Below are 61,750 nucleotides of genomic sequence, written 5' to 3'. Positions count from 1 at the left end.
GACCTAGGTGAGGAAAGCAGTCAGTGCCTGAGAGGGTGGACGATGTTTCTGGGTGGTCAGATGTGACTGCAGGGGTTAGTGCGCTCTGTTGCAATAAGTATCACTAGGCACTGTCCCTTACAAAATACTGCTGTTTGGGCATGGTTTGGAAGTGGAAGGGTGAGCCAGGGCAAACTTGTGTGATGTGCTTGCCAGGGAAGGCAGAGTTTACCTGAGCCAGGTGGACTTTGACAGTGGAGGTGTGATCTTGGCATATTGAGGATTTCTGTTTGTTCTTTCATGTGTACAAAGCAGAGCGGATGTGTCTGCATTTCCATGTGCTCGTGCTTGTGCGCACACACATGGGGTCATCAGAGCCCCGCTGCGCACCGGCTGGATGGAGGGGTACACTCGTCCTCTCATGAATAAGAGACTCTGAACTGGTCTGGGGGGGCCCCAAGCTGTCCTTGGACTCTTTCTTACAGCCTTTCCTCCACCACCCACCCGAGTTCACCCCTCTACACACACCTGGGGGAATTCTATGACGAAGAACTCGGGCTTCGAGAAAGGAAGCCCCGCACCCTCAGGCATGGGCCCCGTGTGCCGCACGAACTGGGGTGGACCTTAGAGAACTTTCTAGAGGAAGGTGGGGCCTCTCTGATGGGGAGAGGCAGACCTCGGCCTGGTGGCCAGTCTGGATACCGGCACTGCTTCCAGTGATGTTTCATTTCTAGTTGTGCTGCTGCTTTCTTTCGGATTGTGGTAATGGTCCAGTTAGAAACAATGTAAAATATTCTCTCTAATTCTATAGCTCCCGTCAGGGACCCTCAACCCTATCACCTTGTCTTGATCTTGTGAATGTGGTGTTGTGGAGGTGAAAATGTGACCCTCCTCAGTTCCTTTTCCACTGAGCCCCTGGGGATGTCAGTAGCTTCCATACGAGGGTGGCCTGGATTTCAGACCTGGGCAGGAAGTCGGTAGTTCCGGAGCCGAAGTGGGGGCCAGGTGTGGAGGGACAGGAGGCCTGGAGAAAAGGCAGTTACTTATGCAGTGGAGGAGGGGTACCGTACCTCCTGTCCTCAAGTACACTTGAGTTGTATATAACCCCTCCCCTGACACAGTGTGTCCCATTGATCACAAACACCACTGGGTCCTTATGAAACACACAGTTCTGGCTCCATTCCTGAGGTCTAGCTGTGTCCTGGGAACCTGAGTATTTTCCAAGTATCCAAGTGATTCTCCTGACATGGGAAGTGAGGGCCGCATTGCTCCAGAGCAGGGATCCCCAAACTTTTTACACAGGGGCCCAGTTCACTGTCCCTCAGACCGTTGGAGGGCCAGACTATAAAAAAAGCTATGAACAAATCCCTATGCACACTGCACATATCTTATTTTAAAGTAAAAAAACAAAACGGGAACAAATACAATATTTAAAATAAAGAACAAGTAAATTTAAATCAACAAACTGACCAGTATTTCAATGGGAACTATTCTCCTCTCACTGACCACCAATGAAAGAGGTGCCCCTTCCAGAATTGTGGCAGGGGCCGGATAAATGGCCTCAGGGGGCCGCAGTTTGGGGACCCCTGCTCCACAGGGAGGTGACCCTTACAGAGGCATGGAGAGGCTGACAGTTGGGCCACACTCTCCTCACTCTGTTTCAGAGAGGATGGGCAGACAGTGAGTGACAGAACAGCCTCCTTAAGAGAGAAGATTGTGGACCAACTCACTAAAACAAACAAGAGAAGAAAAGCTTCCAATGAACTCCACTTCTTTATAAATCAGTCTTTTAACCTTTCTGAACTTCTTCAACAACACAAATTCATTGTAAGTTTTATAATCTGTTATCCTGGCAAGTTTGTAAAGACAAATCCTAGTTTATATCTTGACTGTTGCTCCTAATCTCTCTACTTAACCTTGAGAACAAGAACCATTGCAGTGTGGTGGTGGTGGTGAGTGGGGTGGGGGTGTATGCCTGCGGCATTTCTTTGAAAAGCTCTATTTTCAGGATGCTTTATATCTCTTCCAGAAGGACAGTACAAAGTTGCCCCTTAGAACAAACAATGCTCATACTGCTCTGCTGTGTGGCAAACTCGTCCCTTTATTTTTTAAAATCATCACTCTATCAATGTCCTTTCTTCCTCAGTAACCAAAACAGCACAAGTTTAATCAAAGAGCAAAAGTGATGATATAGATGCCTCTGTAATCCTGTGTTTAATTGGGAATATGTGAATATATATATTCCGAGACTGGGTTGTGTTTACATACACACACACACACACACTCAAAGAATATAGATAATGATAAAAAAAAATAGCAGTTTTCCTAGTCCAGCATTTATACAACATAATAATACTCCAACACACTGCCAGGCTTTAAATGGCAGAGTAGGCACATTTTCCACTAATTTTCCATTTTAGGGCCATTGCTGTCTGCAGGTCTTATGGCGTTTGGGAACGTTTTTGATATAGAAATAGTTCAGTGTGGTCTGAGTGAGGCTTATAAATTTAAAAAAAGAAACCTGGTCCTCATTATCAGTCCTCATCTCTCTCTTAACATTTTAGAATGAAAAAGATATTCACTGTAAAAATGGTAGACCCTTTATCCCATTCCTATTACTGGGTGGTGTCGCCACACCATCCATCCAAACAGCACGTTGAAGCTTCACCACTTAGGCCTAGTCAATGTTCTAAACAAGAACGATCCAGTTACCATGGAAACACAGGGCCTTGCTGATACAATAGGCTTGATGGGCTAAACAAGTCCAGTGTTAATGCTGTGGGCCATTTCCTTTCAAAATTAAATTAAAATTCTTACTTTTGAAAAGCTGTAGTTAGTTTGCTTTGTTTTGTTTTTAGGGGCAGCCTGTTGCCTTCAGTTCCACATCTGTGCTCAGGTGTATGCCTCATTCCAGGACGGGGCCCTTGGGTTCAGACAGGCATGGATGATCACAATATGGTGGCTCCCAGAGTCCTAAGCTGCCAGCAGCTACCCAAGATGAGTATCTATAATATTGAATACAAACCCATGTGCTGCAATTCCCAAGCAGAGTATTATGTTAACACACAATGAGTTATCAGAGACATGTAACAGTCATGGAGTCTATATAATACATGTACATTAGCAATGCAGTCTCTAAGTTTTGCAAACTAATGAGAGTAAACACATTTTGGCATCTCGATTCTGCATAAAAATTATGAAGACTGTGAAACTGACTGCCAGGAATTACTGTATAAAAAAAAAGTAAATCAATATTTCCATATCTTCTTAATTCTTGCTGATGGAAACTATAGGTATAGTGTAAAAAACATCTTGCTTTCTCTTCTGGTACTTCTCTTAGCAACAGTAACAGCAATTATCACAAGGAACTCCATAGCTGTAGAGCACTATGACTATAACATAAGTAAAAAAAAAATCTGAAGAGGAAGAAATAATTAAAAATGGCATTATAACACATAATCCTCTTCCTATTAAAGGTTAAACTCTGCCTGACCAGGCAGTGGCGCAGTGGATAGAGCATCGGACTGGGATGCAGAGGACCCAGGTTCGAGACCCCCACGTCACCAGCTTGAGCGCGGGCTCATCTGGTTTGAGCAAAATCCCACCAGCTTGGACCCAAGGTCACTGGCTCCAGCAAGGGGTTATTCGGTCTGCTGAAGGCCCATGGTCAAGGCACATATGAGAAAGCAATCAATGAACAACTAAGATGTTGCAACACGCAATGAAAAACTAATGACTGATGCTTCTCATCTCTCTCCATTCCTGTCTATCTGTCCCTGTCTATCCCTCTCTCTGACTCACTCTCTGTCTCTGTAAAAAATAAATAAATTAAAAAAAAAGGTTAAACTCTTTCACAACTTTTCCAAATACAACTTAGTTCACTAAGAAAAGTGATTTTAATTTGCTAAAGTGATATTAAATAGCCTGACCTGTGGTGGCGCAGTGAATAAAGCGTCGACCTGGAAATGCTGAGGTTGTAGGTTCAAAACCCTGGGCTTGCCTGATCAAGGCGCATATGGGAGTTGATGCTTCCTGCTCCCCCCCCCCTTTCTCTCTCTCTCTCTCTGTCTCCCTTCTCTAAAATGAATATATTTTAAAAATTAAAAACAAAAATAAATTGACATTAAATAAAACATTTAGCATATTTCTGCCTCCAGTTTTGGAAATGTTATACATTAAATCTGAATTGACTCTTTTTTATTTTTAAATTTGGTGTTTCCACTTCATCTTTTAAATATAGAAAGCACCTTATAAATAGCCCAGATTTAATTTTATCAGGTTCTGCGGGTTCCATTGATTTCACAGTTTTGTATGAGAACAAAGGGCAGGTTCCATACCCAGCACCCACTGTGAGGCCCTCAGATGACTCCTCGTCAGATGGCTAACAGAGTGGTACAAAGAAGCCAGTTCTAGATTCATCCGGTGGTTCGCATGCAATTCTACCTTGAGGTTTGCACCGCTTCGGTCAGCATCAGCTTATATATTCACAAACAGAAGTGATCCTGAATGGAAAAAGAAGTCATGGGTGAAGGAGGAGAAACAGGTCTGACTGGTCATCAAAATCAAAAGGGTCATTTCTCTCATGAGAAAACTGCTTCATAAGTACGTACCATGAGTGGGGAAACTCCACGCTGCTGCAGCAATAAAGACTCTTCTCTTTCTATCACGAGGAGAGGTTTGAACACGTAGACCTTTGAGAGGAAATACTACAGACTTCCAAATTGGTGGAGGAACTGCCAATATCACTTGGATACTCCGGGCAGGAGGAACTGGAGGAGATTATATTCTTGAGCCTCTGGAGGGCAATGATTAAAAGCAGAAGCAGAAATGCTAAAAGGCTGAGGAATATGGACACATAGACATAGACATTGGACAAGTGGCCTGAGGCTGGGTCCACCGAGGCGGACAGGGACGTGGGGAACAGCTCCAGGGAAGTCCCGTTCTCCACATTTCCCAAAAATACAGACGAAGAGTCAGGTTTAGACATCTTTATGAGGGTAAGAGGAGAAGCAAGGCTGTTATTACAAGTCAAAGTTTCACACTGGGGTTAACTAGGACAAAATCAGCATTTTTTTGTTTGTTTCTTAATGGCTTCAGCAAAAATTTCAGGCAGCTAAGTCAGCACAGCAGTATTTTTTGGTTTTCCAACCAGGCTGCGCGGGATCAGGTGTCCGTTGACACTGCAAACACAAACAGGAAACAAAACGACTGAGTGCATGTTTTCAGGCAATGCCACATTTCAATCTCATTGTCAGTCCTCGGTTCAAGAAGGCTTAATTATTGATATAAAACCCACAGGGGAAGAGAAGGAATGGAATAACTTCTCCAGGAGCAAGTAATGCTTGTGTCTACTGTAAAATGATGGTATAAAAATGAACTTTTACTTTATTTGCACTGTAGCATAGGTGCCAGGTTTCCCCACAGAACCGAGGATAAAATAAAAAGGAAAATACATTTCTGATGTGCTCTAGCTGCTCCCATTTCAGCTGATGCTCCCGGGATGCTCTGAGGACAGGGCAGGTGCTTCCCACCTCTCCCCTGCAGAAGATGCACTGCGCGCCTTCTGCCACACCAGCACAAGGCCAGGCCAGGACTGCTCCAGCCTGTTTTGGAGAATCACTGCACGAGTAAGTTTGCTTTTTGCTGAATGTTTATAATTTACCAATTTGTTCATAAAAACAATGTGTCTCCTTAAGATCAGAGGCCATTTCTATGCATTTCTTTTCCTTTAGATCGACCTATATACCTTTTTCTGCATATCGGAGGCATTGAACAAGAAACCTTAACTTAGAACACAGGTTGGATTTCCCCTAAAAGGTAGAAAAAGGGGACTGTGTTTGCCTCTCAACACTCTTCAGTTTTAGGCCCAAATTCTCCTTTGTCTTCGAGGAGTTGGGCAAATACCCGATGTTCTCTGAGCTTCCTTTCTCTCATCTGTAACATGTGTGGCATCTGCCCCACCGCCTCAGTGTCATGAGGGGACCAGAATCACAGATGTGGAAGTGCTTTGTGAAATGTAAAGGGTTGGGCCAAAATGAGTGTGGTGTGTGTGTGTGTGTGTGTGTGTGTGGTGTGTGTGTGTGTGTGTGTGTGTGTGTAAGGGTGTGGAGAAGGAACGGTTTCTCTCCCAGCCAGGAGCAGAGAAACGCTCTTTACCATATTCTGCCGCCTCACGTGGTCCTGTGGGGAACACCAGCAGCACAGTGGACTGAGACGGGCAGGGAGCAGCTGGGACAGAGAGTGGCTGCCCAGGTGTCAGCTGTGGGTGAAGCATGTCCCGGTCACTCTCTCCTCCATGACTGGAGAGGTCACAGTCAGTTTCCAACGGGACTCAGTATACTGCCGGGCAGGCGGGGGGGAAGGAAGCAGCCTGCAGCAGGAGGTCCCACCCAGCAGATGACCCTCTTCAAGTCCAGAAAAGATGCTGTCCTCGCTCTTTGTGGCTTCAGGTCATTTTGCTGTCAGGGTCTAACTCTCTTGGCATGAGAGGCAGTGGAATGCTGATGTGAGGGCATCTACTCTGCCCTGCCCTCCCTTTTTCTGAACCCTGCCCCACATTTGACCTTGGGAACCTGTCTCTCCCTTCTGCTCTCCAAATCTAACGAAGTGGCTGACTCTTTGAGGGGCTGACACTGACCTCCGTGGCCTGAGCGGGCAGCACTAATAATCCCTTGAAAGGAGGGGACGCTTCTGAGTGGGCTGTCCCTATAATGTGTCTCACACAGGCTAGTGATTTTAGTGAGCTCTGCCAACTAGTGTCTTAGTGTGTAGCTCCTAAAATAACTTGACTCCTACTCATTAGGCTGTGCCTGGTGATTTAATTTCATTAGGCGGCTGCCGGCTCCTAACAATCCTTAAAAAAAAAAAAGGAGACTCACAGTGGAACTCCAAATGTATTACACTGATTTGGCACTATCTTACCTTTTTACAGCATATAAATGTTCACCTCTAGGGAAAACAGAGTCTCGGAGGCAGGATGATTTATAGGGAAGAAAACTAGGGTAGAAAGCTCACGGACTGAATTGGAATAACTCAAGAGAGACAAAGAGGCTCCTTGATCAGACAAAAGTACCTTCCTTTATTTTTTTATTTATTGATTTTAGCGAGGGAGGAAGGGAGATAGATAGATGATAGATAGATAGGTAGGTAGGTAGATAGATAGATAGACAGACAGACAGACAGATAGATAAAAACACCGATCTGTTCCTGTATGTGCCCTGACCAGGGGATTGAACCAGCAACCTCTGCACTTCGGGATGATGCTCTAACCAACTGAACTATCCCACCAGGGCAAAAGTAACTTCTAATGAGAAGATAAGCCAGGACTTTGAGCTTCTGCACATTCTTAGCCTTTGTACTCTGGCCTCAATTTTCCTATTATTTTAGTAGTAAGAATTTTGCATTCTTTTTTTCTGGCCTGGGCAAAAGAAAAAGGTAAGGATAATGCATTTTGCTATTTCTCGTACAAACCACTTTGTAAGGTAGGTAGAGAAGGAATTACTTGCTCCCATCTGCAGATGAGGAGGCAGGGCTGTAAAGCGACAGACACGACTAGAGCCCACTACTGAACTGTGTCCTCAGTCTTCTCCACTGTGGAAGAAGAGAAAACGACAAGACCTGTGTAATTTGTTCCTGTCTGCCGTTGACTTCAGACAAGCTCACCGCTTCGTCTTGGCATTTCAGTTTTCTCATTTGTATGATGATACTCACATTTCTTCCCTCTCCAGCGGGTCGCAAGTAAAGCTGTGATAACAGTTCCATAATCGTACCTAGAAAATTGTAAAGGGCCATTGGGGTGAAGTGCTAGCAGACAGCTCTTTCTGATCCCTAGAAAGACTGAGGAATGTCCAAATCTCCGTGAGTCTTGCGGTTCTGACACATGAGAATCAGATGCAGCTGCAGTTTGCTGATTTTTCTAAAGTCCCCACTTAATGCCCAAATCTGTATCTTTTTCTCAGCTGGGCAGCAGGCACAGATGGTGTCACTGGAGTATCAGCAATTCAGTGACAGAGTTCACAGCTAGCGATTGACTAGACCACTTGTCAAAATAAAAGGATCTCCTTACGGTATAAATGTTCCAAGAGTACTTACACATCCTGACGAAAGCCTACTGTGTGCCTGAGGTCTGGGGAATAGTTCACAGGAAATGAGGCTAGGAAGGCTTGGGGGAAGCAGCTGATCTTCCAAGTGGCCTCGGAAGAATGGTAGAAATGAATGAATGAACCCTTGTGTACTTATTTGAGATTTCACAATGAAACATCTTCATCTTTAAATACCCGTCCAGTGTTGCAGATTTGATATCATTTTCTGGATACTTCTTAATTTAATATTACACTTCACTATTTTGCTCTATAGAAATACAGTCTATATACACTGTTAGAGATCATTTAAATTAGGTGACATTCTAATTTTCTTACTGTAGTTTTTAAAAAGAATAAATTTCCTGGTGAACGTTTTGACAGTCTCTAGATAGCACTCAGGATGAACCAGACTGCGCTCACTCAGGCTCTGTGAATGAGGCTGAGGGTGGGATTGTGGAAATGAAGGAAGTCCAACAAGTGTGTTTTAAGATGATGCTTCTTGGTCTGTGTCTCCCAGACACTATTTGTTTTTCTTTTATTTAATAAAGTAAAGAAGAAAGAGATTTCATCTTAGATGTATTGCCTTGACCTATCCTGGGGCAGTGCCCATGGACTCCCATGTCAGGCGACCCCTAAAGGCACATGAGGACAGTGCCACTTTTATTCTCAGCCATTCTCAGAGAGTAACTTTTGAGAAAGGAAAATGAGACTGCCAGATCACAATACTGTAAATGAAGCTCTTTGGAGATGTTTTGGTTCACGGCCAGCCAGCTTTCCCCTTTGTCTTTTGAAAAATAAAAACAAAACAACCGTGCTTGGAGGAAAGTCACAAATATGGTCAGCGAGTGAAGTGAGGAAGGATAGATTTGTCATTGTCACCAGGAGCCCTGTGGAGTGGGTAGATGGAGGGACTGTGCACAGACAGGGCTGACCTGGAGCCTCTGGTACCATGTCACTCAGCACCTTGCCCTCTGTGATTCCCCTGAAAGTTGGAAGCATTCCTTCTTGCCATGAGGTGATTATGAGAATTACAAAATTTTGGAAGAACAAGGACATATTCTCCAGAGTGTACCTTTGTGCCGAGTAAAAAGAATAAGAGCTGGCAGGCCGCCATCTCTAAACCCTCTCACGTAAGTGTGGCGCGTCTCCTGTGGCCAGCCTGGCGGCAGAACCTGAGCCGGCCTTGCCTTCTGCACGATGCACGGAGGGAACAGCCGACCGTCAGCCGCAAAGCTGGCTCGGAGTCTTTCAGTTTCTGACCTTTATCCAAGTGCCCTTCTATGTGAATAACACTATTTGAAAGGCTTTGGTTGTTGTGGGAAACTGGGACGAGCTGCTTTGTCTCCTGGCAGACATTATTTAAAGAGTACCTTAGCAGTCATGATGTCACATCACTATTTTATCATCAAGCCCTGCTATGTGATTCGCCGGGAGGTGGTCCACCCAAACCATCACTCACGATTTGAAAAAGTATTAACATGACATGGGAAAATGTTTGAATTTCCAGTCAACAAATGTAAAATTTGACATTATAACGTAATGAACAGTGTTAGACGATATATTGGTTCTCTTTCTCTGTAAAATACATAGACGCTACTGTTTCTAGAATCCAGAAGGGACCTCATCACATCTGAGTAAAGCTGTTTTAGTTCTACTTAGAAAGGTTGTGGGTTCGATCCCTGGTCACATTCAGGACCAGACTGACATTTGTCTCTCCTTTCTTCTGTCTCTAAAAAAAAAACAAGAAAAAAAAAAACAACCAAAACCAAATCAAACTAACAAAAAACCAGCATGCTTTGCGTAAGACCTCTAGACATTCCTTTACAATTTGCATCATTATCTTTTCTCTTAATGATTTCTTTTTGCCTGGTGCCCTTTTAGGTCATGCTAGAAGGTTGGTGCTAACAACACCTACTTCACTCTTCTCTAAATGGAAACCTTCACTTGTAAACACTTACCTTTAGTCTTGCGGTAATAAAAATAAAATTTATCATCTTCCGTGCTATCTTCATATAAAGCTGACTTAGCCATTCATATATTTGCTTGAGAACTGTGTTTATGTATCAAAACCAAATCTTTGGGAAACTAGAATTTTTTGTGAAAATAAGTACAGCCCCATTGCAATTCCTTGCATCAGCAAAACAGAACCAAGTAATAAAATAAAACAAGTCTGTCTGCTATCAAATACTGAGTTACAGGACTATCTCATGAGGGAAAAAAAAAAATGATGGAGATTCTGAATAATGCACTGGAATTTGTGGATCTGAACTGGATGATGTAAACAAAAAAAATTAAAATTAACAGTCTGCTGTAGCCACTGTGGAAATGCACGATCAGAAAATACAATCAGAACTTTTTCATAGGACTTTGGTGAAAATGTAAGAAATGACAAAGTACAGTAGTAGCTTCACTTATTTTAAAATCAATTTCTAGGGAAGGTCATTAGGTGGCGTTGGGTTTTCAAGCTCCTCCATCTCTGTATTTTAGTGATGACATCTGTCTGTCTGCATTAGCACCCTAGCCGCAGGCCCAGTAAAATACTTCCTCAGCAAAATAATTAAATTATACTCAGAATACTTTTGTTAGGCAAATCATTTTGTCCCAGTTCTTTAAAAATTCGTTACCAACACAAGGCATAATTCACAGAATATTCAGAGTATACCATTCCTGATATATAAAATAGTGTACATCGAGTGAAGTTAACAAAAAAAACCCCGAAATATTTCAAAAGGGAATATGAACAGAACTTTTTTGATTATCTGGCTTATACAGCCTCAAAAATAATTATAAAATTATAAATACGAGTTCCCTGGCATTAATTTAGCACTGTTTTCATAGAGAAATCGAACTACTGCATTATTCTTAATAAATTTTTGCTATATGTATATTCTATGTGAAGATTTTAAGTTCAAATCTCTGCCTTAGTAAGAATAATTACTTTTAAATGATACTTTTAGAATAAATTAGTGCAAGTGGATAATTTTCCAGATAAAAGGGTCAAATATAAAACCAGTTCTTGGCATAGTATTTTCATGATTCTTCAACGGTCTTCAGAAAAGACCCAGAAAGGCTCTGTCCTGTACTTTGGGGAGACTGAACCCATCGTGGCTATCATATTAGCCTAAATCCAAATGAGAAAAGTAGCAACTTGAAGACTGAAAGAACTATGAACTAATTAAGGAGGTACAGGACAGTGAAAGCCACTTTTAGGGAGCAGGAGAAAAGGTCACTGGCTATCTACTTGATACAAAGAAAAAGCAAACAGAGAAATAACGACTTGAAGTATCATAGGCAAGTGTGAAAGGATCAGCAGGAAAGGAAGAAAGCAAGAAGCAAGGCTGGCCTTTCAAGATGTTACAGCATTTTTAATGAGATCTTTCAGGTTTAATTATCTTCCTCTACTCAGCTCTGATCTTTTCCAATATTTAGAAGTGTATTAAGAAAAATATTTTTAGTTCTTGGAGAAGCTAGAATTAGTTAAATCATAAAATCAGTATAAAAAAAAGCTTGCTTATTTCTAATCAGACTATATGTGTTTTTAAAAATTCTTATTAAACCATGCTATGGGAGAAGAATGAAATGGTGTTTTCTCCTTTCCTATTGTCTCTCATTCTGTATCTAGAGTTAAAATTAATAGTATTTAATATATCTTTTGTCCAATCAGGAAATGCTCATAATAGTCTCCTTACAAAGTATGATATCTGGAAAGATTTTATTCTTATAAACTTAATTTTGTGATTGTTATAAATCTTTTCCTTTAACCTTTACAAGAAGACTATGATGTGTCCCCAGTTCACTCTCTCGGGCTCCAGGGGCCTTTGGGTGCTTCTAAAACTGCCCCAAGGGAACAGGGAAAAGCCTGAAAATTTGGTTTCTCTACAAGCATTTGATGAAGTTCACTCTAAATGTAAGTAGGTTTCTCAAAAGAGGATAGCCGTGGGCCACTAACGGAGTCAATGTAGTGAGAGGAACCTGTGCGACTGTATCACTCCACATAAATGCCACTTTCTTTTTTTCCTAGTGCCACCTCCCTGTTTAAATACGTAAGTTCCTCAGTTCAAGGCTTATTGTCATCACTGATCCTTCTTTCTATCCATCCCTCATTCCATTTTGTTCCATCTCCCCCAGGCATCCAAACGGACGTGTTGAATGAAGACCTCTATGTTTACACATTTTTGTAAATGCCCATTGTTGCTTTCTGAACACTTTCTTGTAAATTCTCATCTGTTTCATAAATTTTCAACTTAGAAGGATGAGTATATGGTAACTATTTCATTCACTTCATAAGTTATACCTCAAACTTCATTTCTACTTTAAAATATCAAGATAATTGAGGTATGGGGAAAAAATAGAAATTATCTAATGTATCCAATTCTCTATGACTAATAACTCTTCTCTAGTCATAAAATCACATGTACAAGTACAATTTGAAAAGAAGTAATGACATAGGTTGTCTGAAAAGAACTTCAGTATTGTCAAATTACATAAGCAAGTCATTATCTCTATACTGAAAACTATAGTTATGTATTTGTCTAAACTAAAATACTTTGTGTCCCATTCCTTAAAAATACTTTGGAATATCACAAGTGTATATAAATGTCTTAAGTCTTGCATTTTTCAGCCAAAACTCAAGTTCATGGAGTCTTCCATATAGTGACATTTTTTTTGTTTGTTTGTATTTTTCTGAAGCTGGAAACGGGGAGAGACAGTCAGACAGACTCCCGCATGCGCCCGACCGGGATCAACCCGGCATGCCCACCAGGGGCGACGCTCTGCCCACCAAGGGGCGATGCTCTGCCCCTCCGGGGCGTCGCTCTGCTGAGACCAGAGCCACTCTAGCGCCTGGGGCAGAGGCCAAGGAGCCATCCCCAGCGCCCGGGCCATCTTTGCTCCAATGGAGCCTTGGCTGCGGGAGGGGAAGAGAGAGACAGAGAGGAAGGAGGGGGTGGGGGTGGAGAAGCAAATGGGCGCTTCTCCTATGTGCCCTGGCCGGGAATCGAACCCGGGTCCCCCGCACGCCAGGCCGACGCTCTACTGCTGAGCCAACTGGCCAGGGCCTATAGTGCCATTTTTAATCAAGCATCTACTTGAATTAGGAAACCATTGTCCTGACATAATACACTGATGAATAGAACCTTAGTTTATTATGTAGGGTGTAAGTTATCTGTCCCTTTTGGCTATTAACCCAGTGTTTAGCATAACATGTACATAGAATTTTGCTAAATAAGTTCTTTCATTCTTTCAGTCTTCTGTGGCTGACAGTCCAGATATGATGATGCTGACCACTGTGAAATGGGTATTTAGAATGCTTAGTAATTGCCCGTTAGGGTAAGTTTTGAATACATCAAGTCTTGGCCATTTTATATTTGTTAGTAGCCAGCTGAATAATCAGAAAAAAATAGTAGGATGCAGATTTCTAGATTTATCCCCCAATGTAATGCAAGCTCCTTGGAACATTCTCCTATACCATACTTGGGAAATTTAATATTCATATAATACAATTATCTGATGTGCCGTCTATATTCAGATTTCCCCAGTTGTTTTTTATTCAACTGTAGAAATAGCCATGGTCAGAAAGTCATGTTCAAACATCTCTCACTGCTCTGATATCTAATCTTAGTTCTTTTTTATTTCAGTGGCATGGGCTAGGGTGTCGCAGGCACACCATTCCAGAAGAGTGGTGGGAGTACCCTGAGTCATTGTCTTCAAAACATGACGGGCAGGGGAGTAGACCCTGGGAGCTTGAATGAGAGAAAGAATGGCCAGCAAACCAGTTGGGGCAACAATAGGAATGTCAGCAACCAATATTTATTAAATAAAAGTATATGTTAGTTTCATATGTGTGTTTGTGAGAGTGCATTTTCTTTAATATTCACAGTTATTTAGGTAATTACTATTATCCTTCACTGTTCTTTATCAGATGAGGAAATTAAGAATTTTAAAGTTGCTCTGGCCAGTTGACTCAGCAGTAGAGTGTCAGCCCGGCACGTGGAAGTCCCAGTCAATTCCTGGTCAGGGCACACAGGAAAAGCGCCCATCTCCTTCTCCACCCCTCCCCACCCTCTCTAGTTTTCTCTCTCCCCCTCCTGCAGCCATGGCTTGAATGGCTCGAGCAGTTGGCCCGGACACCAAGGATGGCTCCATGGCTTTGCCTCAGGCACTAGAATGGCTTGGTTTTACCAGCAACAGAGTAGAGGCCCAAATGGGAAGAGCATCTCTTGGTAGGGGACTTGCCGGGTGGATCCCAGTTGGGCACATGTAGGTGTCTGTCTCTGCCTTCCTGCCTCTCACCTAATAATAATAAAAAATAAATAAATAGCCTGAGCAGGCAGTGACGCAGTAGATAGAGCGTTAGACTGGGATGAGGAGGACCCAGGTTCAAAACCGTGAGGTCGCTGGCTTGAGCTTGGGCTCATCTGGCTTGAGCACAGGCTTCCCAGCCCGAGCACGGAGTCACTGTCTTGAGTGTGGGATCATAGACATGATGCCATAGTCACTGGCTTGATCCCAAAGGTCACTGGCTTGAAGCCCAAGGTAACTGGCTTGAGCCCAAGGTTGCTGGCTTGAGCAAGAGGTCACTAGCTCTGCTGTAGTCCCCCCCGCCCCCCCATCAATGCACATTTGAGAATGCAATCAATGAACAACTAAGGAGTTGCAACATCTCCCTTCCTGTCTGTCCTTATCTGTCCATCTCTCTGTCTCTCTCTCTCTCTGTCTCTGTCACAAAAATAAATAAAAATAAATAAATAGATAAATAAATAGAATTTCAATGTTTGCCAAAGTTCACCCAGCTAGAGGCAGGGCTGGAACTAAAATCTATATCCCTAAGTCTCCAAATTCTATGTTCCTTACATTCCTTCTCTGCAGAGAGGGTTAGAGTAACAGAAAGATAATTTTGAGTCTTTTTTATTTTATTTTTTATGTGCCTTGACCGCGGGCCTTCAGCAGATCAAGTAACCCCTTGCTTGAGCCAGCGACGTTGGGCTCAAGCTGGTGAGCTTTTTGCTCAAACCAGATGAGCCCTTGCTCAAGCTGGCGACCTCGGGGTCTTGAACCTGGGTCTTCCCAGTCCGACACTCTATCCACTGCGCCACTGCTTGGTCAGGGTAATTCTGAGTCTTATGGTCATCAATGCTGTTCACATGTTCTTGCTGTTACTTCCTCCTTCAGGCATGTTGTAGAACTGCATGACCCCATGCTCTCTGAATTTAGGGTGTCCATATGACTTGTTTTTGCCAATGAAATGTGAAAAAATGGGACAAGAGTCACTTCTGGGTAGAAAACGTAAGACCCTTTGTGAGATTTCCCATATCTCTCCCTCTGCTGCAGGAATTGTTCACTATGGGTGGCTTCTGTCATCCAGGTTCCTGGGTACCGTGGTGAGTGCCTCCATTCTTTTCTGACCTTGTTGATATTTAGTGTGAACAATGAATAAACTTTTTTTTGTTTTAAACCATCATGGGGTAGGGGGCTAGAGGTGGGCCTCCAGTTAACTCTCTGGGGAGGGTGCTCAGGGAGACATTGTAAAGAATACCTTTGTAATTATCATTTTTGGTATAGCTTATGCCTTTGTAATTTGGTTGTGTAGTCTGTACTGTTTCTGTTTATGTAATGTATCTCATTCTTCACACAGGAACCATTGTGGAATATACCTGTTGTGTAGATTGTGAGGTGAGCAACTGTAAAGGGGTAGATTGTTGAAATAACAGCTGTGTTAGGCTTGCTCGCTTGTACTTTGCATGATTGATGTGTACGCACATGGCAGAGCCATGTGTGTATAGTCTATGTAAGGCTACAGGTCCTTTGACTCAGGGTGGTGTTCGGCAGATTGCAGATTGCCTGCCCGCCACTGTGAGGGGCCATTTTCCTGTTCGTTCACCTGCTGCCGTGAGAAGCAGTTTTCCCCTGCTTGTTTGTTCATTTGCTGTTGCATCTATTAAACGGGAATGGCCCAACACTTTTTGGCTCTGCAGTTTCCCTACTGTCTGCCTGAATCCAATGTGAACCTGTCTGGCCTTGGCCACCTGCTTTACATGGGGCCTCTGGTGCCTAGAAATTTAGTCTGCTGGCAGCCAAGACAGTGGTTCTATTGACTCGCCCTTGAAAGGGAAGCTCCAGTAAGATTCTCAAGAAAGTGGGGGAAATAGCTCCCACCTTAAAGCCAGACAATCAAGTCACTGTCACTCTAATTCTGTCCATACCTCTACTCCCTGGCCAAGGCCACTGATTCTTCAGCAGGGCCCAATCTCTGCAAGGTGGGATGAGAGAGATTGCTGAAGGGGGGACAGTTGCTTTCTTCCAGGCTGATGCCACAGGGAGGGGAGTGCTCAGCCCAAGAAAGTACTATCAGGGGTCTCCAAACTTTTTACACAGGGGGCCAGTTCACTGTCCCTCAGACCATTGGAGGGCTGCCAAATACAGTGGTCCTCTCACTGACCAGCAACGAAAGAGGCACCCCTTCCAAAAGTGCAGTGGGGGCTGGATAAATGGCCTCAGGGGGCCGATTGCAGCCCACGGGCTGTAGTTTGGGGACGCCTGTTAAGATAGTGACTAGTACTGCAGTATTCTCTAGTTCCGTACTGTAGTACTAGAGAGTGACTCAGCACAGGGTCCTGCTGGCTGTCCCCCACTGTCTCTCTCCCCGGATCATAATCCTCAGACTCTCCTCACACGTCTCTAGCCCTCTCAGCCCTCCCTCCTCCGGAGCCCCCAATAAGTTACTATGAATAGCCCTTTAAGAGGCATGCAAAAACTAAACTAAACTAAATGAAACCGAGCAAAACTAAACTAAACAAGGAGTCATGCACCAAGCTGTTAACACGTTTTAGTTAGCAGGTGATATTATGGGTAAGTTCATATTCTATTTTTTTGCATGCCTGTATTTGAATTTTGATACAAAGAACACATATTGTTTTATAGTTAGAAAAAACTATAACGGTATTTTCATTAATAAAGAGAAATAAAATTTTATAATAGCATATGCAGTGAAATGCAACTGGTTTTTTTTTTTTTTTTCTTTCTTTTTAATAATTTTTAGAGAGGAGAGAGAGTGAGAGAGAGAGAAGGGGGAAGGAGGAGCAGGAAGCATCAACTCCCATATGTGCCTTGACCAGGCAAGCCCAGGGTTTTGAACTGGCAACCTCAGCATTTCCAGGTCGACACTTTATCCACTGCACCACTGCAAGTCAGGCTGCAACTGGTTTCTAAGCTTAGAATTCCTCCTCCTCCTCCTCCTCTCCTTCCTTTTTCTGTATTATATATACTCAATGCAGTCTTTTAAAACGGTTCTTTTATTTTTAAATGGACCTTTTCTTTCAAAGTTTAAGATTCTCAGGCTGAGGCCAGAAAGTCCATCTGCTCAATAGAACTTAATTACACTTTGTGCTACAGTTGTATTTTATGAGATGTTGTATATGTTCTGTGTGTGTGTGTGTGTGTGTTTGTGTGTGTGTGTGTGTGTGTGTGTGTGTGTGTGTGTTCTATTTAAGAAATGAGAAGAGTAGCTCTCTCTGCTATCATCCTGGTCCCCGGGAAATTGAAAGTAAATTAAGAACCAAAGCAGTTTAATTGGCAACTGATAAGTTACCAGGCATTTCCAACTAGTACCAGACTACTGTGGCAAATTAATCAGAAAAGTTACTTTGCCTTCCCCTGGGGAGAAAATCTCTATGCTTATTGTTTAAGTCATCACTCTGTCTTTCCATGGTGTAATACAGCCACCTATTTTGTTGTTTCACATCAAAAATTGTATTCAGGTCTGTTGTTACCTTAAGTTACCCTTTTTAATCAACTATTACTGGCATACGTTTATAGATTCTTTCACTACTGTATTGTCTATAACAACCTCAGCATCAACAATCAAGCCCATAATACCAAAGGTAAATATGGCCCAAATGATTTCTCATCTTCATATAACTTAATAGATGAAAGTTTAAAAGTTAGGAACCCAGGAAATACTAATGACAGTCTATCCTGGCACTGTTTTAGCTGGATTGTGCCTTTTCATGCATAGAGATACTGTTAGATTGTGTGTGGCTACCTGACTACTCAGAATCTCCATTTTTCTTTTGTTTTACCGAAAACTTAACAGGTTCTGGCCAGTTTGCTCAGTGGGCAGGGCATTGACCCAGTGTATGGACATCCTGGCTTCGATTCCAGGTCAGGGCACACATGAAAAGTGACCATCTGCTTCTCTTCCCCTCCTTCTCCCCCTTCTCTCCCTCTTCTCCTCCCACAGCCAGTGGTTCAGTTGGTTCGAGTGTCAGCCCTGGGCACTGAGGATAGCTTGGCTGATTTGAGCATTGGCCCCAGACAGGGGTTGCCAGGTGGATCCCTGGTTGAGGAGCAGGTGGGAGTCTGTCTCACTATCTCCCCTCCTCTCACTTAAAAAACAAAACAAAAAAACAAAAACAAAAAACAGTATAGACTAAACAATGACTGTTTCCTGGTTCCAAGTGTGAACAGGGGCATGGATCTAATTCATAATGAACTCCTGGAGGCATTCTGTGCCATGAAGCTAAGTACTTCAGAACACTGTTTCCCATGGACACATATGCCTCAAATCTAAATCAGAACTAAAAGGGCCCCAGAACGTAGCTTAGCAGGCTACTACCCTGCACCTGAAATGACCAGTGAATGCACAGATGGACTTGCTGAGTTCTAAATCCAGGGCTGGTCCACACATGCGCATCATGGACTTCTGCACTAAAGCCCCCGGCTTGATTTCTCCAGGTACATCTGTCAGCTAAGCTCACACACCATCTGACTATAAACAATACATGTCCTGTCAGCTCACACACCATCTGACTATAAACAATACATGTCCTGTCAGCTCACACACCATCTGAGTCTTTGCTGGGCTCCCTATTCCATTAACTAACTTAAAGACCTCATTCTTTTTTTTAATCTGTCATAAGTAAAATAAAAAATCTATAAAAATTAAGCCTGTGATGCTTTATATTAACATAGTAATACAATATGCTTCATACATACATGTTTGAAGAAAGGGGCATTTTTCTGCAGCACTATTTTTTGTTTTTTGTTTGTTTGTTTGTTTGTTTGTAGCTTCATTTAACAAATGTTTACTGAATGCCTCGTGGGGCCAGAGGCCAGGCAAGTGGGACTAACCCAATGCCTGACACTAAGGGCCTTTTAGAAATGTATTTTTTCCAGGTTCTTAAATTACTATTTTAAAAACCCAAAGAAGCAAAACACAAAAACTAAGCCATATTTTTACTCTTTGCTTCTCTGTAATAACTAAGTACATACAAAAATGCTTACATAAACTCTATAAAGTAAAACATACAAACACAAAAAATAGGATATTAAAATAAAAGTTCAAGGAAAAGAGTAAGTCCAGAGAAGAAGGAATATTATCAGATGGGCAGAGAGTTAATCTGGAGTATAGGCCGTGTCAGAGAATTTGCTTGTGATGGGTTCATCTTTAATTCTTAGAATAAATGTATGACTGCAAGTTTACTTAATGATTAGTATGATTAATCATTCTCACCAATCAGTTCTGTCATTCTTCAGTTGCCCTCATTAAAAGAGAAAAAAAGAAGGAACTTGAGAAACCTGCAATATCCCCCCTGATGAATTTGATGCTACATGTCATCACAGCATTACTCATCCCTTAACGCTCGACAAGGCTGCGGGCATCATAGGCATCCAGCCAGATCTGTTTACTTGAACTAACGCCACAGCGGGGAGAACGGAATGAATATTTCCTTGCACAGGTCTTCTTTTATGAGAACCATGAATGTGTGTGGAGCTCTTCTAAGCATTTTGCCTTATGTAAAGGAATCAAAAATAATAAATATGGGAAATAAAGAATAAGCCTCAAACACAAAACACAGAAATGGAGTAAATACCCCACCTACTTTCAGTAATTCTGTATTCCCGGAACACTTCTGAGGGTGGCAGATAGTTCCCATCCTCACAATGCCCCGCATTTGAAGGTGACTAGACTATGCCCCTGCAGGAGTGGTGTCAACACAACTCAGTTACAAGGCAGTCTCACTAACACACACTTTAAAAAGTAATGTGCTTTGAGGATTAACTCCATGCTGATTTAAAACTGTACTTACGTGATGGTTTGGGGAGGGACAAGATGCCTTTATACTTAGCAAAAGGAAGCATTTTAGTCATAAAATACATTTAAGAATCTCTAGGAGCTAGATCTCAAATAAACTAAAACACTCAGATTAGTTGCATAATATGAGCTAATTAAATATCTTTTTTGTTGTTGTTTACAAAGGGTGTATTGGGCTGCAAGACTGCATTGGGCAGTAAACGTTAGAAGGAAAGAGTATCGCTCAGCTTGCCTCTTTTCCTATTGATAGGCTGTTGTCTGACAATGAATCTGGAAACTCTCAAGTGCAAAGTATCAAAGTACCCGAGGACAAACATCTTGGGGAGTGGCCCTTGGCTTTGAGACGTCCAGAGCCATCAGATCCCATTATCTCTCCCAAAGAACCACTTAAATACTTACTCATTTTAGCAAAAAAATTTCCAAAAAGAAATTTAACGGGTATAGGAAATGAAGGACATGAGGAAAGACACCTGGATTGTCTAGAGTCTGACACCAAACCCCCTCCTGACGGGCCCTTGAGATCTGGCGGCGGAAAGCGCGCAAGTACATCCTCAAACCTGGTGCTCAACAAGACGTTCTGAGAATGGCTGGGTCCTTGTGCAACCCCACAGAGGGCACGCCACACATCTCCCTCCTAGATCAGAACTCCAAAAACTTGCCCATAATCCACGCACCTCTACAGCGAAACGCTCTATTCCAGCGTTTCATGGAACCCGAGAAAAAGAAAAGAAAAAGAGAGCTGGTGCGGTTTCCCTAACTACGTTTTCCAGGAATTTGGGAACGCGAGTATTCAGCACCAGGTAGAACTTCCCCGGATATGGAGCCACCCAAGAAAGACTCAAGAGAGCTTCATAAGGGGCAGAGCAGATAGTCTGTGTGTGCGTGGAAAGTCCCCAAGAAGGAACCGATATGACCCTCGAATTCCCTATAGGATAAAGCAAACACAAGAATGATAGCAAACACAAGAATGATAGCACACACCGCAAAGGGGGAGGAGGAACCAGAAGCACCTAGAAACACCCCCTGCAAAGTGCAGAACAGTCGACGCTGGCATGGAATCAATCTTGGCCGCGGCAGACACGAGGGCAGCTCTTCCCGGGTCCCTGTGTCCGAGACAGAAGTGGATCATCATTCTAGGGCCAAGGACATTGCGCAGCCATGCGAAGTCGCGCCGGAAATCGGGAGACCCAGGCTGAGGAAGCTGCCAGGGACCTTAAGGACGCGGCAGGCCACGAAGGGGATGGATTCGGGATGTTCAGGAAGGAGTTAAACCTCCGGGAGTCGAGGAGAGTCTGGGAGGCGGCTCTGAGGAGATTGGAGCCTACAGAACCGGAGGCCTAGCCTTGCAAGGGGTCAAGGCGCCCCAGACAGAGGGCGAGCCCAGCTTCCGCGCTCCGCGCGTCCCCGGCTCCCCACTCCTCAGTCTGGGCTCGCGGGCAGCTCTGGGGGACCCTCACTGACCTGCCGGTCGGGAAGCGCCAGCCTCCCTGGCTGCGCTCCTCGCGTGCGCCCGGGTCTCCGCGATCCGTGCCCGAGAAGCCGTTCGCCGTCCGCGGGGATGTGTGGCGCGCGCCGGGGGCGCACCGGCGGCGCACCGGCGGCAGCGAGCGCAGCCAAAGAAAGCCTAGGTATGTGGGGTGGGCGGGACAGCTGGTCTTCCCTATGCTCCTCCTGCGCGCACCACCAATCGCTGCCAGCCACCCCCCCCCCGCCCCCCGGCTGCTCCCCAAGCGCGGCTCAGGCGGGGGCCTGGCGCTGGAACAGCAGCGCTGGAGCCTGCGCCAGTGCTGCGTTTTCGCAGAGAGCCCCAGCTGCAAAAGGCAGGTGTGGCGCCCTTAACTTTTGTGTGTAGGGAGGTAGGTTGGGGAAGGGTGCAGTTTCTTTGGGGGCCTCAGGCATTTCCTTCTCCAGGCGAAAGCACCTACTTTCTCTCAAGTTACTTCCCTTCTTAATCTTTTGGGAGTCCCGCGCAGCCCCCACCGCAAACCAAGGCGCATTGGGGAACCCAGCTCTGAGCCGATGAAGGCACTGTCCCACCCTAGGACCAGCTAGCTTCGGACATCTTCTTTTCAGCGCTTCTCTTCCTTCCCCTCGGAGCCCTCTGACAGGTCTTAAGACGAATGTAATGGGACAGCAGTTTTTATCGTTGCCTGGGAGACATGCCATCACAGAAGTCTCCACTGGCTTAGACGGTGTTAGATATTCCAAGACAGCGGGAAAGGGAGCCTTTCGCTGATATGCCTAACTCCGGTTACTACTTAGCCCTGTGACCTTGACCTTCACCCAAATGACTCTGGATTCCTGTCTTTCCGCTGGAAAACCGGGAGGGTTGGATCATTTGGTAAATGATGTCTCTTCCACTCTGACAGTCAACAATCCAGTTAGCTCCCCAACCTAAGTGGCTGCGAAGGACTTCCGCCCCGGGGAAGTATTGAATGGTTCCCTTTTCTTGCAGCCTCTGCTCATCTTGACTTACTGTAGTCACCCTGAAACTGCTCACCTGTGGCCAGGACAGCAAATCAACATAGAAGGATGCTGTCCAAGTCTCAGTGACCATTCAACTTGCACAAATAGTATCACTTACTGGTGCCTAGCACCTGAAATCATATTAGTTTGTGACTATGTTCAGAGGTTCTGCAGGTGGAGACAGAAGCCTGCATTGGGCTTACTCTGAAACCTTCCTGATAATTAAGCAGAGGCTCTATCTCTCCCATCCTTCATCTCTGTCCAGGGGATTATGGGTGTGTTTTAATCTTCTCTATGTGAATCTTTCCATCTCTGATCTAAAATGCACGTGAAATGAGATGCATTGTCAGGAGGCCAGGTTCAGAGATCTGCTTCCTTCCCACTTGGATTTGCACCCTGAACTTCACCTGTTTGCAAACCACTTGCATGAATTTTGTTGCATCCACCTACTGCCTGATCTGTTATGCACATTTTTACTTGGCCTCATTTTTTAAGCAGTAGTATCTATGAAATCCTTGGTCTGTTATGTACCTATTATACTGCAATGCAAAATAAATAAGAAATAAATAATTTGTAATGTTTTTCTTGACATTTTCTGAACTCAGTTTTTTAGGGCTGTTGTCACAACTTACTATACAGTTTGTTACAAAACTGACCTGGGAGGCAAAACTTCTTTTGTCTTTTTTTTTTTTTTTAACTTCATATACAATGATCTAGAAAATGTCAACTATCAAATTTACTTCCATAGGAAATCTTCACAAGTAGGTTAGGCACCACTCAAGGTCCTGTGAATCTGCAGGCACAGTTCTGGATGCATAAGTTTAGCTTCTAGTGAGCATTATCATGCCATCTTCCCCACAAGATCCTTTTCTGTCCTACTCAGGGAGAGATGGATTGTTTTAAAAAAAAAAAAAAAAAAAAAAAGGTGTGGAATTTGAAATCAGATGAAGTCACTCAATTCTGATGCTGTCACTTATTACTTTTGGGACTAAAGCCAATCACTTAACCTCCCTGAGCCTCATTTTTCTTATCTATAAAATGGAAGTCATAGTGTCTACTAGGTCATTGTCAGAGTTAAATTCACACACACACACACACACACACACACGCACACTTCTTAGTAATTGTCTTTTATGTCATAGGCACTTAAAAATATTATTAGCTCAATCTTTTCTTCTTTGCTTCCATCAAAGCAACATTCAGAATCACTTGCCTATTCTCCAATTTCCTTCTAGGTCAGTGTGAGGCTTGTGCTCTTTGTCTAGTATCCTCTGGACTAATTCTCTGCTCCCCTTCTTTGATTCCTTCAGTTCTTCTCCCTTTTGACATTTACTCCCAATCTCTCTCCTCCTCCTCATGCTCAATCCCTGTTCTTCCAGGCAGTTCTCATCCTGTCTGCCACCGTTTCAGAGATCTGTGCTCTGTACAGGAACTGAGGGGACTGTATACGTCATAAAAATTCATGTTTCTTTTGCCTTTTCATGAGGTGTCAATAAATCCTGTTTATTGGTTTAAAGCGTGATCTTCTCAAAAGCATGGAAAAATTCCTGGACCACAAAGCCTACTAAATTCAACAGACATTTTTTTGGAGCACCTGCTCTAGGCCAATCGGTGCCCCAGGCACTAGGGAGATAAGAATAAAGAAGACAAAGTCTCTGTCCTGAAATACTTACAGTCCAATCAGGAGCCAGACATAGAAATACCAACTTTGGGTATAAGTGTGCCTTGTGCAGCTTCAAGTCAATAGTGCACATGAAAGAATTCCCTGGACTTTGTTTAGGAGATTGTCTTGGACTCCAATCAAAATAGCCACCTACCCACAGCCCCCTGCAGAGTGAAGAGTCATGTCCTGCTCCCCTGAGCAGAGCTCACTGGCACAAGACAGCCCTGTAAGCCGAAGTCAGCCACCCTTGCATTAATGTAATGGATACCTGCTTTCCTTTCTTAGTTGCCCATCATCTAGCCCTCTTACTCTATTGGAGGAATTCTCCACTGGCTAAAACATGTTAGGAGGCAGAGCCTATTTCCTGCTGATGAAACCCAAAAGACCATATATATATATATATATATATATATATATATATATATATATATACTCTTTCCCACCCTCCCTGTTTTTACCCCTCTCCCCATTGCAGCTGGGAAGAGAGCAAGTGACCTAGTCTTGGCCAATTAAATACACTTTCCTTAGTTAGACCCAGGATTGAGAGCTGAGAAGAAAAAAGTCTTTGTGGCAGGGATTGTAGCACTATCCAGTTTCCAGGGCCAGCAAGGGCAAGGGGACAAGCAGTGATACCCAGTTGTTAGTACCCAGTTGTTTACAAGGTGTAGTTCCTATGGTTCAGGGATGGCCACAGAGTCCTCTCCGCTAAGCGGGAGGTATGATCTGGCTGTGATACTGGCTGCTCAGCCTTCCGGTATTGCTGTTCATTTTCCGAGAATTTTTCTGATCCAATATCCTTTTGATAAATTCCTGTTTTGCTTAAACCAGCCAAACTGATGCTTAGCAGCTAAGAGTACTTTGGCTCAGGGTTGGTGTCAAGGCTCGACCTTGACAAGAAGAATGCTATTTAACAAATCCAGGTAACTTCTCCTTCTTAGACATCCAAACTGAAACTATTTGAGTGTGTCAACTAGAATTCAGAACAGAAGCTAAAAACACAGATGAGGGTACTAGGAAACAGCAGGAGCTACGTGTACGCTCAATTGTAAGTGAGCAGAAGTTGTGAATAAGCAAAAGTTATGAGTTAGCACAAATTAAAATACATGTAGAGGAGGGGGAGGTGCTGGCTGACAGCAGTGAGGGGCAGCAGCAGAGGGGAACTGAGTCCCCAAGATGGGGAGGGGATGGAGGAGGCCCTCCCTGCTCCCAAGTGAACTCCCAGCTAACCTGTTCCCTAGATGAGCTTTGAATCCCAAACTGTTTCCTGGTTTCCGAACTCCACGTCTGTTTCCATGGAGTTAATTAACCTTGGCTATTCTTGGGCTCTTTTGATATTCTAGTTGCTCACACTTTGATGTACAGCCTTATAATAATCCCCCCATTATTTGAGGTAACCAGGGTATGACTCTGTTCTGTACAATCCAAAACAGTGCAGGTGGCAGTGTGGCGAAGACCTGGGAAATACCTGTTGGGTACTGTGTCTCATGTCACTGACTTGCCTCTCCAAACATGTCCTTTCTTTTCCTCTATTACTTGAAATTCTCAGAAGACTTTTCCTTTTGATGAGAAAATCAGTAGTTTACAAGCATCTGTTTAAAATGCGCTCTGTTTTCTGGAGGAAAAGGAGTCGGGGTGTTCTTGTCTGCGTTAGTCATTAACACGAGCACATCAGAGTTCGTTATTAACGTGGAGCTCTTAGCAATCTGGTGCTTAGGACTGAGGGGATGAGATGGTTCTAGGGCAGAAACATGGGGCATGGAGGAGGGGAACGCGGAGACCAGAGAACGGAAAATAGCAATGAGAGCTCCCTGAGCATTCCAAGGGGCTGTCTTATGGAATGTTCCCATGTGCGAAGGTCCTGGTGGGGGATAGGCAGCCCACGTGAAGACTCTCATGGGGATAGTGGGACCCAAATGGCCCTTGTGCAACAGACTGGACACCAACCCCAAACATTCTTGCCTCGTGGTCAGCCTTCTTTCTGCAAGCTCCCGAGTATGACCTGGCCTCACTCCCATCACCTTTCAGCTCTTGCAGGAGACGAGGCTGCACTGGAGGAGCAGAACTGGCCGTCACATCTGCCCACTCTGAGGGGCTGCTCAGAAATCACACGAGCATTTGTGTGCCTCGGGGACACTTGCCTTTCTTTCATTGACTGCAATATCCAGTGCTCTCTCATGGCTGGTGAAAAAGGAACTATCTGTATGTCTTACCTCATCAGTGAATGGGGGTAAAAAGTGATTTTATTCATGGGACTTAAGGACTGGGCTCACGCTGCTGTGCTGGAAGGGAGAGTAGATACACAGAAGCCACTCTGATGAAAGCAGACATCTAACGTAATCCCTAAGACTGTTTTCTTGTTTTTGTGGTTTTTTATGAGGATAGTGGGTAGAAGTGTCTTAGGGTGGCCGTGAGTCACATCAGGGTGCAGGTGGAAGGGAAATCTCAATGCCACGGGCACATCCTTTGTAGGGTGCGCACTTTGGGTGCCCAGCGCTGCCCGGCCGGTCAGTCAGCTCTGTCTGTGTGGCCGATGCCTCCCTGCGGGCTGTACACCAGCGGTGCGCAATGCCAGTGCGGGGAGCAGATGGCGAGGTCGGTGCACCCTCCACAGCTCTGTCTCGTGACTGCTGACGTCGTGTGCCATATTGGAAAGTACGTTTGAACAGGAGCGTCATCACTTTAGACTGGTCTGTGGGAGCTTCGTGGCTCACAATGTGCCCCGTTGGTACTTGACTGACTCATGTCAAGGTAGGTTTTCCTTGACATGGTTTATAATTTCCTAAAGCAAAAGGGCAACTTGGGGTATTAGGATAGAAAAGCTGACTTTGGAGGGATTAACAGGAAATGAGGGGAGTGGTTTGGGGGGAACTAAAGGGTTTGGAATATGTATGCTAACTTCTATCCCATAATGTCTGGCACTGGAAATTCCAGAGACTGGCATAGCTTTGTTATCTACTCCTCAGTGTAACCCTCAAATACTGTCAGGAGAATCTATTTAGAGATGAGCCTTCAGATAATGAAAATATATTTGGTGTTGTGGATAGACAGTTTTTAAAAAATCCACCAGTATAATAGTTTGACAATACTAGAGTTGATCATCTTTTAAAAAAGGAAGATTGTTACTGAAATGTTTCTGAACCGAACTCATCTGCTATACTCTTCGCCTTATTTTTCGGCCATCCATAAAAGGGTCCTCACCAGGGGCATTGTGTGCTAACGGCCTTGACTGCCAATGGGGAGTGGGTGCACGCGCACCTCCTCCCCAGATGCCAGCTGAAGACGAACGAACCGTCAGACGCCCGGGAAACCATGCATGTTGAGCAAACGTGCTCTGAAGTCAAGTAAAGGAGAAAACAGAGTTGTACCTTGATTCTTTCACTACAGTAAATGTGGGCAGGGTAATATGAGTGCAGAATAAGACAGGTGAGACTTCCCACAGACCCCGCAGAGGAAAGACTAGGGCATAGCAGTAGGGTTACTGTTTGCAGAGTGAACTATTTTTCACATGTTAAAAATGTTTTTTAGGAAAGCTCAAGAAGGTATAGCTATAAAAAAAAACATTTAATTCAGATATTTTGAGAAATGGGCTATAAAACTATACCTATAATAGTTTCACTTCTTGCATTGATATGCAAGGCAGATAGGTAGAGAAAATTTTCCCTTAATAGGGCCTTGCAGTCCAGAGTTCACAAGTGCATTCAATTAGTCAACACGTATCTATTGAGCTCCACCCATGTGCCAGGGGCTCGCACATAGCTGCACACAGTATAAACTTGAAAGGAGAAGACTTGGTCATCATGAAGATGCCTGAGAAACAGACCAGGCCCTGGCACTTTCTTGCTCTCCTACTCAAACAATATGCAAACCCTCCCATTTTGCCTTTTCTCTTGTTTTCTTTCTCTCTCTCTTTTTAAAAGATTTTATTTATTCATTTTTAGAGAGAGAGAGAGAGAGACAGCAGGAAGCATCAACTCCCATATGTGCCTTGACCAGATAAACCCAGGGTTTTGAACCCGTGACCTTGGCATTCCAGGTTGACACTTTATGCACTGCACCACCACAGGTCAGGCGCTCTCTCTCTCTCTCTCTCTCTCTATGTGTCTCTCTCTCTCTCTCTGTCTCTCTCTCTCTCTCTCGTATTTTTCTGAAGTGAGAAGCAGGGAGGCAAAGAGACTCCCGCATGTGCCAGACTGGGATCCACCTGGCATACCCACTAGAGGCGATGCCCATCTGGGATATTGCTCTGTTGTAACTGGAGCCATTCTAGCACCTGAAGTGGAGGCCATGGAGCAATCCTCAGCACCCAGGCCAACTTTGCTCCAATGGAGCCTTGGCTGCAGGAGGAGAAGAGAGAGACAGAGAGGAAGGAGAGGGGGAGGGGTGGAGAAGCAGATAGGTGCTTCTCCTGTGTGCCCTGGCCAGGACATCCACACACAGGGCCAATGCTCTACCACTGAGCCAACTGGCCAGGGCCAGTCTCTCTTTTTTAAAACAAATTTTGTTTCCCATATTCTGGATCTTGTTCTCTTTGGTTTCCTTTTCCTGCCTCACCAGAAACTTACACTTCAACTTCATCAAACCCTTCAAACCAGGAGCCATGTTGCTTTTTACAACTACTTATCTGCCTCGTGTCCTCACTTCCCTCCCTACCCATCTGACAGTCCATCAAGTTATCACTCCAGTGGTCTTCAAGCTAGGTAATGACAAGGCAGAGGAAGATTTTCCAAAGGAGGATTTGTGCAAAAGAATATTTTAAGGAAACCCTCAACCTTTGTATCTATGATCTCTCTTAAATCAACCCATCAGAGAGCTCACAGGTGTTTTTGACAGCCATTCCCTTACTGCACGTGAGAAAAGCCTATACCCTGATGATTTCACCTCTTAATATGGTATATTAAACCGTCCAGTCACTTCAATAACAGACACTGCAGCTGAACTTTTCTTGGTTAGTTTTGTATTTATCACTGAGTATGTAGTTCCCTTTTTTCACAAGGTGTGCATTAGCTTGTCCCCCACTCTCAATTGTACTCTGGGCTCCTGCAGGGAAATAGTCATAGGTCAAGAGGTGTTCAGGGAGCCCCTGGGCCTCATCATTAATCATCCGATTTGCTGTTCCTTTTTAACGTTTCTTGGCAAGGTTTTCTATCCTTATTTTTCTTTTTGAGTTCTAGGCAGTTCTTTCTGCAATGGCCTTCCTCTTTGCAATAGGTGCATTGATTGGCACCTAGTGGGTTCTTTCTTCTTCTTCTTGGGTCCTGCCTCTCCTTCTGGGTTCCTGTTTCTAAGAAAATATGGCCTGCTGTAATCTCCCTCTTTCCTGGGCATGGTAAACTTTAAAGGCTATATCCAACGATTGAGAGGGACTCATTCCCAATGCCTGTCTACACACTGAAGCTTTCTTCTGATAACCCAGCCACTTCCTTCAATGAAAGTCGTGTTTACTGTCCAGACACTTTCTGGTGCCTGTGGGTCAGCATGTGCTTTTGATAGGCCTGATAGATCCTTTACAAAACTTCAGAAGGATCTTCATTTAGTTTCTGTTGAACAGCCTGCATCATATTCAGGCTGTTTCATTTAGGCACCCCTTTCTTAAATTCTCTCATATGCACCTTTTCTAGTATTCTAGGAAGGCCAGGTCCCTGCCATTTGGGTACCAGCTGGGCTCTGTCAAGTGAATTGCCCCGGCTGGCCTGGGGGTCCCATTGAGATTCCCTTGATGGAGCTGCTGAGCCTCTTCTCTAGCCTTATCTATAACTAGCTGTCTTTCACCTGTCATTAGCAGGATGCAAAGGAGAGCCTGTATGTCTGCCCAGCTTGGACGGTGAGTGACAAAAATGGAGGTGATAAGATGTGCCATTTTCTGAGGATCCTCCCTATATGAGGGGTTGGAATTCTTGAAATTCAGTAAACCAAAAGTAGAAAGTGGAGTATGGGCCCAGTAGTGGCCGGCAGGCTGGACTTCCAGTTTATTCCACACCTGTAGGGTATTGCCTCCAGGGGAACTGTGCTGCTCTGGATCCAGATGCTCTCTGGATAAAGTGGATTTCCTGCAAGGTCTTCAAGGGGAAGACTTTTCTTTCTTCATGCAGGGGTGGGGCCGTCACCCCTCTGGGCCCTATCTCAGGGGTATCTAGCCACAGGGGTGATGGGGGGGAAATCTCCTTACTGCTAATCCTAGTCCTTCAGCTTCAGGGCATTAAAGAGATTCGTCTTCTTTTCCTTCCCTTTCTGTGTCTTACCATCAGGGAAGGATTTTGAAGCCAATTCCCTTGGCTACATCATTAGTTCAATCCCTTTCCTTATTGTGTAAAGAAATAAAGACCTGGACATAAGGAATTTTATCCCATTTCCCTGACCGTTGGCAAAACTGTCCAACTCTGTGATGGTGCAGTAATTTAGGGAATCAGTTAGGAGCCAGTTCAGTTCCCTTTGTAGTCTAAAGTATGCATAGGCCAAACAGTGTTACAATAGAAAACCAATTCCTTCTTAGTTGTTGGATCATAGCTGGCATTGACCAATCCACTAAAATTCAGCCCCGTGAGCTCCTTTCAGGAGTCAAAACAGAACAAGCCTGGATGACATGACAGCACAAACCCAAAACCATAACCACAGAAAGACCCCAGACACAGTGGGAACCTATGAACAGAACTTGGATCCATAATTTCCTTATTCCAAACAAGTGCTCACCAGCAAGTCCTAGTGCCTTATTTCCTGCCAGCCAATACCAAGAGTGGTCCAGACTAGCCCCAAATGGCACAAAGCCCAAGTGTCAAGAAGCCCAAGCAGCAGGGATAGATGGCCAGCTCATCAGCACTTCGCCAGTAGCTGTTAGTAGCAAAGGCCTAAGTGTCGGGAAAAAGGACCCCAGATGTCCACACAGGTTTGACTTACATGGTCTTGTGGTCCCTCTCTTCCCCAATAACCTGTTTCCTTTCACTGGTCAAGTATTTCAGGTGGCTGACACCTTGAGAAAGAGTGCAGGGAATTCCCTGAGAGAAGCTCTCAGCAGCTGATTGAAAGTCCCACAGTCTTGCTCCTGGAGTTGGCCTGCCCCAGGCCCCTGGACCCTAGCCCAGGTCCTCCAAGACATATTGAGGTCCATGCTATCACATATGGGTCACCAAAAACTATAACCTGTTCATTCATCTTTCCAGCTTTCAATGTGCTTGGTGTAAGAACCTTCCCCTTTGCCGTCTTTGCCAGTGGGGAGACTCCTCATTGCTCCCAGACTGTCTATGGTAACAATCTGACCCTACTCGTAGTTATTACAGTATCAGTGACTATATTTTCTATGCTGTACCTTACATCCCAATGACTATTTTGTAACTACTATTATGTATTTTTTTTTTTGACAGAGACAGAGCGAGGGACAGATAGGGACAGACAGACAGGAAGGGAGAGAGATGAGAAGCATCAACTCTCGTTGCGGCATCTTAGTTGTTCACTGATTGCTTTCACATATGAGCTTCAACTAGGGGGCTACAGCAGAGTGAGTGACCCCTTGCTCAAGCCATAGACCTTAGCCTCAAGCCAGAGACCATAGGGTCATGTCTATGACCCCATGCTCAAACCAGTGACCCCACGCTCAAGCTGGTGAGCCCATGCTCGAGCCTGATGATCCCACAAGCAACCTCAGGGTTTTGAACATGGGTCCTCCACATCCCAGTCTGACACCCTATCTACAGCACCACCATCTGGTCAGGCTATTATGTAATTCTTAATCCCTTCTCTTTTTTTTACTCAGTTCCCCAAATCTCTCCCTTTTGGCAACCATGAAAATTTTTTCTGTATCTGTACCTTTGTCTCTGTTTTGTTTGTTCATTTACTTAGTTTCATAGGTTCCACATATTATTGTTATCACATGGCATTTGACTTTCTCTGTCTGACACAATACCCTCTAGGACTACCCATGTTGTTGCAGATGGCAAGATTTCATTCTCTAATGGCTGAGTAATATTCCATTGTATATATGCACCACATCTTCTTTATTCATTCATCAACTGAGAGACACTTAGGTTGCTTCCATACTTGGCTATTGTAAATAATATGGCAATTAACATATGGATGCATATATCTTTTTGAATTAGTATTTTTGGGTTGCTTGGGATAAATAATCAGAAGTAGAATTGCTGGGTCCTTCTTTGTCTCTTATTGTAGCCTTTGTTTAAAATCTATTTTGTCTGGTGTAAGTATTCCTTTTATTTTCAGCTTCTAGTTTTACTAAATACCTTTCTTCATCCATTTACTTTCAGTCTGTGTGTGTCTTTCTATCTGAAGTGAGTCAGATTATATATAATTTTTTTTGTATTTTTCTGAAGTGAGAAGGGGGGGCAGACAGACAGACTCTCGCATGCGCCCCTCTGGGATCCATCTGGCATACCCACTAGGGGAGATGCTCTGTTCATCTGAGGCATTGATCTATTGCAACTGGAGCCATTCTAGCACCTGAGGTGGAGGATATGGCGCCATCCTCAGAGCCCAGGTCAACTTTGCTCCAGTGGAGTCTTGGCTATGGGAGGGGAAGAGAGAGATAGAGAAAAATGAGAGGGGGAAGGGTGGAGAAGCAGATGGGCACTTCTCCTATGTGCCTTGACCAGAAATTGAACCCAAGGCATCCACACACCAGGCCAATGCTTTACCACTGAGCCAATCAGCCAGGGCAGCATCGGTATATTTTAAAGTTCTCCAAGCAATTCTGATATGCAGTGAGGCTGAGAACCACTGAAGGACAGAGAATCAGAGACATAAGAGCAATACTCTCCTTCCTGCAAGTGTTGAGGTGATGTTAGTGAGCATCCTGACACCTGGGACATTCTCCAGTGATCTACACAGTGATTTAATGAACACAGTGGAAAGCAAAGCATACCATGAATACTTTGGTAACTAATAAACTGTCTATACACAGCTCATGAGGAGACAGTAGATTCTGGTATTTGAAAGAGACATAGAATTAACCACATTATGTGGGCATAATAAAATCTCAACTGAACCAAGGTTCATGTGTGTCATGGTTAAGTGAGGACTGTGGAATCAGGCAGCCAGCCCAATGCCATGCCCCTCCCCCTGACCCGCTCACTCTATGACTGTGCTATCTCACTGTTGTGCCACACTTCCCCCAGCTGTCAAGTAGGCCCTGTGGAAGCACCTGCCTCACAGAGCAGCTGTGAGAAGAAATGAGTTACGTGTTGGACTCTTAGAATGGAGCCTGGCACATTTTAAAGTACATTAGCCCTGTGATTACAGGAACAAAGGTCGATTTAGGGAACCACACACTTCTTTCTCTCTATGTTCTCTTGGATTTTTGGCTGCCTTCAGGATATTTCATTGTTAATTAGCACTTGAGTGACGGAAATAGAGGAAGGAAAATCAAGACAGTCAATTTTGGTACTAATGACTACTGAGTTGCAAAACAAAAAGGCTGAAACCATTAGTGAAAATGAGATTGGGAGTTGTCCATAGAATTCAATTATCTGTGTCCCCCTTCTTTCCTCTTCCCCCAACCCCGTCCCAGGCCCTGCAAATTTCTTGACAGGAATACTTGCAGTTGGTTATCCAAACCAATGACTCAAAACTCTGGATATACATTGGATGTTTTAAAAAATACCCTTGCCCTGGCCTCATTACAGATCGATGTCTTTGGAATTTGCATGTCATCTTTTTTAAGATGCTCATAGTGTGATTCTGATATACAGTCAGGGTTACTTAAGATTGATTCAGGGAGATTTCTAAAAGCCTTTAACAATTTAGGGAGAGTGATCATTATGATAAGGTTTGAACTTAAGAACCATAGATGCATTGTTCCTGGTTCTTAAGTTCCCTATGAAAGGTCACCTGATAGATACAGTTAAAGGTCATCAGTCCCACCTGGCATTCATGTCCTTTACTCAGACAAGACAGTGTGGTTGATGACTTGAATCATTTCCTCACCAATATTCTTTTTGTTTGTTTGTTTGTTTGTTTTTTACAGAGACATATAGAGAGAGAGATAGGGACAGACAGGAATGGAAGAGAGATGAGAAGCATCAATCATCAGTTTTTTGTTGCAACATCTTAGTTGTTCATTGATTGCTTTCTCATATATGCCTTGACTGTGGGCCTTCAGCAGATCGAGTAACCCCTTGCTTAAGCCAGTGACCTTGGGTTCAAACTGGTGAGCTTTTGCTCAAACCAGATGAGACCTCAAGGTGGTGACCTTGGGGTCTCCAAGTAACCCCTTGCTCAAGCCAGCAACCTTGGGTCCAAGCTGGTGAGCTTTTGCTCAAAGCAGATGAGCTCTCAAGCTGGTGACCTCGGAGTCTTGAAACTGGGTCCTCCACATCCCAGTCTGACGCTCTATCTACCGCGCCACCACCTGGTCAGGCCCTCACCAATATTCTTTTTTTTTTTTTTTTTTTTTCATTTTTCTGAAGCTGGAAACGGGGAGAGACAGTCAGACAGACTCCCGCATGCGCCCGACCGGGATCCACCCGGCACGCCCACCAGGGGCAACACTCTGCCCACCAGGGGGCGATGCTCTGCCCATCCTTGGCGTCGCCATGTTGCGACCAGAGCCACTCTAGCGCCTGAGGCAGAGACCACAGAGCCATCCCCAGTGCCCGGGCCATCATCTTTGCTCCAATGGAGCCTTGGCTGCGGGAGGGGAAGAGAGAGACAGAGAGGAAAACGCGGCGGAGGGGTGGAGAAGCAAATGGGCGCTTCTCCTGTGTGCCCTGGCTGGGAATCGAACCTGGGTCCTCCGCACGCTAGGCCGACGCTCTACCGCTGAGCCAACCGGCCAGGGCTCACCAATATTCTTGACTGCCTTTTCCTCTTAGGTACAACACCAGCTCCAGGTCAGTCCCACAATCTTCTACTCACCTACCCTGGGCAATCAAACACCACTAGGAAAAATAATTATTGAACTTCAGAGATTGTTGCTATCACACATCTGAAGTCTTCCCCAGAGTCAGCCTTGCTCTCTTTTCATTTTTTAGATTTTTAAATTTTTTCTTTTTAGAGAAGGAGAGAGAGAGAGAAGGGGAGAGGAGCAGGAAGCATTAATTTCCATATGTGCCTGAAGCCCCAGGGGCAAGGAGGGCTGAGAGAACTAGCTTGACTTTCACAAGGAAAGAGGGGAGAGCGAGACAGACAGAGATGGGCAGAGGAATGCCTGGGATGACCTGAAAGCTGACTCATGTAGTGTGGAGGTGGCCATAACTGGGGGAGATGTTGATCCCTCCACACAACACAAGCCTAAAGTGGTTCCGGGTGACCCACTTCCATAAAGCTCTCCAGCTCCAATCAGGATGAAAGACACAGCTGAATGTCAGAAGCGAGGTGGAGGGGCAGTAACTCAGGTCTCTAGGGAGATCTGATATACACCTCCCTCTACTGAAGCTAAGAAAGCGCCCCACCCCTGGAGAGCAGCTGGCAGTACTGCCTTCAGATTCTCAGAGGTTACACCCACTACATTCCTAGATACAATTTCTTTTTTTTTTTTTTTTAATAAATTTTTATTAATGGTAATGGGATGACATTAATAAATCAGGGTACATATATTCAAAGAAAACATGTCTAGGTTATTTTGTCATCAAATTATGTTGCAAACCCCTCGCCCAAAGTCAGATTGTCCTCCGTCACCCTCTATCTAGTTCTCTGTGCCCCTCCCCCTCCCCCTAACTCTCTCCCTCCCTCCCTCCCATGTCCTCCCTCCCCCCCCACCCTTGGTAACCACCACACTCTTGTCCATGTCTCTTAGTCTCATTTTTATGTTCCACCAATGTATGGAATCATGTAGTTCTTGTTTTTTTCTGATTTGCTTATTTCACTCCTTATAATGTTATCAAGATCCCACCATTTTGCTGTAAATGATCTGATGTCATCATTTCTTATGGCTGAGTAGTATTCCATAGTGTATATGTGCCACATCTTCTTTATCCAGTCTTCTATTGAAGGGCTTTTTGGTTGTTTCCATGTCTTGGCCACTTAAACATTCTTGCTGCAATGAACATGGGGCTACATGTGTCTTCACGTATCAATGTTTCTGAGGTTTTGGGGTATATACCCAGTAGAGGGATTGCTGGGTCATAAGGTAGTTCTATTTGAAGTTTTTTGAGGAACCACCATACTTTCCTCCATAATGGTTGTACTACTTTACAGTCCCACCAACAGTGAATGAGGGTTCCTTTTTCTCCACAGCCTCTCCAACATTTGCTATTACCCGTCTTGTTGATAATAGCTAATCTAACAGGAGTGAAGTGGTATCTCATTGTAGTTTTGATTTGCATTTCTCTAATAACTAATGAAGCTGAGCATCTTTTCATATATCTGTTGGCCATTTGTATCTCTTCCTGGGAGAAGTGTCTGTTCATGTCCTCTTCCCATTTTTTTATTGGATTGTTTGTTTGTTTGTTGTTGAGTTTTATGAGTTCTTTGTAAATTTTAGATATTAGGCCCTTATCTGAGCTGTCGTTTGAAAATATCAGTTCCCATATAGTTGGCTGTCTGTTTATTTTGATATCAGTTTCTCTTGCTGAGCAAAAACTTTTAATTCTGATGTAGTCCCATTCATTTATCTTTGCCTTCACTTCTCTTGCCATTGGAGTCAAGTTCATAAAATGTTCTTTAAAACCCAGGTCCATGATTTTAGTACCTATGTCTTCTTCTATGTACTTTATTGTTTCAGGTCTTATATTTAGGTCTTTGATCCATTTTGAATTAATTTTAGTATACGGGGACAGGCTGTAGTCGAGTTTCATTCTTTTGCATGTGGCTTTCCAGTTTTCCCAACACCATTTGTTGAAGAGGCTTTCTTTTCTCCATTGTGTGTTGTTGGCCCCTTTATCAAAGATTATTTGACCATATATATGTGGTTTTATTTCTGGGCTTTCTATTCTGTTCCATTGGTCTGAGTGTCTATTTTTTTGCCAATACCATGCTGTTTTGATTATCGTGGCCCTATAATATAGTTTAAAGTCAGGTATTGTAATGCCCCCAGCTTCATTCTTTTTCCTTAGGATTGTTTTGGCTATTCGGGGTTTTTTATAGTTCCATATAAATCTGATGATTTTTTGTTCCATTTCTTTAAAAAATCTCATAGGGATTTTGATGGGAATTGCATTAAATTTGTATATTGCTTTGGGTAATATGGCCATTTTGATTATATTTATTCTTCCTATCCAAGAACAAGGAATATTTTTCCATCTCATTGTATCTTTTTCGATTTCCCTTAACAATGCTTTGTAATTTTCATTATATAGGTCCTTTACGTTTTTTGTTATGTTTATTCCTAGGTATTTTATTTTTTTTGTTGCAATCGTGAAGGGGATTATTTTTTTGAGTTCGTTTTCTAATATTTCATTGTTGGCATATAGAAAGGCTATGGACTTTTGTATGTTAATTTTGTATCCTGCGACCTTACTGTATTGGTTTATTGTTTCTAATAATCTTTTTGTGGAGTCCTTCGGGTTTTCGATGTATAGGATCATATCATCAGCAAAAAGTGATAGCTTTACTTCTTCTTTTCTGATATGGATGCCTTTTATTTCTTTGTCTTGTCTGATTGCTCTGGCCAGAACTTCTAGCACCACGTTGAATAAGAGTGGAGAGAGTGGACAACCCTGTCTTGTTCCTGATTTAAGGTAGAAAGTCCTCAGTTTTATGCCGTTTAATAGGATGTTGGCTAATGGTTTATCATATATGGCCTTTATCATGTTGAGATATTTTCCTTCTATACCCATTTTGTTCAGAGTCTTAAACATAAAATTGTGTTGTATTTTATCAAAAGCCTTTTCTGCATCTATTGATAAGATCATGTGGTTTTTGTTCTTTGTTTTGTTGATATGGTGTATTACGTTAACCGTTTTGCGTATGTTGAACCATCCTTGAGATTCTGGGATGAATCCCACTTGATCATGATGTATTATTTTTTTAATATGTTGTTGTATTCGGTTTGCCAGTATTTTGTTTAGTATTTTAGCATCTGTATTCATTAGAGATATTGGTCTGTAGTTTTCTTTCTTTGTGCCATCCTTGCCAGGTTTTGGTATGAGGGTTATGTTGGCCTCATAAAATGTGTTTGGAAGTATTGCTTCTTCTTCAATTTTTTGGAAGACTTTGAGTAGAATAGGAACCAAGTCTTCTTTGAATGTTTGATAGAATTCACTAGTATAACCGTCTGGGCCTGGACTTTTATTTTTGGGGAGATTTTTAATAGTTTTTTCTATTTCCTCCCTGCTGATTGGTCTGTTTAGGCTTTCTGCTTCTTCATGACTCAGTCTAGGAAGGTTGTATTGTTCTAGGAATTTATCCATTTCTTCTAGATTGTTGTATTTGGTGGCATATAATTTTTCATAGTATTCTACAATAATTCTTTGTATTTCTATGATGTCTGTGGTGATCTCTCCTCTTTCATTTTGGATTTTATTTATTTGAGTCCTGTGTCTTTTTTCCTTGGTGAGTCTTGCCAAGGGTTTGTCAATTTTGTTGATCTTTTCAAAGAACCAGCTCCTTGTTTTATTGATTTTTTCTATAGTTTTTCTGTTCTCTATTTCATTTATTTCTGTTCTGATTTTTATTATCTCCTTTCTTCGGCTGGTTTTGGGTTGTCTTTGTTCTTCTTTTTCTAGTTCCTTAAGGTGTGAAGTTAAGTGGTTTACTTCGGCTCTCTCTTGTTTGTTCATATAGGCCTGAAGTGATATGAACTTTCCTCTTATTACTGCTTTTGCTGCATCCCAGAGATTCTGATATGTCGTATTTTCATTTTCATTTGTCTGTATATATCTTTTGATTTCTGCGCTTATTTCTTCTTTGACCCATTCATTTTTTAGAAGTATGTTGTTTAGTTTCCACATTTTTGTGGGTTTTTCCCCCTCTTTTTTGTAGTTGAATTCTAGTTTCAAGGCTTTATGATCAGAAAATATGCTTGGTACAATTTCAATTTTTCTAAATTTGCTGATATTGTCTTTGTGGCCCAACATATGGTCAATTCTTGAGAATGTTCCTTGTACACTAGAGAAAAATGTATACTCTGTCGCTTTGGGATGAAGTGTCCTGTAGATGTCTATCATATCCAGGTGTTCTAGTATTTCATTTAAGGCCACTATATCTTTATTGCTTCTCTGTTTGGATGACCAATCTAGAGCCGTCAGCGGTGTATTGAGGTCTCCAAGTATGATTGTATTTTTGTTAGTTTTTGTTTTAAGGTCAATAAGTAGCTGTCTTATATATTTTGGTGCTCCTTGGTTTGGTGCATATATATTAAGAATTGTTATGTCTTCTTGATTCAACTTCCCCTTAATCATTATGAAATGACCATTTTTGTCTCTGAGTACTTTTTCTGTCTTGTAGTCAGCATTATTAGATATGAGTATTGCTACACCTGCTTTTTTTGGGGTGTTGTTTGCTTGGAGTATTGTTTTCCAGCCTTTCACTTTGAATTTGTTTTTATCCTTGTTGCTTAGATGTGTTTCTTGTAGGCAGCATATAGTTGGATTTTCTTTTTTAATCCATTCTGCTACTCTGTGTCTTTTTATTGGTAAGTTTAATCCATTTACATTTAGTGTAATTATTGACACTTGTGGGTTCCCTACTGCCATTTTATAAATTGCTTTCTGTTAGTTTTGTATCTAGTTTGATTCTTCTCTTTTGTTTTTCTATCATTTGTTTTTGTTTGTTTGTGTTCCATACTTCTTTCCTCTGTTGCTACCTTTTTTAAGTCAAGTGTTTTTGTGGTGGTTTTTTTAAGGGTGGTTATCATTAAGTAATGAAAAGGGTACCTACCATATTCATTGTAGTACCCTATATTATAAGTATTTCTGCACTTCATCATCCTTTGCTACTGTTAATCTCCATCCTCTCCCCCCTTTTTTTCCTTTGTTGTCACAGTTTAAGTTTGGTTTTATTGTGTTCTTGGTGGAGCTGTTACTTGTGGTGTTGTTTTCTTTTGTTCTTTGAATCTGGTTGGAAAACCCCCCTTAGTATTTCCTGGAGTGGGGGCTTTCTGTTGATAAATTCTCTCATCTTTTCTGTATTTGTGAATGTTTTTATATCTCCTTCATACTTGAAGGATAGCTTTGATGGGTATAGTATTCTTGGCTGAAAGTTCCTCTCTTTCAGGGCTTTAAATATTGGGGTCCACTCTCTTCTAGCTTGTAGAGTTTCTGCTGAGAAATCTGATGATAATCTAATAGGCCTTCCTTTATATGTTGTACTCTTCTTTTCCCTGGCTGCCTTGAGAATTTTTTCTTTGTCATTGGTTTGTGTCATCTTTATTATGATGTGCCTTGGAGTGGGTTTGTTGGGGTTAAGAAAACTTGGTGTTCTGTTTGCTTCTTGAATTTGAGGCTTTAGTTCCTTCCACAGGCTTGGGAAGTTCTCGTCTATTATTTGTTTGAGTATATTCTCCATTCCATTTTCTTTCTCTTCTCCCTCTGATATACCTATTATTCTTATGTTATTCTTTCTGATGGAGTCAGACAATTCCTGTAGGGCTTTCTCATTTTTTATTATTTTTGAGTCTCTTTCTTCTTCTCTCTGTTGTGCCTCAAGTTGTTTGTCTTCTATTTCACTAATCCTATCTTCAATCTGGGCTGTTCTGTTAGCTAAGCTTGTTACCTCGTTTTTCAGCTCGTGAATTGAGTTTTTCATTTCTGTTTGATTTGTTTTTATAGTTTCAATTTCCTTGGTAATATATTCTTTGTGTTCATTGAGTTGTTTTCTGATCTCCCTATATTGCCTTTCTGTGTTTTCTTGTATATCTCTGAGTATTTTTAAGATTTCTATTTTAAATTCTCTTTCATTTAGCTCCAAGTCTTCCAATATGTTAAGTCTTTTCTCCATAGATTTTTCCACATCTATTTGTGTTACCTCTCTTTCTTTTGTATCCATAATATTCGATTTCCTCTTTCTTATCGGCATCTGAGGGTGGTCTTATTGATAGCCCTAATTAGAATTAATAAAGAGTAAAAAGAAAAAAAAAAAAAAGGTTTTTAAAACACCCCACAAAAAAAAACCAGTAATAATTTATTATTTCCCCCTTTTTTTTTCTCTTCTCTTTCCCTCCTCTCCCCTCCTCAGGGAAATATCGTGCCTATAATGGAGGGCCTGATTTGGGGTGAAGAGTTCAAGGGGCAAAAAAAAGGGAGTAGGGACCTACTAAATGCAAAAAAAAAAAAAAAAAGGAAGAAAATCTTAGACAAGCATAAGATGATTTGCTTGTAAGTGATGGTCAACTAAGAGATATAATGAGAGGGATAAGAGCGAATCAGAAAAAAGGACCAAAAAAGAATAATAAAGAAGAAAAAATAAAAATAATAAGTAAAAATCTGTTGTATTAAGTGGAGCGAAGACTAAATACAATGGAGACCTTGGGTTGGGAGGACCCAAAATGCCACAAAAATAAACAAACAAGAGAAAAAAAAATAAAAACAAAAGCAAAAAAGAGAAATAAAGCCAAAAAAAAGCCTTGAGTCCCAAATTAACTAATTTGTTCGTGATTGAGGATTATATGGGAGGAAAGTAAAATGAGAAAAGAAAAAACGAATAGAAAGGAAAAAATAAGAAAAAGAGAAAAACGAAGGAAGAAATAAAATAGGAGGAGAAAAAAATAAAATAAAGCAAGACAAAAAAAAAAAACAAAAGAGAGAGAGTGAGAGTTAAGTGTTTTGGAGTATAACCTTAAAGGAGGGTGAGGATGAAGAAGAAAAATAAAATGCAACACTCATGGGTAGTGTAGTTCAAGAAAGGGGAAGCATAAGATGGGCAGAGAATAGAAGGACCGAGGTGGAGGAAATAAAGGCAAAAAGATAGAAGAAACAAACAACAACAACAAAAAAAATTAGTGGATCAAGGTGTAAAGTCTGGGTTTTTCTTGATTTTGAGAGGTTAACTTCTTCCTTTTTCTTTTCTCTCCCTCTTCCTGGTCGGTGACTCTGTACCCCAGGCTCTGCCCCTGTGTCACTCTTAGGTAGGGATTTGCAGTTGATGGGATTCTATGGCAATGTCATATAATTGGCTTTAGTCTTGCTGGAAGTAAAGGCTTGTTGGCGTTTGCAGGGTCCAACGATGAGAGAGTTTGCTTTCCTGGATTCTCTCTCCTAGTCCCCCCTTCCTGAATTAGCAGCCTGGTGATCCAGCTATAAGGCTGCAACTGCTTCTGCCTGGGGAGTAAGAGGCTCAAAGAGCTGGGAAATCCCCACTCTATCCCCACTCAGTGCAAGGCTTTGGGAAAGGCTCTGACAGTCAGGGCCTCCAGTGTAATCAGGCGGGGGTGGGAGTCAATTGTTGTCAAGGTGACTGTTCAGCGCCTAGCATTTAGTTGGACCTCTCAACCCAGGCTTTCCACACTTTGTAGCCTGTTTTTGCAGGGAAGAAGAGGCACTAGTCTCTGCTTGTGACTAGTGTAGTATAGACCTTATTATCTGCCAAGTCCTTCTTGTTAGCGTTTATCCCTGAATATGGAGGCTCTATCAATCAGAAGTTGCCCCCGCCCCTTTAGCGAGAGGCACTAAAAAATATCACGCCTCTTGTCTTGGATTGCTGAACTGAGAGAGATCTTATCAATTAGAACCGAGGGTGTGCAGATTTTATGGGTTAAGCTAATTTCAGTGATTGGGTCGCAGCTGTGCTTCCGAAGGTATTTTAGGCTGCCTGCGCGCGCCCCTCCCCCAACGCTTGATTGTTAGCTTGAATGGCTGGGTGAGGTGCCCCGCCCACGGAGAGAATCTCCCAAGCCTCTCCCGCTCGCCCCGCCGCTGGCGGCTGGACCACACCAGGCGCAGGATAATGGAGCCCCCTGGGTGTGCGGGCCAGCAGGGCGCCCTGGGCGCGTGGAATGCCCAAGGCACGCGCGCGAGTGGGGCGCTCTGGGCACCGGTGGCCGGCGACCCCCACTCGCAGTGTGCGGGCCGCTGGGAACGTCAGCGGTGCTCAACCGGACTAGGCGCGCGGCGGCTCGCGGTTCCCAAGTATATGGGCTGACTCACCGCAGGCGCACTCCCTCGCGGCTTGAATGAGCGTCGCTGCTGCGGTAGCTTCCTCCACACCCTCGTCTCTCAGATTCAAGTGATAACAGTCCTTTTGCTTTCAGTTTGTGTGGAACTCCGGAATGTTCCGAGGATAAATTTTTCTGTTTCTAGTTGATAAATTTGTTGTGATTTAGGGGAGAGCTGTCAGACGCGCTTCTCACGGCGCCATTTCCATGACGTCACTCTAGATACAGTTTCAAATAAGCCCCCTGCTGAGATCAGTAAATAAGCCTACCACTGAGATAAGTAAACTGAAAAAAACAACAACAAATCAAGACTTCAAAGCAGCTCTACTAGGTAAGGAGACCACAACTGGAACAAGCCTTCAAGCCACACACAGAACAATGGGAAGACAGAGAAACATAAATCATATGCTTCTACAATACAAATCCTCAGAAAAAGTCCTGGATGAAAAGGAAGTAATCAAATTACCAGATGCAGAGTATAAAATAATGATTGTTAGGATGCTTAAAAATCTCAAAGCTAAAATGGGTGGACTTAATGAACATCTCAATAAAGAAATTGTAAGCATCAAAAAGGACATGTAAATCATAAAGAACCAGACAGAAATGACAAACACAATATCAGAAATGAAGATTACACTAGAAGGAATTAAAAGCAGGCTGGATAAAGCAGAGGATTGAATTAGCGATTTAGAGGACAAGATAAGCAAAAGCATGGAAGCAGAATAGCAAAAAGAAAAGAGGATCAAAAAGTCTGAGGAGCCTGACCAGGTGGTGACGCAGTGGATAGAGAGTCAGACTGGGATGCCAAGGACCCAGTTTCCAGACCTTGAGGTTGCCAGCTTGAGCACAGGCTCATCTGGTTTGAGCAAAAAGCTCACCAGCTTGGACCAAGGTCACTGGCTCCAGTAAAGGGTTACTTGGTCTGCTGAGGGCCTGCAGTCAAGGCACATATGAGAAAGCAGTCGATGAACAATTAAGGTGTCACAATGTGCAATGAGAAACTGATGATTGACTGCTTCTCATTTCTTCGTTCCTGTCTGTCTGTCCCTGTCTATCCCTCTATCTGACTCTCTCTCTCTCTCTGTCTCTGTAAAAAAAAAAAAAGTCTGAGGAAACTCTAAGAGAGCTCTGTGACAATATGAAGAAAAACAATACCAGCATAATAGGGGTTCCTGAAGGAGAAGAGAAAGAACAAGGAATAGAGAGCCTGTTTGAAGAAATTATAGCTGAAAAATTTCCTAAATTGATGCAGGAAAGAGTCACACAGGTTCAAGAAGCAGAGAGAACCCCATTAAAAAGAACCCAAAGAGACCCACAACAAGACATATCAAAATCAAAATACCAAAGCTAAGATATAAAAAAAGAATACTAAAACCTGTAAGATAAAAACAGTCAATCATCTACAAAAGAACTCCCATAAGGATGATATCTGACTTGAAGCCAGAAGGGAATGGCAAGAAATATTCAAAGTAATGTAGAACAAAAACCTGCAACCAAGACTTCTTTATCCAGCAAAACTATCATTTCAAATTGAAGGAGAAATAAAAAGCTTCCCAGAGAAATAAAAACACAAACTCAAGAAATTCATCACAACCAAACCAATGCTGCAAGAAATGATAAGGGGCCTGCTGTAGATAGAACAAAGCAGGAAAAAAAATCTAGTAAAAAAAGAATGTAGATTTAAAGAAAAAAATGGCAATAAACAACTACATATCAATAATAACCTTAAATATAAATGGATTAAATGCTCCAATCAAAAGACATAGGGTAGCTGAATGGAAAAGAAAACAGGACCCATACATATGCTGTCTACAAGAGACCCACCTCAAAAAAAAAGATACACATAAACTGAAAGTAAAAGGATGGAAAAAAATTTCATGCAAATGGAAATTGAAAAAAAAAACTAGGGTAGCAATACTTATATCTGACAAAATAGACTTTAAAACAAAGGCTATAGTAAGAGATAAAGAAAGTCACTACATAATGATAAAGGGAGCAATCCAACAGGATGATATAACCATTATAAATATATATGCATCTAATATAGGAGCACCTAAATATATAAAACAGATTTTGATGGACACAAAGGGAGAGATCAACAGCAATACTATAGTAGTAGGGGATTTCAATACCCCACTAACATCACAAGTTAGATCCTCAAGGAAGAAAATTAACAAAGAAACAGCAGAATTAAGGGACACACTAGATCAACTGGATTTAATAGATATCCTCAGAACCTTTCACCCTAAAGCAGCAGAATATACATTCCTTTCAAGTGCGCATGGTACATTCGCTAGGATAGACCACATATTAGGGCATAAAACGAGTCTCAACAAGTTTAAGAAGATTGGAACCATATCAACAATATTCTCTGACCACAATGACATGAAACTAGAAATCAACTACAATAGAAAAACTGAAAAACACTCAAACACTTGGAAACTAAACAGCATGTTATTAAACAACGAATGGGTCAACAATGAGATCAAGGAAGAAATAAAAAATTTCCTTGAAACAAGTGAAAATGAGCATAAAACAACTCAAAATCTGTCAAACACAGCAAAAGCAGTCTTGAGAGGGAAGTTCATAGCATTATAAGCATAACTAACAAAGCTAGAAAAATCTCAAATAAACAACTTAAACCTGCAACTAAAAGAACTAGAAAAAGAACAGCAAGTAAAGCCTAGAGGAAGTAGATGGAAGGAAATAATAAAGATCAGAGTGGAAATAAATGACATAGAGACTAAAAAAGCAATACAGAGAATCAATGAAACCAAGAGCTGGTTGGGTTTTTTGTTTAATTTTTTTATTTTATTTATTTTTTCTGAATTGGAAATGGGGAGGCAGTCAGACAGACTCCCGCATGCGCTTGACTGGGATCGACCCGACATGCCCACCAGGGAGCAATGCTCTGCCCATCTGGGGCATTGCTCTGTTGCAACCAGGGCAATTCTAGCCCCTGAGGCAGAGGCCATGGAGCCATCCACAACGTCCGGGCCAACTTTGCTCCAATGGAGCCTCGGCTGCGGGAGGGGAAGAGAGAGAGACAGAGAGGAAGGAGAGGGGGAGGGGTAGAGAAGCAGATGGGCGCTTCTCCTGTGTGCCCTGGCCGGGAATCGAACCCAGGACTCCTGTACGCCAGGCTGACACTCTACCACTGAGCCAACCGGCCAGGGCCAAGAGCTGGTTTTTTGAAAAGATAAATAAGATCGATGAATCCTTAGCCAGGCTCACTGAGAAAAAAGCAGAAAGGAGGCCCTGGCCGGCTGGCTCAGTGGTAGAGCGTTGGCCTGGCGTGCAGAAGTCCCAGGTTCGATTCCTGGCCAGGGCACACAGGAGAAGCGCCCATCTCCTTCTCCACCCCTCCCCCTCTCCTTCCTCTCTGTCTCTCTCTTCCCCTCCCGCAGCTGAGGCTCCATTGGAGCAGAGATGGCCCGGGTGCTGGGGATGGCTCCTTGGCCTCTGCCCCAGGCGCTAGAGTGGCTCTGGTTGCGGCAGAGCGACTCCCCCGGAGGGGCAGAGCATCCAGGTGGATCCCAGTGGGGCGCATGCGGGAGTCTGTCTGACTGTCTCTCCCCATTTCTAACTTCGGGAAAATACAAAAAAAAAAAAAAAAAGGCAGAAAGGACTCGAATAAAAAAAATTAGAAATGAGAGTAGAGAAGTAACAATGGGCACAGCAGAAGTACAAAGGACTGTAAGAAAAGACTATGAAGAACTATATGCGAAAAAATTAGACAACCTAGGTGAAATGGACAAATTCCTTGAAACATATAATCTTTCAAAAATCAATCTGGAAAAATCAGAAAACCTAAATAGACCAATTACAAGAAATGACATTAAAACAGTTATCCAAAAACTCCCAACAGACAAAAGCCTGGGCCAGATGGCTTCACAGGTGAATTCTACCAAACATTCAAAAAAGGATAACATTCTTATCCTTTTCAAGCTATTTCAAAAAATTCAAGAGGAAGGAAAACTTCCAAGCTCCTTTTATGAGGTGAGCATAATTCTGATTCCAAAACCAGGCAAAGACAACGCAAAGAAAGAAAACAATAGGCCAATATCCCTGATGAATTTAGATGCTAAAATTCTCAACAAAATATTAGCAACCGGATCCAGCAATATATGAAAAAAATCATACATCATGATCAAGTGGGATTTATTCTGGGGAAGCAAGGTTGGTACAATATTCGCAAATCAATCGATGTGATTCATCACATAAACAAATGGAAGGAGCAAAACCACATGATACTTTCAATAGATGCAGAAAAAGCATTCAATAAAATCCAACATCCATTTATGATCAAAACTCTCAGCAAAGTGGGAATACAGGGAACATACCTCAACATGATAAAGGCCATCTATGACAAACCCACAGCCAACATCATATTCAATGGGTGAAAATTAAAAGCAATCCCCTTAAGATCAGGAACAAGGCAGGGGTGCCCCCTTTCACCACTCTTATTCAGCATAGTTCTGAAAGTCCTAGCCACAGCCATCAGACAAGAAGAAGAAATAAAAGGTATCCAAATTGGAAAAAAAGAAATAAAACTATCATTATTTGCTGATGATGTGATACCGTACATAGAAAACCCTAAAGTCACAGTCAAAAAACTACTGGACCTGATAAATGAATTCAGCAAGGTGGCAGGATATAAAATTAATACTCCGAAATCAGAGGCATTTTTATACACCAATAATGATCTGTCTAAAAGAGAAATTAAGAAAATAGAGTAAAGACAGTCTCTTTAACAAATGGTGTTGGGAAAATTGGACAGTTGCCTGCAAAAAAATAAAACTAGACCATCAACTTACACGGTTCACAAAAATAAACTCAAAATGGATAAAAGACTTAAATGTAAGTTGTGAAACCATAAGCATCCTAGAGGAAAACATAGGCAATAAGCTCTCCAATATCACTCGCCCTTGTTGATTTATCTCCACGGGCAAGGGAAATAAAGGACAGGATAATAAACAAATGGGACTATATCAAACTGAAAAGCTTTTGCACAGCTGAAGACAATATGAACAAAATAAAAAAGCAAACCACACAATGTGAGAACATATTTGATAATACTTCTAATAAGGGGTTAATAATCATAATTTATAAAGAACTTGTAAAACTCAACACCAGGAAGATAAACAATCCAATAAAAAAAATGGGCAAAAGAAATGAATGGACACTTCTCCAAAGAAGACATATAGATGGCCAATAGACATATGAGAAAAAGGTTCAACATCACTAATCATTAGAGAAATGCAAATTAAAATCACAATGAGATACCACTTCACACCAGTCAGAATGGCGCTCATTAGCAAAACAACACACAATAGGTGCTGGCAAGGATGTGGATAAAAGGGAACCCTCCTGCACTGTTGGTGGGAATGCAGTCACTGTGGAAAACAGTATGGAGATTCCTCAAAAAATTAAAAATCAAACTGCCTTTTGACCCAGCTATCCCACTTTTAGGAATATATTCCAAGACACCACATCAATGATTCAAAAGGAGCAATTCACCCCCATGTTTATGGCAGCATTGTTCACAGTAGCAAAGATCTGGAAACAGCCCAAGAGCCCGTCAGTGGATGAGTGGATTAAAAAGCATATACATATACACAATAGAATACTATGGGGCCATGAAAAAGAAGGAAATATTACTTTTTGCGACAACATGGATGGACCTGGAAACTATTATGTTAAGTGAAATAAGCCAGGCAGAGAAAGAAAAATATCATATGACCTCACTCACTTGAGGAATTTGAAGAACAATATGAACTGAGGAGCAGAATAGAGACAGAGGTGGGATCAAAGGATCCAGAGGTAAATCCATCAGAGGGAAAGGGGATGGTAGACTGATAGGATGGGACAAGAGCAGAAAAGCAAATCCTAAAGGGAAGGGGGGAGGGTGTTACGGGGAGGGGTTCAGGGGGGATGTATTGGGGAACACAGTGGGGAGGATGTATTCAGGAGGACACTAGAATCTATGTAAACACAATAAATTAAAATTAAGAGTATTAACTGGATATAGGTAACAATTCTATAAACTAATAATGTCATTCTATAATACCTAATACTAATTCATTTGTTTTTCAGACCATAATGAGTGGACCATTTTTCTTTTGAGACCATTTCATGTCATCAATTTATTGGATCTTTCTCTGTAGTAGGGGCACAATATTGCATGTAATACCATTGTCGTATAAAATGGAACTTTTTTTTTCAGAGACAGAGAGAGGGATAGATAGGACAGACAGACAGAAACAAAGAGAGATAAGAAGCATCAATCATCAGTTTTTTGTTGTGACACCTTAGTTGTTCTTTGATTGCTTTCTCATATGTGCCTTGACTGCAGGCCTTCAGCAGACTGAGTGACCCCTTGCTCAAGCCAGATACCTTGGGTCCAAGCTGGTGAGCTTTTGCTCAAACCAGATGAGCCTGTGCTCAAGCTGGCGACCTTGGGGTCTCGAACCTGGGTCCTCCGCATCCCAGTTTGACGCTTTATTCACTGCACCACCACCTGGTCAGGCTAAAATGGAACTATTCTTAAAGAAGCCTTTTGTTGTTATTTTTTCTGGCTATACAATGTCGACAATGAACACATTCTCAATCTGCCATATATATTAATTCCCCAAAAGAATTGCAGTGTCCTGGCTTTCAATCAATCAATCGTTGACCAACAGATTTCATAGCACAGAGAATTCCTTTGATCACCATCATCATAAGCCTTCTTATGAAAACTAGTGTTCAAGTGGGAAGGTTTAAGGTTGGGCTAGAGATAGTAAAAACTGGTCTGTAGGGAAAATGGTTACAGTTAGGCTTGCTCACTTGTTTTCAGCTGCGTAGCCATAACACCTGATGTAAACAAGGACACAAAACCTTGTCCACTGCCTTAATGTAAGCACCTTATGTAATCAAGGGCACGGCTTTTGTCTAGGCAGCTCAGGAGAGGCTGCGGGCACTTGCGCCGAGATTGGTTTTCTTGGTGAGCAGTTTCTCCCTGTCCATTCTCACCTGCCACCTGCCACCTGCCACCACCAGAAGCAGCTGCTTTCCCTGACTGGTCTTTCACATGCCCTGCGAGACTAAATAAATGGGAGCAAAACACCACCCTCCAGCTCCATATATGTTCTCTTGTCTGACCAAATCCAGTGTGAACCCAAAGGGCCTCGACCTCCTGCTTTATTACATGATCTGATGTAAACTTTATTGTGTCAAACCAAAGATTCTATAGCCTGATTTCCAGATGTGTTTAAATACACCAGATAAACCATGCTGTGTTTTTGTAGTAGCTTTATTTTTGAAGATTCATTTCTCAGCAATTATTGAATATTTTATAGAGTCTTTGGGGAAACGTACACCTTCTTCAATTTCTGTTCAGCCAGAACTAAGGACAGAGGTAAGTAGACCCAGTACTTTGTTAAAGTTTTCAGTGAGAGAGGGGGTAGGTTATCTCCTTGTGGGTGTCTATATTCAGTAAAACAGAAATGGCTTTGGCTTATCCTCTTTCTCCATTCATATGTACAGTTCATCATTGGCTGTATAGTTAAAAAATTCATAATGAATCTAATTATTATTCTCTGTAAATGAAATTTCATTAACATTTGAGATTACTGGAGCTGTCTCTCACATCAAATCACTGCATGATACAGAACACACACTAATTGCCACAGCGCTGGCAATTCTAACTCAAGAACTATGAGACAGAGGTGCAGAATCTGGAGGGAAGGACAGATAATTAGAGCACGATGTCAGGAAATACAGAACAAGAATCTGGAGCAACTTGCTGTGCCAGAAAGTAAGGAAGCAAGGAAAGGGAGGAAGGAAGAAGGAAAGGAAAACTCACCGTGATGGGCTGTGTCAAAGAGACATGGGAGTCACGTGAGCAAAGCAGGAACAATTTGAGCAGTAAAAGTGTGTTGGATTATAGCCCAAAGTATAAAAATAAATATCCCCGAGTCCTTTATGAATATGTGATGAGTAAATAAGTGAATAAACAAATGGGAGAGAAGAGGCACATCCCCTAGGCATAGGGATCCTCATGTAGCTGTTTCACCCTAACGAGGAGAGCATAACTCCTGAAGTGTAGCCTTCATGTAGGGACTTCCTTCCAAATGTTACTATACAGAGAGGGGAAAGAATCTTGCCAGTGGAGAACCCCGACAAACGCCACCTCAGTCAGGTTGTCAAGGTCAACATCAGGGATGATATCTTTTTATTTGTGAAGACTTTCTTGCTTTTATGTCCTTGATACGATATGGTGGAAATGGCACTTTAGTTCCACAATTTTCCTCCAAAAATCTTACAATCCCAGTTTCATCATGAGAAAAACATGATAGAAACCCCAATAGATAGGGGGAATTGTACAAACCAGTACTGACCAGTAGTCCTCAAAACAATCAAGGTTAAAACAAGGAAAGTCTGAGACACTGTCACAGCCATGGGAAGCCTAGGAAGACAAGAGCACTGAATGTAACGTGGGGTCCTGGAGCAGAGAAAGAAGCAGGAGGACAAAGCCAAGGACATCTGAATGCAATATGGACTTCAATTAATAACCATGTGTTAATACTGGTTCATTAACTGTGACAGTTTACCATCTTAATGTAAGACAATAATAGGTAAACTAGGTAGGGGGTATTTATATATGGAGATTCTGTACTATCCTCACAACATCTCTGTAAATTAAAAACAAGTTCAAGCATTATGGATTGTAAATGGCACTGATGACGCCAGCTACTGGCTTATAGAGAGGACAGGCTGTGGCCATTGGAGGGAGTGGAATGGAGTCCCACCCTGAGGTGTAGCAAGGGGCTAAGAAAGAATAGTATACCTTGGGAGTACCCGTAAAGCTCAGGAAACGGTGTTGTCCCCTCTCGCTGTGATGGTACCACCTCATTTTCAAAAGGCCTCAAGTTCTGCACACAGAAGACAACTGCTGTAGGACTTTTGTGTTATGATGATGATGGTAATGTAATATGATCACATAATATGATATAATATGATGTCTTGCATGCTTATAGTATATAAACAAAATAAAGCACAATTGGATATGATTTGAAACTTTGCTTGATATATTCCTCTATTTCTTTTACTGAAAACTCTTATGCAGTCTGTAAGGAAGAGGCTGGCAAAGGCCACTCACCTACAAAATGCAGGCTGAGGCTCCTTGCTCCACAGGGATAGGCAAATACCCATTGCCGACAAAGGGTGGAAGTATTGGCTTTGAGTTCCAAAGTAGGAACATGAAATTCAAAGCCAAAATAATAAATTAAAGGCTTTTGGTTTTTAAGAATTTTACTTCATTTAATTTTGGAGGGGTGTCCTGCCTGGTTGGCTTAGTGGTAGAGCATCAGTCCAGTGTGTGGAAGTCCTGGGTTTGATTCCCAGTCGGGACACATAAGAGAAGTGCCCATTTGCTTCTACATCCCTCCCTCTCTTGCTTCTTTCTATCTCTCTCTCTCTCTCTCCTGCAGCCATGGCTTGATTGGAGCAAGTTGGCCCTGGGTGCTGAGGATGGCTCCATGGCCTCTCCTCAGGTGCTAAGAAGAGCTTGGTTGCTGAGCAATAGAGCAACATCCCAGATGGGCAGAGCATTGCCCCCTAGTGGGATTGCCAGGTGGATCCCAGTCAAGGCACATACAGGAGTCTGTTTTTCTGCCTCCTCTCCTCTCACCGAATTAAAAAAAAAACACCCAAAAACAAAACAAAAAACCCCTGAAGAATTAGAAGTTTTCCACCAGGACCCTTATGAAAGAGATGTGTGTCTTCCTGAGGGCCAGAGCCAGGTCTCACCCTCACTAAAAAGACGGACCAAAAATCATGCCCACTGGGGTCACTGGCTACAGGAACAGTGAGGTACAGCCCGACCACTGTGCCAAGCGAGGCATGAAGACCAGAGGGTGCTGCGGATCTCTAGCTCCTCCATTCAACAGACATTTATAAGGAAATCCACTAAGTGTCAAGACCGCTCTTGGGATACAGCAGGGACCAAATATTCCTGCCTTTGGAGTGTTTTGAACTAAAATGAATTCAGTAATAGGGTACTAAAAACAGATCTCATCACATCTGAATTTGTGGATTGATATCACTGGATATTTAAAACCAATATCTACTTTTGCCATAGTAAAGTGGTGTACAATTCTGAAAGCTATTGTTAAGCTTTTGGAGCAGATCCTTTTTTCTAATTTTATAGAAAAAAAAAAAGCTTAAGTAAAGAACTCCAATTGCCAAGTATGGGCTCATGCCAGCCGCCACAGCCCAGCCATCAGCTGGGAGCTTGTCAGAGTGCAAGTTCTTAGTCCCTTCCCAAATCCAGGGGATTCGGAACTCCACGGGTAAGACTGGCGATCTGTTAGCACGTCCTTCAGCTGATTCTGCAACTAAAGTCTGAGAACTACTGCTTGATAGGTAGGGATCTGTCGTGAGACTAAATAATTTATCTAACAAGCATTTATTATATGCCTATGACCTGGACTGGCATGGGGGATGGGAAGGCACACAAGACAACTTTCCAGCACTCGGGTGGTTGCCATTGCCACAGTCCTGACCAGATCATTCCAATGGCATGTCATTACACAGGAAAGAGGCAAGCTCCAGGAGGCAGGAGCCCAGAGGCGTTGGGGCCTGGCTCTTCCCCACATGCTTCCTCGCAGGAGAGGGCAGGGGCGCTGGAGAAGATAAAGTGCCTTCTGGAGGCTTCGGAGTGACGAGGTCCTGGAAGAAGCTTCCTCCGGCCCAAGCAGGGCTGGCCTGGCTGTAGATCTGGGTTCCCACACCAGGCTGTCCTGAAGAAACTCAGGGCAAATGTATCAACACAAGCTCTTGGTCTCCTAGATTCAGTGTCGGTGGGAATCTGTAATTTTTAACAAGCTCCCCAGGTGGTTTTTATGCACACTGAAGGTTGTTCTAAGAGATGAAGAATAAATCAGCCTGTGACCTCTCTTTCTCATTTCTCACTGCTGTTCCTCACTGAGCTCTGAGGGAAAAAAAAAAAGGCTTTGCTTCCATTGTCCAGAATCATGCCTTTCAATCATGTCTCACAGCTTATCTTCTGTGAGGCCATCCTGGGGGGCAGGTGGGGGACTGTTCACCTGAGAGAAATTGCTCAGGACAGGAAGCTCATCAAGTATTATAGCTAAACTGTCACTATAATGATTGCAGCACTCATTTAGCAAACTTTTTTTTTTTAATGCCAGCAATTCACAATTACTCTCCCCTCACATGCTTTGGCCAATGGGAGTGACCAGACTGACCTTGGCCATGCCTGAACAGAAGCTTTACATGCCATTGCATGGTATGGCTAGAGCTGGCCCAGCACTGTCCTAGGTGATGATCTCTCCTTCAGCCTAGACTGCAGAGGGAGAAGACCTGTGGGCCATGCCTGGCGGAGCCCAGCTGAGCTGCAGACCACGTGTGGAGTGAACAAGAATTAAATTACCGTGGTTGTAAACTGAGATTTTTAGCTTGTTTATCCTGCACCATAGTCTATGGAGAGCTAACACATCTACTCTGTACCTGACATTATGCTGGAGGGGATGGAGATGAATAATACAAGGGCTCCTTTCTCAAAGGACTTGCTGTTTTTACAGGGGGATGAGATGGTGTCCCATCCTGTCCTGTCCTACTCATTCAGCTTTTTCCTGGCTTGTTTCAGAAAGGCTTTCTTCTGGTCTTTATGCATAGTATGTAAGTATTAGAGGGCAAAAGGTGAATTAGAAGCAGAAAAGAAGGAGAAGGGAAAAACATAGGTCAAGGATATATGATTTATAAAAAAATGTATCATCTACTTATGGGACGGACACAATTTTGACTCCAATCATCTAGAAGCCAATTCACAAAAGAGACCCAATTAGTTTTATAGTTTGATTTATTAAATGCTAACCAATTGCTCCGGAGAAGCACAACTATATCTGATCAAAAGAACATAGAAATTACTCTGAAAGTCCATGGGATTTAAGCCATTAAAATTTACTCTTAGTGTTGTAACATTTAAAAAAAAAATGCTACCTAATGCCTCAGCTTGAAAAGAGAGAAGTGAAGAAAAAAGAATCTTTTCTTCTTGTTCTTTCTTTCTTTTCTTTTCTTTTTTTTTTTTTTTATCTAGAAGAGGGAGAAAAAGGTACAGTATGATAAATCTATATAGAATTATTTCTGAGTGCAGTGCTTCACTAACACCACACTGACTTGTATTTGTTTACCTGTTGTTTTTTTTCCTAAAGATTCTTTTAGAAGACAGTCTGTCTTAACTTATTCTGAATTATTATTGATTCAGTGCCTAGAATTAAGATGTTCTATGAATGTTGAATGGAATAATCACAAAACCAGTCCAACCATGCCTTGTCCTGTTTCTAATCAGATACTTGGTTGTTTTTCAGAGATATAGAACAGCACTGCAAATTATGCAGTTGGACATGTGCACTAGAGAAAGAACCCTAGAGTAACCTTTTACCCTCACTGGTTTGAAATTCAACACGTACTACATACTCACCCCTCCACATTCAAACATGCAATGCATGAAAAGCCAAGATCCCCTACTGCCTACGCACTAAGCTCTTATGCTGAAATAGCATAATTCCTCTATAGAATTTGCATAACTTCCTCCGCCTCTTTTTTTTTTCCAGCAAGAGAGACAGACAGACAGGAACAGACAGACAAGAAAGGAAAGTGAGAAGCATAAACTCGTAGTTGCGGCACCTTAGTTGTTTATTGATTGCTTTCTCATATGTGCTTTGAGCAGGGGGCGGCTCCAGGTGAGCTAGTGACCCCTTGCTCAAGCCAGTGACCTTGGGGTCATGTCTATGATCCCATGCTCAAACCGGACATCCTATGCTCATGCTGGTGAGCCTGCACTCAAGCTGGTGACCTTGGGCTTTTGACCCTGGGTCCTCGGAGTCCCAGGTCAAAACTCTATCCACTGTGCCACCACCTGGTCAATCCCCCTGCTTCTTCTTTTTAAATGTAACCCAAAAAACCCTTCATTGGAGATATGAGCCTTTTCTCCTGTCTACGTGCTGATAGACTTTACAATAAAAGCTTTTTCTTCTCTTGAAAGCTGGTGCCATAGTATTGGCTTCTATGTGTGCCAGGCAGCAAGCCCTTGGTTGGTAACAAAATGAGTGATTGGGCATTGAATTCATTAATTTTTATTGTTTTGTAGTATTCCACTGTGTATATTATTATATGTTTATTGTACTATTAATGAGCCTTTGGGTTGTTTCCAGTCTGAAAAAATTTCAAATGATGCTACTAAGAGCATACTCGTGCATGTATTCTCTGCACATAAACACGTGTACCTCCAGAGAGTAAAACTAAGATGGAATAATAGGATTTTATATTTATTTTCCAATTTACAAAGTAGCACTACTCTGTTTTCCAAATTGACTTCCATTTTACCTACTCACCAGCAGTAGATAAGAGTATCTGATGCCCTACATTTGCACAAACACAAACATAAAGTATTTTCAGATTTCTTTGATATTTACTAACTTTAGTGAATATATTATGGTGTCTCCTTGTAGCATTAATTTGCATTTTCCCAATTACTAATACAGTTGAGTACATTTTCATATAAATAGCTATTGGATTTCCTTTCACATGAAGAACCAGTTCAAGAATTTTGCACATTTAAAAAACTGGGTTGTCTGTTCTTTTTTATTGTTAATTCAGAAGTTTGTTATACATTCTGGATGCTAACCTTTTGTCTATTGTGTGTGCTACGAATATCTTCTCCTATTCTATGATTCATTTTTTCGGTCTTTTTATGGGTGACTCACTGCAACCTCATTTTGAGTCCTTACTCCAGCTCTTCATAGTGTTTGACTTTGGGCAGGCAATTTTCACATGTGTAAGTTCTCTATAATTAAAATTCATCCCTAAGATGTGTGTGAGTGCACCAAAGGAGATTCATAGAAGAAAGTCCCTGGGGCCTGGGTGTAACACACAGTAGGACTTTAATTAATGATACAACTTCCCTGTTCCTCTTCGTGTTGGTATCTCCACCAGGTAGCAACGTATATGGCAAAGGTATGACTCAGTGATTATTTGCAGAATTGAATTCAATGATATCATTATTTGGGAAGCAAATGTTCCCTTGGAGCAGTGGTTCTTAGCCCTTTTGGGGGCCAGAGAATGCCTTGAGTTTCTGATGGAAATTGTACATGGTCAACATATGCAAAATTTCAAGTGCAATATCAGAGGGGCCATGATTCCTCTGAAATACATTCATTTACCCTTCTTTAGAGCCATGGGACAAGATCTAAAACATATATTTTAGTGTTTTAAAAGTTTGCAGCTGGAAAATGACCTCAGTTTGAAATCATTTTATTTAGCTGTGTCCACTGTATTATCCCAATCCTAATTAAGTATTTAACCCCTTTCCCCTTTCACCTTTAAATCCCAAAGTTCCATTTAAAACAAGAGATGAGGGAACTGAAGATGTGTCCAGACTGATGTCTGTGGGATCGGTTAGAAAGGAATAACCCCCTGGGATTAGAGTCTGCAGGGCCATTGGCCTAAACCGACCCCCTGCTGCTCTCATGTGAACCTGAGGTTGGGCCAGGCCCCATCCTGTGTCCCCTCATAGTCAATGGTGATGGGTGATTTAAAACTAATTTTTGAAAGCTAAATGTTGAGACAGTTAAAGAGTTTACCAGTAACATGAAGGCCTTAGAAGAAGCCCAAGTACTAGACTTTCAGAGGTAAAGTGGTTTCTGGATGGGTGTTTGCAGGAGGATTTATATCAGTGGTCCCCAACCCCCGGGCTGCGGACTGGTACTGGTCCGTGGGCCATTTGGTACCAGTCCGAAGAGAAAGAATAAATAACTTACGTTATTTCCGTTTTGTTTATATTTAAGTTTAATAAATAATTAAACTTAATATATTAAACTTAATATATTTATTAAGATAAATGTATCACATGATACATTTATCCATCCCACCCTAAAGGCCGGTCCATGAAAATATTTCTGACATTAAATTGGCCCAGGGCCCAAAAAAGGTTGGGGACCACTGATTTATATAGTGAGACAGCAGCTGAAGTCTAGCCCTCAAATGAAGAAGGCCTTCATCTTCTTAGAGAACCCCAAAGGATTTTGAGCTTATGACGAACCTGGTTACTTTTATTTATGTAACTTAAAAACGTGTTTGGGCTTGACCAGGCAGTAGTGCAGTGGATAGAGCATCAGACTGGCACACAGAAGACCCAGGTTCGAACCCCGAGGTTGCCAGCTTGAGCACGGGCTCATCTAGCTTGAGTATGGGTTTACCAGCTTGAGTGCAGGGTTGCTGGCTTAAGTGTGGTATCATAGACATGGTCACTGGCTTGAAGCCCAAAGTCGCTGGCTTGAGCAAGGGGTCACTTGCTCTGCTACCCAATCAAGGCACATACAAGAAAGCAGTCAATGAATAACTAAGGTGCTGCAAGGAAGAGTTGATGCTTCTCATTTCTCTCCCTTTCTGTCTATCTGCCCCTATCTGTCCCTCTCTCTGTCTCTGTTACACACATAAAAATAAATAAATAAAAATAAACATGTGTTTGGATTACTCTTTATTTGCTATGAACAGTCCCCCCCCCCCAAAAAAAATATGTCTTCTATAAACACAGGAAAAAATGCACATGAGATCAAACTTCTCTACGGAATAATGCAGAATTCGTTTACAACCAACCCACTATGGTGAATTTCATCGCCTGCCTGACTGCAGGGATTGAGTCAAAAGCCTAGGGAGACTCTGCTGGCCAAAGGTCATTTCCTCAAAATCCATTTCTGCCCTCCGTCATTTTAAAGTAATCTAAACCACTATAATCCCCAACCTCTTCAAATAATTTATAGATGTGACTAAAGCTTAATCCATTTTGGCATAAAGCCAGAAATTGCTTTGGTGTTGAGATATGGGCAGACACACATTTCCCTAAGATCAATGGCATGCTCCTCTGTCCACCTTCCTTTGGAAGAGTTTGCATTGCTCAGAAATTTACATAAGGGTTTTATACCACCTGCACATAGAGGCGTTAAAGAAGTTAAGCGGCGGAAAGACTTAGCAGATCATCTGGTCCTTGTATGTGCCAGACTCTGGCTTCCTACAGCACGCTGTCTGCCGAGCTGTTCTGGCTACAGAGCCTCCGGCCATTCTGCTGAGTGGTAGAGATATTAGGGCAACTTTTTTACCATTAAGTATGTACCTTCTTCCACAAATACTAACTATAGATTTTTTAAAAAGATTTTATTTATTCATTTTAGAGAGGGGAAAGGGGGAAGGAGCAGGAAGCATCAACTCCCATATGTGCCTTGACCAGGCAAGCCCAGGGCTTTGAACCGGTGACCTCGGCATTCCAGGTTGACACTTGATTCACTGCGCAGTGACAGGTCAGACTAAACATAGATTTTTAAAGACCCCCTTTTCACAACCTTAATGTGCCAACTATTTTTCTTGATTTTTGAACTCTTTAGGGACTGGCTGCAAATAATAAGGCCGAGAACTTTCCCGGAGTATAGGGAGTTTAAATAATGTATTTTTGAACAATAAATAGATTTTCTCTGGGCTAGAGTCTGTGTTCTATACCAGTATCTTCATTGACAGTCTAGTTTTTACTAGTTTTTTGTCTGCATTAAATCCCAAGACTGTCTCATATTTTTGAATATGAGAACAAAAATGGTGAGCAGTTTAAATTTAGAATTTAAAAATAGTTTTAGAGTTGCCCCAGCTGGATAACTGAATTGGTTAGACTTAGAGTGTCATCCTGAGACATAGAGGATGGTGGTTTGATCCCTGGTCAGGGCACATACAGGAGCAGCTTGATGTTCTTCTCTCTCTCTCTCTCTCTCTCTCTCTTTCTCTCTCACTGAAATCAATCAATAAAAAAATTTAAAATAGTTTTAGAGTTAAATTAAAACAAATAAATATGCCAGTTTAGAAAATTTTTAAATATTAAAAAGATGACTGGTTAAAAGGAATTGAGCTGTGTGATATCTGAGAAGATTCCATTCTCAAAAAAAAAAATTTAGATGAGATAGAATCAGTTCTTTCATTATAGTCCCTTGTCAGAACTGGGAGAAAGGGAACAGAGAAAATGTAGAAAACATTTTGAAATCCTATTTTGCCTTTTGTGTTAGGATTTTAAGTTGTGACCTAAGAGAACAGAGTTCCTTACTATAATGTGGCTGGAAGAGGTGGGTGGGTGGAGGAGGGGGGTTGTGACCTGCATTTCAAAATTTGTTCTCCAACCCCCCACTCAAGCCTCCTCCTTCCTTTATGATGGGCTGTGTGGATTTTTCTTAGCTGCAAGAATTTATATACTCCTGAGAACAATGATGGTATTGCAATAGAAATATCTTTGTACCTGAAGCTTAAGAAGAGATGTCTATGATACATAATCTGTGTATTGTATTGTGTGCCCACTACACGAAGTCAAATCGTCTTCCGTCACCACATATTTGGCCCCCTTTACCCTTTCTTACTCTCCCACCCGCTGTCCTCTGGTAACCATCATACTGTCGTCTGTGTCTAAGAGTTTCAGTGTTATACCCCACATATAAAACTTACGGCTGAGTAGTAATTTATTGTATATGTACCACATCTTCTTTACCCAGTCTTCTACTGAAGGACATTTTGACTGTTTTCATGCTTTGGCTACCATGAATAATGTTGCCAAATGAATGTTCAATAATGAACACAGGGGTGCATATATCTTTGTAAATAAATGTTTTTGAGTTTTTCAGGTAGATACCCAGAAGAAAGATTGCTAGGTCATATGGCAACTCCATTCTTAACATTTGGAGGGGCCTGACCTGTGGTGTTGCAGTGGATAAGCGTTGATTTGGAACGCTGAGGTTGCCTATTCAAACCCCTGGGCTTAACTGGTCAAGGCACATATGGGAGTTAATGCTTCCTGCTCCTCCCCCCTTCTCTCTCACTCTCCTCTTTCTCTAAAAATTAACAAATGAAATCTAAAAAAGAATTATAAAATAAATAAAATAAAATCTTTAAATATTTGGAGGAACCACCATACTGTTTTCCATAGAGGCTATACTAGTTTACAGTCCCACCAGCAGTGCAGAAGGGTTTCGTTTCCCCACAGCCTCTTCAACAACTGTTTCTTGTCTTGTTATAATAGCCATTCTAACAGGTGTGAGGTGCTATCTCACTGTAGATGTGATTTGTATTTTTGTAATGGCTAACGAAGTTGAACATCTTTTCACATACCTGTTCAGGTCCTCTGCCAATTTTTAAAATATCATCTCCCGTTTGCTTGATTACCTTTTTGGGTTTTTTCTTTTTTTGTGGCTTCTTTTCATGTGCAGAAGCTTTTTAGTTTTATGTAGTCCCATTTATTTATTTTTGCCTTTATTTCTCTTGTCTTTGGGGTAAAATTTCTAATATATGATCTAAGACAAAGGTCCATAAGTTTAGTTCCTATCTTATATTTTGGTCTTTGATTCTTTTTTTTTTCCTTGAGAGAGGCAAGGAGAGACAGGGACATCAAGATGCTCCCGAATGTGCCCTGC

The 61,750-nt window shown here is 42.4% G+C and overlaps 1 protein-coding gene across 1 annotated transcript; it reads right to left on the bottom strand.

Annotated features, from left to right (window-relative positions):
• Positions 1-2,091: 2,091 nt before the first annotated feature.
• SERTM1 (serine rich and transmembrane domain containing 1) lies at positions 2,092-21,698 on the bottom strand. Its single transcript, XM_066236623.1, has 4 exons — positions 21,613-21,698; positions 4,590-5,159; positions 4,423-4,481; positions 2,092-2,984 (listed from the first exon to the last, which is right to left on the bottom strand). The coding sequence occupies exon 2, from the start codon at positions 4,964-4,966 to the stop codon at positions 4,643-4,645; it is 324 nt and encodes a 107-aa protein (XP_066092720.1). The 5' UTR covers positions 4,967-5,159; positions 21,613-21,698; the 3' UTR covers positions 2,092-2,984; positions 4,423-4,481; positions 4,590-4,642.
• Positions 21,699-61,750: the final 40,052 nt, after the last annotated feature.

Source organism: Saccopteryx bilineata, chromosome 6 (assembly GCF_036850765.1).
Source record: "Saccopteryx bilineata isolate mSacBil1 chromosome 6, mSacBil1_pri_phased_curated, whole genome shotgun sequence".
NCBI lineage: Eukaryota > Metazoa > Chordata > Mammalia > Chiroptera > Emballonuridae > Saccopteryx > Saccopteryx bilineata.
The sequence above is the reverse complement of the archived record's forward strand: the minus strand, read 5'-3'. Positions and strand labels throughout refer to the sequence as shown.

Bases quoted from the DNA above. Each gene is read 5' to 3' on its own strand.
- SERTM1 (XM_066236623.1), bottom strand. From the start codon at position 4,966: ATGTCTAAACCTGACTCTTCGTCTGTATTTTTGGGAAATGTGGAGAAC.